This window comes from Notolepis coatsorum (assembly GCF_963971535.1).
Source record: "Notolepis coatsorum genome assembly, chromosome: 3".
NCBI lineage: Eukaryota > Metazoa > Chordata > Actinopteri > Aulopiformes > Paralepididae > Notolepis > Notolepis coatsorum.
Genome location: NC_140167.1, coordinates 9,560,611 through 9,621,558, shown reverse-complemented (window position 1 = coordinate 9,621,558; position 60,948 = coordinate 9,560,611). Strand labels below are relative to the sequence as shown.

Genomic DNA, 60,948 nt, shown 5'->3' with positions numbered 1-60,948 from the left:
GGCAAGCGCAGCCGTCCCACGTCCCAAATGAAATCCAAAGAGCAAGCGCGGCAGCGCGGGCAACCAACTTGTGTAGTGTTGGGCTGCTGTTCCAACGCACTTGTGTTGGGCTGCGGTAGCAGTGGAGCGCTGCTGACTGATTATTATGTTTCGCGTTTTTATACAGTTATGAAATAATAAACACTGTTAGGACTCGCAATAATAAACACTGTTACGACTGTCTGACTCTTAATAATAAACACTGTTAGGACTATCTGACTCTTACTAATAAACACTGTGTTAGGACTATAAACACTGTTAGGACTATCTGACTCTTAATAATAAACACTGTTACAGTGTTAGGACTATCTCGAGTCACGCGTCACTACTGTAACTAGAAACTCTGGGTGTCACTGTACATCAGTAACGTTATTTCGCGTTTTTAACGTCAGCGGGGCGATGCAGTGGTTTGTCCCCGGCTAACGTGCACCGCCGCCGGCTCTACTCGGTCCAGCTCCAGCAGCAGCGGCCGTTCCTCCGTTGTAGAACGAAGCCCTTCAATGACCGCGCTCTCATATTTTGCGAATGCATAAACTATATCTTAAATTATGGCTATGTGTCTAATATGGCTGTCGCTTATCAATGACTTCGCGACAGCCATATTAGACACATAGCCATAATTTAAGATATAGTTTATGCATTCGCAAATATGAGAGCTCTGTCATTGAAGTGGGTGGTGGCAGTGTAACAGCGTTCACCCTGATGTAAAGTAGCGATTTTTATTGTTTTGTCATGACAACCCAATTACATAATCCAACATATGTGTAAAGAAACAACATATTCCAGTTAACGGTATATTTTTTAATGATTCATTACGGTATAAATTAGGTTAACTGGAGCTGTGGAGGCTTCTTGCTGAAGAGCCAGCGGGGCGACGCGGTTGTTTTTTCCCCGGCTTGTGCGCCGCCCGCGGCTTGACTCGGTTCAGCGTTCACCCTGATGTAAAGTAGCGATTTTTATTGTTTTGTCATGACAACCCAATTACATAATCCAACATATGTGTAAAGAAACAACATATTCCAGTTAACGGTATATTTTTTAATGATTCATTACGGTATAAATTAGGTTAACTGGAGCTGTGGAGGCTTCTTGCTGAAGAGCCAGCGGGGCGACGCGGTTGTTTTTTCCCCGGCTTGTGCGCCGCCCGCGGCTTGACTCGGTTCAGCGTTCACCCTGATGTAAAGTAGCGATTTTTATTGTTTTGTCATGAAAACCCAATTACATAATCCAACATATGTGTAAAGAAACAACATATTCCAGTTAACGGTATATTTTTTAATGATTCATTACGGTATAAATTAGGTTAACTGGAGCTGTGGAGGCTCCTTGCTGAAGAGCCAGCGGGGCGACGCGGTTGTTTTTTCCCCGGCTTGCGTGTGCCGCCCGCGGCTTGACTCGGTTCAGCTCCAGCAGCAGCAGCGGCCGTTCCTCCGTTGTAGGAAGCCCTTCAATGACAAGCGCTCTCATATTTTGCGAATGCATAAACTATATCTTAAATTATGGCTATGTGTCTAATATGGCTGTCGCTTATCAATGACTTCGCGACAGCCATATTAGACACATAGCCATAATTTAAGATATAGTTTATGCATTCGCAAATATGAGAGCTCTGTCATTGAAGTGGGTGGTGGCAGCTTACTAACAGTAGCGATTTTTATTGTTTTGTCATGACCAAACATAATCCCAACATAGATAGGAGGTGTACTACTGTATGTCAAATGTCGGTCATGTGGTGGAAGAGTTTAGCACAGTCAGAACACCAGTGTTTCTAGTAGATATGTTTATACATATATATATACATACATATATGCGCATGCGCAGCCACTCTGCCGCGACTGCCGCGTCTCTCTTGTCTCTCTTGTCTCTCTTGCCGCAAGGCCGCGTGCTAGTGGATTGATTGGCCGTGTGGCCAATCAGAGAAACGCTGAACGAAAAGCTGAACACAAGTTGGTTGCCTTTAATATTCACGCCGCCGGCACCCATACTTTCACTTAAGTATAATTTCTGGGTACTTTTTACACCCCTCCTTACAAATGTCTGTGTCATCCTTACAAATGTCTGTGTCATCCTTACAGAGGTCTGTGTCATCCTTACAGAGGTCTGTGTCATCCTTACAGAGGTTAAGGGTCATTGTGACTGGTTAGTTCACATAGCGATTCGACTGGTTGATTGAACCGAAAAGGAGCACAAAAAAAGAACTCCTTGACAGTCTCTTCTGTGTCTCGCCTCTTTTACCCATGAAAGCTTGCTGTGTCTCGACTCGGGTCAAAGAGAGGTCAAATATTTGACGAAGGTGAAATCTACTCTGACAAAATGATCACAGGAATGAAAGTACAAATCTGTTATTGTAGGATACTATACCTACAAAGTTTTTTAAATATTTGAGAATGCAAATCTCTCTCTCTCTCTCTCTCTCTCTCTCTCTCTCTCTCTCTCTCTCTCTCTCTCTCTCTCTCTCTCTCTCTCTCTCTCTCTCTCTCTCTCTCTCTCTCTCTCTCTCTCTCTCTATCTCTCTCTCTCTCTCTCCCCTCTCTCTCACTGTGGAGCCATGACAGAGAATAGCCTGCTTCGTTTCTTTAATTCTTTAATTTTTTATTTAAATTTTTTGCATTTATCTAAAAATGTTTGGACCTTATGGTGTTCTTGTTCTGTTCTTGACTTATTGTTATGTTTTCTTCTTGACTTGTTTAAAGAAGACCTGTACGGCCCATGGGGACATTAACGTGTGTTGTCGGGCCTTATAAATAAATTTGATTTGATTTGATTCGATTTATGACGACCCCCATGAGCCCAAATAGGAGTGGTTCTGAGGCGGCCAGAAGATGCAGACGGGTCTTGAGGGTGTGTAGTTAGACATCATTGACCGGCAGGTAGGAGGGAGCCATTCCCCTCGCTGCACGGCATGGCAGGTCAAGGACCTTGAAGCGGATTTGAGTGGCAATGGCAAGTAGGGATGGGTACCTTTCACATTTGAACCGGTACCGGTACCTGTGAATCGATACCGGTACCCAACGGTACCTTTTTTCGGTACGTTAAAAAAAAATAAAAAAAAATAATTTTTTTTTTTTTTTTATTAATCTTTTTTTTTTTTTACTTTTTTTTTTTTTTTTTTACTTTTTTCTTTTCATGTCAACGTTCACACGCACAATATATGCTTACCTAGGATTTGACTTGATTCAACAACAAAGCAGTCGGAGCAATGACAAGCCGAAAACTGTCGACATTTTATTTACCTACCTCAGTCGTAAAAAAAAATCCAAACTTCAAATAACTACAATTTCGACAGTTTTCGGCTTGTCATTGCTCCGACTGCTTTGTTGTTGAATCAAGTCAAATCCTAGGTAAGCATATATTGTGCGTGTGAACGTTGACATGAAAAGAAAAAAGTAAAAAAAAAAAAAAAAAAAGGTAAAAAAAAAAGTAATAAAAAATATTTTTTTTTATTTTTATTTTATTTTTTTTCGGTTTCTCACTTGATTCGATACTCGGTAGTACCGACGTGTTTCGGTTCGGTACCTCAAAAGTACCGAATTCGGTACCCATCCCTAATGGCAAGCCATGGCAAGCCAGCAGCTCTCTGAGAAGGGTGCTGACTTTGGTAGATTGGAGATCAGACAGGCCGCTGCGTTCTATTTGTGTTGAAGAGCCTGGAGGTGCCAGCCGGTAAAACCAGCTGGCAGTGTATTGCAATGACAGCAGTGCATTCAGTGCCTCTCCATGATCCATGATAAGAGCGGTCACCCAATTTACCACAACAATAGTACCTGAAACCGGTCTGAAAACACTCCACTTTCATTTTTCGGCCAGTTCAAACCAGCTATCAGATTTAAACCAGTTCAAATCGCCGGTATAGGCTACACACCACTCCCTACTATTGAGTCTATGCATCACAAAGCCGCAGCATTGTCAACGACACCTCTCACCCCGATCTTGGACTGTTTGCCCTCCTCCCCTCCGGGAGACGCTACAGGAACCTCCGCTCCAAGTCAAGCAGACTCAGGAACAGCTTATTTTCCTCAGCTGTCATCTCTCTGAACTCTGTGCCACGGTGACCACCCCCCCCCCCCCTCCCCCACCATATAAACCCCGAACTCTGACTCCATTGATCTGTTAGCCATACTGTACGACTCTGAACTCTGTTGCCTATATACTCAATTTATACCTACAGTACCTACTGGTGATTTCACTGTCTACCCATAATATACTCTGTATGATAACACGTACAACAGTGCTGTATATACCACATATTTACATTTATATCTTCATATTTATCGCACATATATATACAGTATATATACCCATATTTGTCTATATATATATATATATTTATTCTCACCGCATATAATATACCTATCCTCACCTGTCTGTATTTACCTGCACATAGTCCTTTACTATATCTATGTACATATCCTACTCTTACTAGTTACACTGCTGGCCAGTCATAGTTACTGTCTCTGTGTATTTATTATACTACAACTCTGTACACACATCTGATTATATATACTATATATAATTTGATATACTAATTTGTATATTTTGTACCCAGTTTAACCACCTGTAGGGTACCTACATTGTTATATTTGCACTCTGGTTGGATGCCAAACTTATTTTTGTTCTACAATACATTTGAATCTAATCTAATCAAATACTGTAGACAATTATACTCACAGTTGTAGCAGCCAGTATAATGTTACCTGCGGTTGGCTGCAACCTAACAATGGCTAGAACTCCACGATAAGTGTAAATGTATCTATACAACAGTAATATCACTATAATGTAGATATACAGAGGTCATCCTTTAAAAACATGTTTTCCGATAGACTAGAGCCTGTGCCCAATGAAAATTAGATTTATCAAAGAAATTCTTGTCTGCGACATGAAAGATCCGTTACAGGCTTGTTTGTCCCTCTCATGATAGTCCATCCACATGTCCCCTGTTTAATCTCCAAATCACATTACCATAAAGTCTGCCTGGCTCTCTCTCAAGTAACATTTGACCAGTCAGTCAGTTGATCTCTATTTTCAGGAAAACTTCTCTTGCTCCTCTCCCAATATATTTTCATACATAGCCCAGTTTGTGTGGTTTCGCTTTGTGCGTTATTGTGTCACGTGATCAGACCTATCATCACTGGTGTGTGTTAATAAAGTTAATAAACATGGGGGGAGTAGAGTTGGCTGGAACATTGTTATTGGTTTTACTAAACCCTGGTCTGGAACCCTTTCAAAGGTTGAATCACTTTTAAAGGCCCAATCTGTAATCCGAACATGAGGAAATGGAAATGTTACACCACAAATAACAACAACAACAACAACAACAACAACAACAACAACAACAGCAAAAACAACAACAACAACAACAAGAATAATAAATGAGTGGAGGCATGTTTTCATATTGACTGAGCTCTTGATACAGGGACCTACCATTTTCTTTTATTTTTTATTATTGAAAATGAAACATTCCCAGTTTGATATGTACATAAAAACTAAGAAAGAATTTACAGTATTGCAATTTTTCTGCATTTTATGTGTATATATGCAAATGACGCACTTACTCATTAAAAACACTTTGGACGCCAGACCCGATGATAGTAGGGGTTATCTCGCCAACCGTTCAGCGCCAGACCCGAGTATAGTCGGGTTTTCATCGTTATTTCTTTTATTCGATATTTCCATTCATTACAGGCACACGGACATCTGGGTTAACATGGGGAATCATCCTGAGAATGCCAAGGTGCAATACCGGCCGCATCTACCAAGGTGGCAGTATCGAACACCCTTTGTAACATTATATCTTGGCCTGTGTATCGATCAAAAGTCTCTGGATTTCTATTGGTCGGGCAAGGGGGGCGATTATAACGGTCGGATTGAGAAGCGTGAATTGCTCCTGGTGCATGATGTGTGGCGGATTATGTTGGCGACACAATCGACACCAATACTGGGACTTGCGATCAGATAATTGGAATATTATTTTTGGGGTACATCCTAGTCAAGGTAAGGGCTATATTATATCAATCTTGCATTGATCCAAGCATGTCTTCAACCCGATCACAATATATGTGTGTAACCTTACTCCACAACGTGTGCCGTTGGTGACGATCAAAGCATCAAAAAACGCATGATGCATTGCATGATGAAACATAATACCAATAATATAGATGTTATTTCGAAATAGTAGCATGTACAGGCGAGAAACGACAACGTGTTTAGTGAATTGCACGTATTTTTGGGACTAGACAGGATTACTCTAAAACTATAGTCATATTCACCACGGTATAAAACGGGAATGTATGGATGAAAAAAATATTTCTTTAACACATATTGAACAATAGATAGTCGATGTCAAATGGGCCATAGTATTGTATCCATAGCTATAATATAGAATATAGTTATAGCCCTGCAAACACCGCCACGTATTCCTATATTTTAGAGCGTCTGCCTTACACATCACGCATATCGCTGTGGCGTCCATTGAGTTAAATATGAGCACATTTGCAATGCATGTATCACACAAGTCTCGCATGACACCAACATGGATAATGCAAGATTAAAAAACTTGGTTTAATTTTGTTGATACATTCAAAACAAAACTTTTTCCAGAAGGGATTGTGGCTATGTCCTCTTAGCAGCCCATACTGAAATACTGTCTACTGTCATAAAAAACTAGATATTCGCCTAGTTTTGGTATAAAATGTACTATAAACCCGGCTATGAATCATCAACAAACCTTCTGGAATTATAAGCAGGATATGGATAGGAAGAAATGTGGAAAGTTTGGTGTGTGTATAGTACTAGGAAAATGGAGTTCCAAGACTTTGTGTGTAAGTAAAATGCATAAAAACTTGTTTTTGAGAAAACAACCTCAACGTTTTGTATTGTAATTGTGATCTATGGACACAATCAGACAAGATTAAGTAAAATAAACAACTAATTGTGTGTTTTCGATATTTTATTACCACTAGTTTGAAATAAGACATATAAGGAAAGGAAGCTAAATACAACAAAATCTCAATATCATCGAAAAAAAAAAAGCAAAAAGGCGATTTTGGGGGTACTGTCTTGCCTTACCATGGTAGGTTTTCTGTGCACGGATGCTCTTTTTCATCAATGCCCAAATTTTATAATATATATATATTTTTTTACCTTTATTTACCCAAGGTAGTTTCGCTGAGCACGGATGCTCTTTTTCAGCTATGCCCTGCTTCACATTCACACAGTTCCATTCACACCTGGGAGCTGCCCAGTACAACCACAGTCTGACACCATTGGCCACTGAGCAACTCCACTGGAGCAGTTGGGGGTTAAGTGCCTTGCTCAAGGGCACTTCAGCGGTTGGTGTTAAGGGTATGGGAGAGAGTTATTAATTCACTTCCCCAGCCCAGATTTTTCCTGCCGGTCCGGGGGATCGAACCGGCGACCTTCCGGTCACAAACCCGCTTCTCTAACCTTTAGGCCACCATTACCTTCAATGCCCAAATTCAAACACTAGAGTGGTAAAACTCAAACTTGTGGTGTCATCAAGTAGAAAGTCTGAAGCTGCTCCATAGACAATGAATTGGGAAAGGTTTTTTATAGATGACACTGAGAGGAACCCAGGGGAATGTTCTGATTATTTCATTTAATTCAATTTCAAACCTTTATTTTTACTCAAAAGGCAACTGAGGTTTCCCTCATTCACAGTCATGTCGAGTGTACATACAAAAATAATGTAATCATAAAAAAAACATAAAATCATACAGCATATAAAAACACAACAAGACTTTTTTTTACTCTGCAACAGAGGGGAGAATCTCAAGCTTTAAGGACTGTTGGAGTTCATTCCATGAGCTAGAGGGGCATCATAGCAAACTCAGGGGGCCTTAATTAAGGACCAGCCAGTCACTAGAACGTGTTCCATAGGTTCCAAGATTCTATTCCAATAACAATGTAATATAAGGAGGTAGCTTACCAATAAGGGCCTTAATAAAGGGATATTTTACTTTAGTAGAATGTCGAGTTTCAGTAGTCTTCTCTATCTAAATTCATCTAGAAGGAAGCTAGCAGCCACTGGCAGAGTCCAAGGATTTAAGGGTTGAGGTCGCAGCATGCCTAGACTGATAAGAAAACTGCTTCAACGACAAAACTGGTTCTGTTTCTGTATAGGAAGCCGATTTTCTGTCGCAACTGGGCGGTAAGGTTGTCCACATGGAATTTAAATGTAAAGTTCTCATCAAGCCACACACTAAGATATTTCTATTCAGCGACTCTCTCAATGCTAAAACCACTTACAGTAGATATGTGTAAACCATCATATTCAATGTTTCTGGCTCTAGAAAACAGCATACATTTAGTTTTACTACCATTAATAACCTATTTAAGTTCTTGCCTGGAGGGCAATAAAGGAAAGTTGCAAGTTCTCAATGGCCAACTGTACAGAGTCAGCAATACAATACACAACAGTATCATCCACATACAGATGGGTTTGACAACCATTCGACGAAGACACAATATTGTTAATATAAATAGTGAAAAGAACAGGGCCTAGAATTAAACCCTGTGGCACACCTTTAGTTATTGATACAAATTGGGTTTAACCCGACTTTACACACTGACGTCTCCCTGACAGATAATCTTGGAACCAATCACATGCATTTCTATCCAAACCAATAGTACCTAAGAGTAAATGGTGATCGACTGTATCCATACATCTATATGAATTGAAAATGGGGGACCCTGATGGAAACAAGACAAACGTCTTTCTCAGGTCTGCATCCCCTTAACAATTGTATGTATTGAGCCGTACTGTATTGTACCCATTCTGCAATCTGTTAAATAAAGTTTTCATTCATTCATTCATTCATCCAAAGCTTTTGACAGATCAATAAAGAGGGCAGCGCAGTGTTTCTTCTTGTCTAATGTCAATTATTATATCATCAATAAATAATGAGCTGGCTGATCATGTGTTATGGTTGGCCATGAACCCAGATTGGTGTGGGCTTAGTACCGAGTGATTTGAGAGAAAGGACTTATGTTGATTATTCACTGAAGACTCCTGGACTTCCGCTAAGCAGGGTAACTTGGAGATACTGTAGGATGGTAATTATTTAAATCATCTCTAACACCACCTAACACCACAAAAGAAAACCTACGTTCTGTGGGGCTCCACAAAATCAGTCTGCCATTCATTATCAATGGAGCAGCTCCAGACTTTATACTTGATGACATCACAAGTCTGTCTTCTCTGGTTTCTGGCTTTGGGAGAGAGAGTAGCTCCTGTTCACAGATATTGATTGAACTGTCTCAGGCCATGGAAATGCCTTGCTCAAGGGCATTTGAGCGGTGGGTATTGAGGGAGGGGGCCGCGTTATTTATTCACTTTCCCACTCCGATTTTTGCTGTTGGTTCAAGGGATCAAACTGGTGACAGGCCTGCTTCTCTAACATTCAGGCCCCCAGACATGAGTTTTAAATTGTATTTCCTGTATTTAGTTTTTTAACACTGGATATATATATATAGACAAACAAAACCATTTGTCTTGAGCTATGTTATGCTATGCAAATTTTTTTATCCACTTTTTCTCCTCCTATTTTTCTGTATTTTCCTCCCATCCCAATTTTGTCGTTATGCCAATTCCCCCTCCCCTTCCTGGTCGTTGCGCGCATGTGCCCCCCACTGGTCGGTCTAGGGAGCCCTGAAGTCTATCACATGCTTCCTCCGATACAGCCAGCCAGCAGCCTCTTTTCACCTGGCAGCGAGGACTCTCATTGGTGAAGTGTAACGCGTGGGAGGTCATGCACACTACCATCACCCAGATCCCTTCCTCGCTGTGCAGGCGCCCTGACCGACCTGTAGGAGTCGCTGTTTACAACAACCAGATTACCACCCACCGGCTTCCCTCCCGCTGACACTGCCAATTGTGCCAGTATGACGACCGGCCAAGCCGGAGGCACCGCTGACAGCCGGATTCGATACCAGTGTCTCTGCGGTGGTAGACAGACGCTTAGTCCGCTGTGCTACCCGGCCGCCGTGTATTTGCATTTTATTTAGTTTTTTTATTTAATTTTTATTTATTTTTTGTTCTTTTTTGCTATTTCAAGATCAAATCAAATCAAATCGAATATACTGTATATATATATTCCGATTTACAATGGTGTAAAAAGGTTCCAAAATGGTTATTTTCCGAACAGTTTGAAGCCAAATGTATTTCCTATCAGTTACTGCATTAGACAACATCGCAACAGGAAATAAACCTGGATCCATTTATTTATTTATTTATATTATGTACTATGCTATGTCTTTTACACAACTTTAGAGAAAAGAAGGTTCAGGGAAGAATGTGTTGTTCTTGAGATATAGGACAGCAGGTAAAACCAGAATATGGAAGAAACGCATTTAAACATTTAAACAGACACTCCGCCTCCAGGCGCAAGTCCTCTGTCATTACAGGATTATACTTTAATCTGAAACCATCTCTGAGTCAGTTCAAATGACCGGCATGTTAACTAGCCACTATAGCCCTGGGAATTACACACTTTGGTGCTGAAAAACGTGTTGCAATGCGGTGTTTGCTTGCAGCACAGACTGTATGGATATAACACAGCTGTTTTTAATGTAATTTTCCCACACTATTAACTTGTGGACCGGCAATACATCAGACAAGATGAAAGCCTAGGTAGCTGGCGTACGGCTGACGTAGGCTTCCATACTGTGTTCTACTAGGAGAACTATTAGGAACGTCTGACCACTAAGTGTGTCTGATTTAACCACCAAAACCTGCACGGACTACAACATATGACATATATCGTGCCAGTTAGGGTACCTTGTCTATACTGCACCTTGTGTATACTGTTTACTTTTACTCTTACTCATAGTATGAGTGACTATGAGGCGCTAGCCAGAATGAAGAGCATGTTCAGCCAAAGACTCATCAGCGTTTTGTACCAGTTGTAAGCGGGACAGGGAAGACTGGTTAATGCCTATATATAGAGGGAGTTGCAGTAGTCTAATCTAGATGAAATGAAGGCGTGGATGACTCTCTGAAGGTCTGCAGGGGAGAGAAGGGCTTTGAGTTTGGCAACGGTGCGTAGTTGGAAAAAACATGCCTTTACCACTGAGTTCACTTGTCTGTCGAATTTAAATTGTGGATCAAAAATGACACCTAGGTTCTTGACATAAGGCTTGACCAGGGAGGACAGGTTGCCAAGGCTGTTGGTAAGGGTGGTGACAGCGTCTGGGGGACCGAAGAGGATTATTTCGCATTTGTTTTGATTTAGTTGTAGAATGTTTTGTGCCATCCAACATTTAACGTCATCCAGGCAGGACATGAGACTGTTAAGTAAAGACTGGTTGTTAGGTTTCAGGGAAACGTAAAGCTGTGTGTCGTCAGCATAACAGTGAAAAGAGATGTTGTGCTTCTGAATGATTGGACCAAGGGGTAGCATGTAAAGAGAGAACAGGATCGGGGCAAAGGATGGACCCTTGCGGGACCCCACAGGAGAGGGAGGTTGAGGGGGAGGAGCAGTTGGCGATGTTGACAGCAAAGCTTCTATTTGTGAGATAGGAGGAGAACCATGCTAGTGCAGTGTCACTGACACCAACCCCATGTTGGAGACGATCTAATAGAATGGTGTGATCAACAGTGTCGAAAGCTGCGCTGAGGTCAAGCAGCATTAAAACAGAGCAGTCACGGTTGTCAGCGGCGAGGAGTAGGTTATAATAGATGAAACACTCTCTTGGTCAACTCACATTAACAATATTGTAACAAAAATGAGCAGAAGTATTTCAATTATTAGACGGAATGCCTATTTTTTAACAGACACAGCTACCAAGCAAGTCATACAATCACTAGTTTTGTCACATCTGGACTACTGTCCAGCAATCTGGTCAAATGCATCCAAACAAGATTTAAATAAAATACAGCTTACTCAAAATAGAGCTGCAAGACTTGCATTGCATAGCTCAATTAGAAACAGTGTTGAGAAAATGCACAAGGAACTGTCATGGATGAGAGTCAATGAGAGACTAGTGTGTAGTCTTATTTTGTTTATGAGAAATATTTATACTTTGCATAAACCTGTGTGCCTCTTTTTGCAGCTGGTGCTTATTAGTGATGGTCATGGCTATGGCACTAGACAAGCCTTGAAGGGTCGGTTCGCCCTGCCGAGACCCAGAACTGAAGCCTTAAAGAAAACTGTAATGTACAGGGCAATGTCCTACTGGAATAGACTTCCACAATATTTGGTTTCAATTACCAGTAAGGTGGGATTCAAGAGGAGACTACGAGTGGCTGTAATGCAGAAAGAGGTTGATTTTGGTTAGGTCTAATCTGTGTCTAATGAATGGGTTCTTGTGTTGGGTTATGTGTTGTTTTGGAATGTGTTTGTCTAGTGGTTATGAGTATTAGAGTATGAGTGTATGGAATGTTGTGCTGTTTTTGAGCACATTTTAGTTTGCTCTGAGATGTCTTTGTTGTTTTATTGATATTTGTTGTTTTATTGATATTTGTTATTGTTGTCTTTGTTGTCTTTGTTGTTTTATTGATATTTGTTGTTTTATTGATATTTGTTTTTGTTCTATATTAGAAAATTTGGCATACATATTTGGTTGTATGTCTGATTTTAATTGGTTTAATGTTCTATAATTGTTTGTATATTTTATTGGTGTTTTATTGATATTTGTTTTGTTTTTATGTTGTTTATTGATTATTCTTGTTTAATTTTATATGTTTGGATCCAGACCCCAGGAAGAATAGTCGCTGCTGAGGCAGTGACTAATGGGGATCTGAAATAAAGAAATAAAGAAATAAAGGTCATTTGACACTTTAAGGAGGGCTGATTCTGTGCTATGGCCAGTCCTGAACCCTGACCGGAATGTCTCCAGGATGCTGTTCTGGTGCAGGTAGGGAGACAATTGGCACAGAACAACCTTTTTGAGTATTTTTGACAGAAAAGGAATCTTGGAAATGGGCCTGTAATTACTGTGCAGGGTGGGGTCAAGGTTTGGTTTTTTCAATAGGGGCTGGACTACTGCATGTTTAAAGCAGGGTGGAACAGTACCAGTTGCCAGGGAGCTGTTAATAATGGAGAGGATGCTGGGACCGGTTGTGTGAAAAACCTGTTTCAGGAGAGCAGTGGGAACAGTGTCAAGGGGGGCAGGTCGCAGGTTTCATAGAGGAAACTATCTCTGTGAGGGTGAGTAGACCAGAGGGACAGCTAAGTTACGTGTGGGGGGTGAACATCGTTCCACTAATTAATTGAGGAAAGCATCATGTTTTTTGTTTTTTTGGAACGCTTCCAAGATGGTCATGGTGGGCAGATGACTATATTCTCATGTTGTTCAGTTGTTTTGGGAACGCTTCCAAGATGGTCATGGTGGGCAGATGACTATATTCTCGTGAGAGAAAGACATTTATTGGACCAATTGTACAACAGCGTCCTCTGATAAAGGGTCAACTTATTAATTTCACACTGACTATGTCTATAGGGGAGGCTTTAGCTATCATTATAGTAGTAGTACTAGAAGTAGTAGTATTAATGTAGTAATGATAGTAGCAGTAGTAATGGTCTTGGTAGATAGTAATAATAATGTTTTCCGCCGTCAACTAAAAACACACCTCTTCAAATAATATTCTAAATAATATCAGAAGAAAACTATAATGTACCCTAATACTATGCTACTATTCGTATACTACTACCTATCTTGCTAATATGTCTATACTATGCACTATGACCGTTAATAATAAACACTGCAGGGACTCTGGTGCAGTGTGTTACTATGGTTTGGACCGTGTATACCATCATCACTCTGACATCCTCAGCTTAGCCTCTACCTTAAAATGTGAGGAATTTGCACAATTCTTTAACAATAAAGTAACGACCATTAGAGCTGGTATTGTCAGACATACCAGCATTAGACATGACTTGCCCTGCAACAGACCAGCAACTCTGAGACATTTTAGTAACATTTCTGAACCAGTAACCAGTGTAATCTTGACCCTGTCCCCACAAAGTTTTAATTTTTTTTTAATAGTCTCTCTAAATCAGCTCTTAAAATAATTAATACATCCCTCGAGACTGGAATTTTTCCTAATGCATACAAAACGGCTGTTGTGAAACCGTTATTAAAGAAATCTAATTTAGACTATAATGTCTTAAGTAATTATAGGCCTATTTCCAACTTACCCTTTATGAGTAAGATACTTGAGAAGGTAGTCAATTAAATATTTTTTTTTAAATGAAAATGGTATCCTAGAGAAATTCCAGTCCGGTTTTAGATCTAATCACAGTACTGAAACAACTCTGATTAAAGTAACAAGCTGCCTTGGTCCTCTTCTTTTTTCACTATACATGCTACCTCTAGGTGATATTATTAGAAAACACAATGTTGACTTCCATAGCTATGCCGACGACACCCAATTGTATATTCCTGTCGAGCCAAAAGATCCAAACGCTCTATGCTCCTTGACTACCTGTTTGTCTGCAATTGATCGATGGATGAGCGATAATTTTTTAAAACTAAATGAAGACAAGACAGAAATTATTTTAGTAGGCCCTAAAGCCAAAAGGGAAGCACTTTTTAATGGGTTGGGAAGTTTGGCTCACCAGAATAAACAGGAAGTAACTAGCCTAGGTGTAATTTTAGACTCTGACTTAAGTTTTAATACCCACATAAATAAGGTGACCAAAACAGCCTTTTTCCATCTAAGAAACATTGCTAAAGTTCGATTGTTTTTAACCCAACAGAATGCTGAGAAATTGATTCATGCTTTTATTTCAAGCAGACTGGACTATTGCAATGCTCTTTTTACTGGTCTTCCAAAAAAATCTATAGACAAGCTACAGCTAATTCAGAACTCTGCTGCTAGACTTCTAACGAAAACAAGGAAGAGAGAGCATATTACTCCAGTTTTAGCAGCATTGCATTGGCTCCCTGTATCTTTTAGAATTGATTTTAAAGTCCTTCTACTTGTTTTTAAAGCTCTTAACAATTTAGCACCTTCGTACATTTCCGATCTCCTGTCCTTTTATGTCCCCTCACGAGCCCTAAGGTCCTCCACAGCTGGTCTTTTAATTGTTCCTGGGGTGCCCCAAAGGAAAATTGGGGCATCTGCTTTTAAATTCTATGCACCACAGCTGTGGAACACAATCCCAAAAAATGTAAGAGAGACTGGCTCAGTGGACATTTTTAAACGACAGTTGAAAACATACCTTTTTAATATTGCTTTTAATTAGCAACTCTTTTTATTATTTTTCTTTATATACTCGATTTTATCCATTTTCTTTACTTGTGATTTTGACTGTGTGGTTTACTCTATGTTCTTTTTTTCTTCTTTTCTTTTTTTAATCTGTTATTATTCATTGTTTTATCTTTGTTTTATCATGTAATGTGAAGCACTTTGGGCTGCATCTTGTATGAAAAGTGCTATATAAATAAAGTTATTATTATTATTATTATTATTATTATTATTATTATTATTATTATTATTATTATTATTATTATTATTATTATTATTATTATTATTATTATTATTATTATTATTATTATTATTATTATTATTATTATTATTATTATTATTATTATTATTATTATTATTATTATTATTATTATTATTATTATTATTATTATTATTATTATTATTATTATTATTATTATTATTATTATTATTATTATTATTATTATCATTATCATTATCATTATCATTATCATTATCATTATTATTATTATTATTATTATTATTATTATTATTATTATTATTACTACTACTATTATTATTATTATTATTATTATTATTATTATTATTATTATTATTATTATTATTATTATTATTATTATTATTATTATTATTATTATTATTATTATTATTATTATTATTATTATTATTATTATTATTATTATTATTATTATTATTATTATTATTATTATTATTATTATTATTATTATTATTATTATTATTATTATTATTATTATTATTATTATTATTATTATTATTATTATTATTATTATTATTATTATTATTATTATTATTATTATTATTATTATTATTATTATTATTATTATTATTATTATTATTATTATTATTATTATTATTATTATTATTATTATTATTATTATTATTATTATTATTATTATTATCATCACTGTTACTACTGTCTGGTTGAATCCTGCCACTCACTACTGTCCAGGCACGTGCACACATAGAGCCCAAGGGGTGCTTGAGCACCTGCCTTTTTGAGCCTCATAAAAAAGTGCCCTTTTTGAAAAAAAATAAGAAATAATTTTTTTTTCCGTTACGCATAGACTGCCCTTCCAACTGAAAAATGTCAAGATAGAATAAAAATATTAGGTAAAGAGAGAGAGATGCCCCATATTCCATTGCACGGCCTCCTCAGCGTGCCTCTCCGCGGACCTATATATTTTATGCATAGCGTGGGTGGTGATGATGATGATGATAGAAACCGCTCTGGCGCATACAGTTGAATGCTGGTATTATACTCACTGAGGGACACGAAGAAGTCAAGTCCGATGGGATTTGGGAATCTCAAATACAAATCGGGATTGGAATAAAAAAATGCATTTATATTAAAATAAAGAATAAACAGCACTTCTTGGGGTCTATAGGGTAAGCACTTATTCCCTCCCCCCTGAACATTTATGGAGATGTATGGGCCTTTGAAATCAGTGATAAAAGTGTCTTTCAAGGATAAGTGAGCTCCTGCACTGATTATTATAGTTCAATATTCAATATTTGATCACCAAAACCCCCCAAAAAGCACAAAAAGGAGGCGCCCCCGCCCGAAAAGGGCCCTTAAAAATCGGGCTTGTGCGCTACGTGCGCTCGGTTAAAACACACACAGGTATAGTGCCCTTTTCAGCCTTTGAGCACCTGCCCCTCTAAAGTCCTGTGCACGTCCCTGAGTGGGTGTGTATCTGTTAGTGGCTTGATGTAATGGAAATTAGTCCGAAGGATTACGACAAACATCTGTATCTCCAGTATATGCACCCTCCCAAGTGATGATGTTTGGAGGGCGTGGAGGAGATGAATTATAGGACACGAGTGTCAGCTTCCTCATGGACACCTCCCACGACCAGGCTCCGGACCTGGGGCGACAGGGCCTTTGCTGCTGCTGCCCCCTCCCTCTGGAATGCCCTCCCCAGCCATATCCGTGATGCAAACACCCTGACATCTTTTAAATCAGCCCTCAAAACTCACCTTTTCAATCTTGCTTTTGACCTCTAATTCTGTCGGTGTTATTTTATTTTGTCATGTATTATTTTTGTTCTGTTTTTTGTTTTGCCATAGTTTGTCTCTCCTGCCCATGTAAAGCGTCTTTGAGCACCTGGAAAAGCGCTATATAAAATAGATGTATTATTATTATTATTATTATTATTATGGTTGCATTGATCCATTGGTGGACTGTTTCCAACATGGTGGACTTGATCACCTGCAGTGATGTAGACATCCTTGTCATCTGGGAACTGTCCATCTGTTAACAACATATTTGACAGGAATGAGAAAATGTCTTGTTACACCTGGTCATCAACAGAAATATCTCTACTTGGCGTGTATTGTGTCTAGCACAATAAAAGCTTTCCCATAGAGCTCTGCCTGATGTTTGAAGTGCTGCATTCTCAGCTTATTTGCTGTCTTCTTCTGTTTTCTTCTCATGAAACAACAGTAAGTTATTTCGCTTGATCGGTGCTGTCAGAAGTCTGTCATTTGATTCAAGCACTCTTCCTGAAATTGTTGTACTGCTCTTGTCCCGTAGACTCGAGTTGATGGACAGATACGGCAGCAGCCGCAGACTCACACACCTTATTGTCTAATGTAACCAGGTCTTTACTGCCCTCCTCAAAGGGATTCCCATTGCTCAGCAACACCTCCATCAGGTCTTTGGCATGGCGTTGACATTGGTGCTGAGATGCAGATCCTTTCTTGTGATGAGGAGTCGGACGTTCTTCACAATCATCGTTTGTTCTTCACAATCAACTGTTGTTTACAGTTCTCATATCTAACTCTAGTTCTCCACATATTTATTGTCTCATTGTGTGAAATATCATATAAGATATGCTCCAATCATGTTTATTTTATTTTTATTCAATTACTCATTCATGAAAACCTATAGGTACAGGCACCAACATCACCATTCTAGGTTCAATAGAATACAAGTTATGAAGCGTAATTCGAAATAAATACAGAAATTGTAGCCATCTTTGATTTGTTCAGAAACAAATGTCTGAATTTGCTTCACCCAGACTTTATTATATGGATTGCAGTGAGAGCCCTTCGCTTACAAGACTCAACAGAAACAAACCCACATTTGTATTTCCTTGTCACAAATAGAGTTGAAGACTTTTTACCCAGAAATGTAATAAGATAAGATAAGATGATCCTTTATTAATCCCCTTGGGGAAATTCAGGTGTCAAAGCAGGGGGTATGATACAATATAAAAAGTACAAAATACAAGATACAAGATAGTACAAGGTAAGTATATGCCTACAGCAGACTTACACAAGGGAATAGTGTACAGTGTACCCATAATATTTGTGACTGACTGTATATTATACATTTGAGCAAATAAATAAATATATGAGTAATATAATATCAATGTAATATCAGAGAACACTGCCTCACGCAGTGTCTGTAAGATCTCACCTCTTTCTTGCTTGACATAGAGGGGAGATTGAGGTGTGCACTGCAATCTGCGAGGGATCCGTTAAGGCCTGTCTATTACACAAAAAGATGTCCCCATATAATAATAAACATAATCATAATAATCATAATCATAATCACAATAATATTCATAATCACTATCATAACAATGCTGATAATGATAATAATAACAATAAAGACAACAATCATAATAATAATAATCATAATAATAATAATGATAATGCTAATAATAACCATGCAAATACTATAAAGGATTAATGACAATAATGACAACAAATACTAATAATTATTATTATTACTATTATCATTATAAAAACAACAACATCACCATGATTTCTCATTATCAGATTATGGCGAGGGCCCATACAAAAAAGCCCCTTATTGGCATTAGACTCAATAATCTCTTTTGTGTTCAGTCTCACGCAGCCTGGTTTTCAACTAAGTCCGAACTTGTGATGCTGAAACATTGTGATGTTGTTGCTCCAGAACGTTATCATTTGCATATTTAACATTCATTAAAGCATTCCTCTCGTCCAAAGGGCATTATTTACTGGAAGGAAAATAGCTCACAAGCACAGGGGGTAGCAGATTACTTGAATATTCTCCCAGAAATAAAGACACAAACTGTAGCAGTGAGAGAGTGAGAGAGCAGGTGGGTTGGTGAGGAAAGAAACCAGCAACTGCAGATCAGGTAATACGCTTATTTTTTGTTGAAATATTGCAAAATATTGCAAAATATATTACACAGCAAAAATACAATGTTGCAAGTACAGTGCACTGCAGCCTAGTGCATGGATTGTGTTTCAGTATGCTGTTTCTTACTGCATGGACGGTATGATTGTCTATATGAAGTGACATAATGCTGCATTTTCGTCCTGGCAGTGAGTCAATATTTTGTTCCCTTGAGAAATTCGTGATGTCCCACGGACGGTTTGCCATCAAACCCTATAGCATGCCTTTAATTGCACCCTTGAAGTAAACTCGTGTGTCAGTGTGTGTGTGTGTGTGTGTGTGTGTGTGTGTGTGTGTGTGTGTGTGTGTGTGTGTGTGTGTGTGTGTGTGTCAGACAGTGTGTGTGTGTGTGTGTGTCAGTGTGTGTGTGTGTCAGTGTGTGTGCGCGTGTGTGTGTGTGTGCGTGTGTGTGTGTGACGCGATACCTACCCCCCCCCCCCCCCCCCCCATGCGAGGATGTGTTGGCTCTCTGTCATCTGAGGACAGGTTATACTGTCTCCTCCTGGTGTTTTGATGCAGTGATAGATACTAGGCGTGCCGAACCGCGCCGGACTCAAATAGCCGGCATGTGATCCATCCGGCGGGGAGGTGTTTTGCTTTATGGAGTTCGCCAGAGCCAGCTGGCTGCGCCATTCGAGAGATCTCACTATACCTCGGAGCTATTCGACCGTCCTGTCTTCTGTGCTTCTTTTCGGATATTTTTTCACCACTTCGTGGCCCATAATAACGGATAGAGAGCGCGGCGAGGCTTGCAGTTCCGATCATGGGGGACGCACAGTCTGCGCAACGGGAGGGCAAGGAGGAGGATGGGGCGGTCGATGAGGAGGTAGTGGAAGTGAACGGTGCTCAGAATGAGGAGATTGGTGAAGACAAGGTGGGCTATAATAATAATGTCTAATTCCCCCGGTATTTACAAGTTGAACAATACCCATAGTTGTCTCTTATTAGTAGGCTATTAATCGCATTAATTGACTTTAAAACTTTTGTTTATTAAATATGTATATATACATATTTAATAAACAAATATATATATATATATGAACATTGCAATGACAATTCATCCTAATAATGATCAGTGATTAATATGTAATTATGTATTCATAAATCTAGTATTTATGTAAGTCATGTATTGTTGCCTATTGTATCTGGAAAAAAAATATATATATATATTTATATATATTGAGCTTCCTATAGGGTAACAGCTGAAGCTGGTTCATTTGTCATCAGTCAGTATAACATGGGGGGGGGGGGGGGGGGGGGGGGGCTGGTCCATGGCATGGAACTCATCCAACTATTTTCCGGAAAAGATAGAATAGCACTTTCATTTAATTAAAAGAAAGACAGAAAGGATGTGCTTCTATACCACCAAACTTTCTACAAAAGGCCTGTTTTTCACTTGCTCCTCATTGGCTCTGTTGCTGAGTTACATCGAACAGATACGGATGGGAATAGATGATTGGTTTTGTTGAGTATAGGCTATAGTGGCAGCCTGATCCTGCTTAACCCTTTCACTACCACACTACAGAAGGTTAACCTTTCACTACCACACTACAGGCGGTTAACCCTTTCACTACCACACTACAGAAGGTTAACCTTTCACTATACCCCACTACAGACGGTTAACCCTTTCACTGCCACACGGTTAACCCATTTCACAACCACACTACAGAAGGTTAACCCTTTCACTATACCACATTAACCGTCTGTAGTGTGGTAGTGAAATGTTAACCTTCTGTAGTGTGGTAGTGAAAGGGTTCAAATGTGTAAATAAAGTATGTATCAACCACAGGAAAAGGGTACATTATGTATGTTATATTATAGCCATTATAATAATATATTATGTATTGTACACTAACCTTAACCACACTGTTCCCTTAAACTATAACCATAACCCTAACTTTCTATCATCATTGTATTGTATCGTGTGTTTGGTCTAGTGGTGACCCCCCCCCCCACTATAAGCACTGTTGGTTCAACTCCTGATTGTGCTTTGTTTTGTAGACTTTCGCTGATACTAAACGGGAAAAAAAATATATATAATATATATTTAAGTAATATATATATCTAAGTAATATATTTCCGTTTAGTATCCTATATATATACAGTAACATACATTATGTACCTTTTTTCTGTGGTCGATTACTTTATTATAGTTTTCTGATGACACCATGTTGCTATTGGAGGTGTTGTCACCAATGGAGCCTGACTGAGACATGACTGGAATAATGTCACGTCTGTCTGTACTTGTGTAGTAGGCCTTGTTTACCCCCTCTGTATTGTTGCTACTACTAGTTACAGTAGGCCTTGTTTACCCCCTCTGTATTGTTGCTACTGCTAGTTACAGTAGGCCTTGTTTACTCCCTCTGTATTGTTGCTACTGCTAGTTACAGAAGGCCTTGTTTACCCCCTCTGTATTGTTGCTACTGCTAGTTACAGTAGGCCTTGTTTACTCTCTCTGTATTGTTGCTACTGCTAGTTACAGTAGGCCTTGTTTACCCCCTCTGTATTGTTGCTACTGCTAGTTACAGTAGGCCTTGTTTACTCCCTCTGTATTGTTGCTACTGCTAGTTACAGTAGGCCTTGTTTACCCCCTCTGTATTGTTGCTACTGCTAGTTACAGTAGGCCTTGTTTACCCCCTCTGTATTGTTGCTACTGCTAGTTACAGTAGGCCTTGTTTACTCCCTCTGTATTGTTGCTACTACTAGTTACAGTAGGCCTAGTTTACCCCCTCTGTATTGTTGCTACTGCTAGTTACAGTAGGCCTTGTTTACTCTCTCTGTATTGTTGCTACTGCTAGTTACAGTAGGCCTTGTTTACCCTCTCTGTATTGTTGCTACTGCTAGTTACAGTAGGCCTTGTTTACCCCCTCTGTATTGTTGCTACTGCTAGTTACAGTAGGCCTTGTTTACTCTCTCTGTATTGTTGCTACTGCTAGTTACAGTAGGCCTTGTTTACCCCCTCTGTATTGTTGCTACTGCTAGTTACAGTAGGCCTTGTTTACCCCCTCTGTATTGTTGCTACTGCTAGTTACAGTAGGCCTTGTTAACTCCCTCTGTATTGTTGCTACTGCTAGTTACAGTAGGCCTTGTTTACTCTCTCTATATTGTTGCTACTACTAGTTACAGTAGGCCTTGTTTACCCTCTCTGTATTGTTGCTACTGCTAGTTACAGTAGGCCTTGTTAACTCCCTCTGTATTGTTGCTACTACTAGTTACAGTAGGCCTAGTTTACCCCCTCTATATTGTTGCTACTACTAGTTACAGTAGGCCTTGTTTACTCTCTCTATATTGTTGCTACTACTAGTTACAGTAGGCCTTGTTTACTCTCTCTGTATTGTTGCTACTGCTAGTTACAGTAGGCCTTGTTTACCCCCTCTGTATTGTTGCTACTACTAGTTACAGTAGGCCTTGTTTACTCTCTCTGTATTGTTGCTACTGCTAGTTACAGTAGGCCTAGTTTACTCTCTCTGTATTGTTGCTACTGCTAGTTACAGTAGGCCTTGTTTACTCTCTCTGTATTGTTGCTACTGCTAGTTACAGTAGGCCTTGTTTACCCCCTCTGTATTGTTGCTACTGCTAGTTACAGTAGGCCTTGTTTACCCCCTCTGTATTGTTGCTACTGCTAGTTACAGTAGGCCTAGTTTACTCTCTCTGTATTGTTGCTACTGCTAGTTACAGTAGGCCTTGTTTACCCCCTCTGTATTGTTGCTACTGCTAGTTACAGTAGGCCTTGTTTACTCTCTCTATATTGTTGCTACTGCTAGTTACAGTAGGCACTTCCTCCTGAACGTTCTCCAAATGCTGACTGGAACTTGAGAGTGAGCCAACCTGCCAGGAAGTGGCACTGTTCTAATGATCTTGGTAGTTTGATGATATTTTCATTTTCTATATTACATTTTATAAATACTTTACCATGGTAGGCTACAGTAATGCCACGCTAAAAGTCATACCACTTAAAGGTGCTGTAAGTGTTTTATTTATTTCTACGTGTTAAAATAATAGCTCTACATTCACTGATCACTGATACTGAGTGTCTGGTCAGTAACATGGGTCTCCCAGTCCCTCCACTCATGCAGTAAACAAATACAAACGAATTTTAAGCAAATGTTTCCTTGAAACAAGTAAAACAATCTGCCAGTGCAGTAAGCTAATTTGGCTTGGCAAGATTTCTTGAAATAAGTGAAAAATATCTAGGTTTTTTTTTTCCAGTGTGGAGTTCTCTCTCCTGATTGGATACAGTGAGAACGGGATACCAGGAAATGTATTTTGTGTTTACTGCAGAGTGGAGGGACTGGGAGAACCATGTTACTGACCAGACACTCTATACCGGCAATGTCTGTCGGAATGTAGAGCTACATAACACTTATATTAACAAATAAATACCACTTTAAATAATACCATGGTATAATCCAATTGAAACCATGATACCTTAATACCATGATACTTATATCATATATATATATATGGTAATAGATGGAAAGTGAAATCCACAAGGTAATAACGACTTTCCATTCTTAGATGAAGATAAGTGAAGCTCTTATCCCAAGAGAGGATGGAATTTCCCCGTAGCTGCAGTTTGCACAAGGCTACATCGATTATCAGTGTCCGACAGCCATGCAGAGCAGGAGGTCTATTAGACCGCAGCAAAAACTCTCAACAGTTTTGCACACATTAATTTACTTTGACAGTTATTGAGAATCAATTCGTTTTAGATATGGTCACCGGTGATGTCATCAGGGACATTGAATCCTGGTCTTGTGCTAATTACAGCTCTATGAAATGAATGAATGAATGAATGAATGAATGAATGAATGAATGAATGAATGAATGAATGAATGAATGAATGAATGAATGAATGAATGAATGTTTAACAGATTGCAGAATGGGTTCAATACAGTACGGCTCAATACACACAATTGTTAAGGGGATGCAGACCAGAGAAAGACGTTCGCCTTGTTTACATCAGGGTCCCCCATTTTCAATTCATAGTGATATCATAAATGATAATGCAGCAGTCCCTATAGGCCTATAAGACAAGGTAGTGCTATTTTTTCATCTAGGTGGTCGTGGTCATATTCAAACAAATTTACTCTCAATAACTGTCAAACTAAATGAATGTGTGCAAAACTGTTCAGAGTTTTAAAGCAAAATAAATCAGTATTGTCTTTTGGTGAAGGTTAAGATGTATACGATTGGCTTCATGAGCTACAGATGGCACTGGGTTAAAGAGACCTGAGATTCTTGAATTTAGCAATCTATGAATCCAAGTCCACTTTTGTGATTTGATGAATAACCTTTAACACCATAAGGATGTGTTAGACACGAGTAAGATAGCATAAGATACGATAAGATAAGATAAGATAAGACATGACATGACATGACCAGGCATGCATTGCTCATGGGACGACTGGTTGCACTATGTTTTAATGATGCCACGTGCACGCGCGCATTCGCATAAATGTTCCCTCGCATTCACAGACTAAAGACAGCGCCTAATTGCCTCTACGAATGGAATGTAACACATTTCATCATTCACAAGTTTTGTGTGAATGTATCTGAGAACGTACAGTATTTGAACACACCTGACGACCGGACGTATTGTTATGCAAAGTAGTACTTAGCGAGTTGGCGCATCAGTCGAGTGCAGCGCATTCCTGTGTGCACGCGCGTGCACATCCGTGCATGTGCGTGCGCGTGCTTCTGCTCACAGACTGGTTGCACGGCGTGCAACCCCGTCCCATGAGCAACGCATGCCTGGACATGACATGACATGACATGACAAGACAAGACAAGACAAGACAAGACAAGACAAGGCAAGACAAGACAAGACAATATAAGATATTCCTTTATTGATCCCCTTGGGGAAATGTGGCTGTCATAGCAGCATGGGGGAGGGTGGAGGGGGGGTACAGGTATGGGCAGGTTAGATAGCCAGTTTGAAACTGGATGAAAAGCAGAGTGGGGGAGTTTCCTGACTGGTTTCAGGTACTGCCATTGTTTTGCAAAATGGGGTGATTAGCTGGCAGAGCAGCTCTGTTAAAAAAGCCTGTCGTACATAATCTGTAGAACCTGTAGATCCAGGGTCAGCCTGTTGGATAGAATAGAAGAATAGAAATCCTTTAATAATCCAGAGGGAAATTCAGCACTACAGATCGCTCACATTGAACAACAATTAAATTAAAATAAAATAAGAATAAGAATATAATAATATTAAGAATAAAATAGAATAAAGAATACTGGACCGCCTCAGCCTCCCTTCTTGTCCACTCCACTTCCAGAACCTGTGGTTCCTCCTCTGTAAATTCTCGTTCAAATACATACGGTTCTGGATCTTGGTTGGTCTAGAATGCATCATCACTTTTCTCTCTTACAAAGTCGTCCCTGATTAGCAGTCGTTCTTCTGTAGGTTAGCTAGTCACATTGGTTTTGTTGACGGAAGTTACAACGGGGCTTTAGAGGCGCTGCGTGACATCACTGCAACCGCCGATTGTTTACATTGTTATTCCTACATGTGGTAAATAAATACACAAGTCACAACATGTAAGACCGATTAAGAGTTGTTGGGAAGTGTATTTCGTTACTTTTGACAGAGCTAGGCTAACTGATCCGTATCCACTCCCAGTCATTGTGCTAAGCTAGCCAAGCATGCTGCGGGTCGGTCGGTCGGTCAGTCTGTCAGTTGGTCAGTCTCTCTCTCTCTCTCTCTCTCTCTCTCTCTGTACTGACTGCATGCACAGAGAAGGGTACCTATCTTCTTGTCTGACTCTGGAGAAGACGGCAAATAATTTCCTAAAAGGTTGGCGTGTTCCTTTAAGCCGCTTTCACATTGATTGCATGAAAGCGTTGCTCTCAGACAGAAATCCATAAATCTTCTGAGAATCTGAGTTACCTTGGTTTGTCTGTCTTGTCTGTCTGTCTGCACCAGCCATAACTCATACAGTTCAGATCCGATTTGAAGGAAACTTTGCACATAGGCCCAGTAATTCTCAAATATCTTTCAAATCGACCAACGGCAAATATTTTATTTTAATTCATATCAATCAATAATGAGGGTAAACATAAACACAAGAGGGCGACACAAAGCTTCACCTAGACTCCTGTTCTCTGCCCGATTCTCTTGTTTACAATCAATATTGTGCTGTCACAGTTTCATGTTTGTAGGTTAAGTATTTAACACATTGGATGCCAGAGGGCGCTATGGGCATTGGGCCGTTGTGTGCCAGTGCTTTGTTCAATGAGGAGAATGCCGTGTTTGCAGTGCTGAAAACTATATAAAATATTATAGCTATGGATCTAATAACGTTGTCGATTGTCAGTGAGTTTCTTCCAGTCAACATGCAAAAAACAGATACTTTTTTCATCCGTACATTTCCGTTTTATACCGGGGTGAATGAGTATAGTTTGGGTGATTCTGAGTAATCCCAGGAAAAGACGCGAAAACAGCCCTTTAGTGAAATCCACTTATCACATTGTAATTTTTCTCCTGATTATCGAATCATCCTGAAATCAACGCTAGATTATTGGTATTATCCTTCCTCATGCAAGCATGAAATGTGGTTTTAGTGCCGTGCCGTGCCGTGATGATGACCAACGGGACACAGCACACACACATTCCACACAGACAGGCTTCGATCGCGGGATCAAAATATCGGATCAACGCAAGATTGGATATATATAGTCCTTACCTTGTCTCTGATGTAATAAAAAAAAAAAAAACGCCATTCCAAGTACTGGTCGCGGTAGTCCGTCCCACGGCTCAGCTCGGCTCAGAAAACAAACTACATCGTTTCAAATGGAGTGCAATAGCGGCCGCAAGGCGTTAGGCGGTGGTATTGACCGTCTGCGATCTCAGACACACTCAGAACAGCCTGCACAGGCTGCCCCGATGAATTATGAATGGCAATAGCGAATAAAAGAAATAACGATCATAACAACGAGTTAACTCGCTGTTGGCGCTCAACGATTGGCGGGTAACGAGTTAACTCATTGTTGGCGCAGAAAGGGTTAAGGTTTGTTATTGGCCAACTGTCCTCTGTCATCTGGTTCAAATCAAGAAATGCCCATGCATATTATAAGTTGAGAAATCTACTGATCTGTGCACAAAATCGATAATTTCTTCCAGCAAATCTCTTATTTACAACAAGAGTGTGTTAACTTACCTATAGGGTGTGGTGAAGTATTTAGAACGTTCGCTATTTGGCCCAAACGAGATGTCTGGTCTAAAGTAGGGGCAAGATGTACGTCTCCAGAGAGGGAGAGAATCCAAACCAGGAGACTTTTCACGACTGTTTCACGACTGTAGAAGTAGAATTGGATGTGGCACATTATCAAGTGCACTGTTATGGTTCATAAACAGAGACGTTCCAGGTCCCGTGAGTGAGTGAGTGAGTGAGTGAGCGAGTGAGTGAGCGAGTGAGTGAGCGAGTGAGCGAGTGAGTGAGTGAGCGAGTGAGTGAGTGAGTGAGTGAGTGAGTGAGTGAGTGAGTGAGTGAGTGAGCGAGCGAGCAAGTGAGTGAGCAGTGTGTCAGACAGTGGTTCCAAAGTTGAGGTAAAGTTGAGGTTGTTCACACTGCAGGCAAGTGGCCCGAATCAGATTGAGCTCAGTTGAGTGAATGAAAACATAACGAAAACATGTTGAAAACGTGATCTGAGATCAGGGGGGGGTAGCCAGCTTAGCTTCTCTGTAAACACTGAAGCGTTCTGATGACGTCACCGATGTGCTCATCACTATGGCAATGCCAAAGATTTTTTAAATTTAGCTGGCAGGCATTTCTCTTTTTCTTTTCCCCTCCTTCTTTACCTGTAACGTTAGTATTTTATTACATTATTTTATTACATTAATTTTCTCTTCATATCTAAGTTCATCTATTTTCACGGAATCATTGGGTAAGTCTAAGTCAGGGGTGGCCAACCAGTCAGAGACTAAGAGCCACAAAAAAATGACTGTGGTACCACAAAGAGCCACACCATATACCAGCGTTTCTCAACCTTTTTTTTCAGTCACGGCACCCTTCATGTGTTTATAGGTCTCACCCTCTGGCCTCTGAAGTTGCTAATGTCTTTTTTATTTGGGCCTCACAGGGTTAAAAGTACCCTGTGAGACCCACGGTTGCAAAATTACAAAATCACTTTTAGCCATTTAAAAAAATAATGTTTATTTAATTTTTTTTAAAGGGGAACAATTTTACTATTTCTTTCACTATTTGGGCACTTTTACACAATTCCTGTGAGTCTATGGAACACCTAGGTTTTTTTTTTTTAAATGCATTGTTTTGTATTTCTAATCAAGTACTAAAAACCGAATTTTTCTACCTCAAGATCTTAAGCCGTTTTGAGGCTGGGCTCCAACCACTGTGTGGCCTGGTGCCAACTGCCACATCAACTGCCACATTATTATGCAGCTGAGAAATCTCTGACATCACAGATATGCACATTTTCAGATGACTCAGTTCAGTGAGGGTGAATATTGTGAGGAGAATTGGAAGAATTCGCCAATATGAGAATTAGAGACATATATCCTATTAATATAAGTCCACATAGCTAAGAAACAATGGTAAACACTGAAAAAAGCCATTAATAAGATAGTTCCCCTTTAAGCACATGTATAGTCAATTGGTCCTGTTGTTCAGCCTCACAATGCTATTTGATAGTAAATGTGTTTATATGTCCCACCCTCTGGCCTCTGAAGTTGCTAATTTCTTTTTAATTTGGGCCTCACAGGGTTAACCTCTTAAGCCCGAGATATACAGTAAAAGTGTATATTTTCAGCATTATGTTTGTTTACCAATTATTTTAACTGTTATTAGTGAAATATAAGATTATAGAAATCTCAGGGCATTGAGTCGGAAACCGGCGCATATTGACAGGAGGAAGTGGCACAGCCAAAAGTGAGTGTAGTCTTTTGAAGGAAGAGACTCAGGGCTTTCAAATTTCGAAAAACTACCCTACCCAGCTCACACCAGCCCCTGTCAATCATCTGACTTCTGGATTTACTTTTTAATTTCTCTTATTTTTTGGGATTATCTCCCACAAACCTGAACGTTATTGCCATAAAACAGAACGCAGTTAGTTTCTCTACCTTACTGTGAACGTCTTGCAAAAAACGGTGTTGCAATATGATGAAGAATGGTGGAGAAATTTACATTATAAAAAAGATGGCAGAATTCAGTACTGTATCTACAAAACCTTCTGTTTAATCATCTTCCCTTTATTCATTTGCTTAGATTTTTCAGGTCTGGTCAATTTTAGCATGGTGTTATTTACAGTCAAAGATAATTTTTTTTTTTAAATAGAATTGATATTCTCCTTTGGTTCATTACAATTTACTCAAGCCTAGTAACAGACACACTATTTCTGACACTGATCCATATATGTCCCTAGATTCAGATACCAAGAACATGCAAATGGACCATTTAAAAAAAAATTGTAAATGTTTATTCTACGTCCTTATGGAATGAGTGACATAAAAAAAAAAGTAAAAAAAAAAAAAAAAGTAATTTTTTTTTTTTTATTGATGGAAGAGCCGCACATTGACGGGCAAATAGCCGCATGCGGCTCGCGAGCCGCGGGTTGGCCACCCCTGGTCTAAGTGAACATTTTGGCTAGGGAGTGGCCTAATACTTTTGATTTCTTTTCTTTTCTTTGTATATTACTTTTCAGGTATTGTCTGGTGCATGTGCTCTAGCTTGATATGGCTGTGGCCGCTTGGCTTTTCTTGAAGTTTGCTTGGTAAATTCCACCTAGATTCAGTATAACTGGTTCAAGCATGACCCATCTGATCACACGGACCATTCCTTTCAAATGTTCTCCCCTTTCCGCTATGAATCCATTTAGGATGTTGTCCACTCAGGGGTGGAGTTGACGACGCAGTCGTGAAATGTCAGGGCAGCGGGAATTAGAGTGAGTTAATTTGCCTGAAATCACAACTGTACTGCCACTGTAGACGGTAGATTCAATGTCAAGATCTCTCCCAGCTGTTTGTCCATGGATCTCTGACAACCTCACCTTAACCCTGTCACTACCACACTACAGAAGGTTAACCCTTTCACTACCACACTACAGACTAAAATGGTTAACTTTATGTAGTGTGGTTGTGAAAGGGTTAACCCTTTGTCACGTGGTAGTGAAAGGGTTAACCTTCTGTATTGTCGCTGTGAAAGGTTTAACCCTTTGGTAGTGTGGTAGTGAAAGGGTTAAAGTGTCCGTCTGTACGTCTGTGATAGTTTATGCGGATTATTTTTGCTTCCCAAAAGCATTAATACTTTGACATGTCATTAGTCAAACATGTGGTCGTTATAGTGATGTGATGGTAAAAATAAATCAGAATCTGAAAAATCCTAAAAGTCCATCAAGATCCGTTCAATCACAAGATGCTGCAGTAGAAAGCTACAAAGAGTCTAAAAATGATGACCAAATGAAAAACCCTTTACAAAATGATGACCAAATGAAAAACCCTTTACAAAATGATGACCAAATGAAAAACCCTTTACAAAATGATTGACCATATGACAACTATAGGACTTTTGCAACATAGGGTTACGATATTTCTGACTACTGTCCTATCTTAACAGGTTAGCACCTTTTTATTCATGACTAATTGCCTCTTTAACATTTTTATAATCATTATAAATATTATAATTTTCAACATTGCCTCACTACTGGTTATTCCTTACAGAAGTTTTATTCCGTCTTTACTAAAGGTATACACTAACTCAAGAGCAGCACTATATATGGGTAGGCTGGGTTGCCTACGTGTGTGTGTGTGTGTGTGTGTTTGTGTGTGTGTGTGTGTGTGTGTGTGTGTGTGTGTGTGTGTGTGTGTGTGTGTGTGTGTGTGTGTGTGTGTGTGTGTGTGTGTGTGTGTGTGTGTGTGTGTGTGTGTGTGTGTGATAATGACACAAAACATGACGTGACGATTTCATTGGGATTGCTGGATCAGGAATAGAGCAGAACAACTATCATGTTATTAGATTAGATTAGATTTGATTCAAATGTATTGTCATTATACAGCACAAGTACAGTACAACAAAAATAGGCTCAGATTTGGACATTTACCGGGGCCAGTTTCTAATTGCAGCCACCCGTAGGTGCTCTTTGAGAGTGGTTTTGAAGGAGGGTACGGATTCACATTCACACAAAGGTGAACTGGGTATAAAATATATAGTACAACTGAGTAATAGTGCTAATCAGATGTATGTACAGAGTTGTAGTATTAATATGTACAGTGATGCAGGTATAAAGACACAATGGTAGTAAGTCATACTGGCCAGCAGCGTAACTAGTAAGAGTAGGTAAGGGATATGTACAGATATATAGATATAGTATCAACAGATGTGTAAAAAGGATTATATGCAGGTATGCACAGACAGATATATGTAAGAATAAATACATATATACGGTATATACAGCATAATTTTTTTGATCCACTTTTTTCTCCTTATTTTCTATTTTTATCCCATCCCAATTCCGTGTATCCAATTCTCCCCTCCCCTGTCTTGAACGTTGCTCGACTATGCCCCCCACTGGTCGGTTGTAGAGAGGATAGAAGCCTTGCATCACGTGTTCCCTCCGGCACACGAGGAGGCAGCCTGTCACATATTTTCGCCTGCCAGCGCGGACTCTCATTGGCGAGGTGTAACGCATGGGAGGCTCACACTACCCTCGCCACTTCCTGTCTCTGCTGTGCAGGCATCTCCCAACCGACCTGTAGGGGTTGCTGTCCACAACGTCCAATCCCCACCCATCGACTTCCACCCGCTGACTCTGCCAAATGAGCCAGTACGACGGCCGGCCCAAGCCGAAGGCAATGCTCAGACTGGGATTCGATACCGGAGTCTCTTGCATTGGTGACGAGCGCAATCTCCGCTATGCCACCCAGCCGCCCTGTATATACAGCATTATTGTACATGCTATCATACAGAGTTATATGGGTTATATGCAGGTTTATAAGTAGGTATATAGAAGGATTATATGCATATATATATTATATGAGTCATCTTCGTCTTTGTACAGTCTGTTGTCTGTCTGTGGGCTGTCTGTGTGTTGATTTGTCCTATTGTCAGTGGTAGAAGAAGTACACAGTTCCTATACTTTACTTAAAATTAAATAGTACTCTGCCTAAAAGTAAAAAGTCCTCCATTCAACAAGTATTTAAGATAAGAAATTCCTTTATTGATCCCCTTGGGGAAATCCGGGCATCATAGCAGTATGGGAAAGGGGGGAGGGGAGGTTCAGGTATGGGCAGGGTAATAGTAGAAAGAGTCACATAAATATAGGCAATACAATTATATGCATGAAAGGGGGGGGGGGGGGGGGGGTCGTTTTTTTATGCTTTGATGGCCAGTAATGGCATTCGTTGTGAACACCACACACGCTGATCAGCTGGATTGATATGAAAAAATTGTACGATCAAGCTGGAATTGACGTCAGATAGTCCTTACCGTTGATCGGGGGTATTCAAAAAAGAATATTCCAATTGTCTGATCGTGATTTACAGTATTGGTGTCCATCGTGTCCTCGACATAATCCGGCACACACATTCATGGAGGGTCATTGGACGCGTTTCAATGTGATCGTAGACTCGCCTGACCCAAAATATGGCGCCCGGAGGAATTTAAGTGTAACACCTGGTGTGAAGGAGGGTTTCAAAGGGTGGGCGATACTGCCACCTAGCAGGATGTGGCCGGTATTGCACTCTGGCGATCTCAAAATGATTCCCTATGGTAACCCCGAGGTCTGTGTGCCTGAAATGAATAAAAATATTGAATAAAAGAAATAAGGACCAAAACCTGAGATATCTCGGGTCTGGCGCCCAACGCATGGCGAGTTAACCAGCGATATCTCGGGTCTGACGCCGAATGTGTTAACTCATTGACCGCCACGCTGTTTTCTCATCTCTACTCGATGGCGCCAGCGTTATTGACCATTTTCGCAATGTTTGCGGACCCATCGTGTGTTCTGTATTATAGCTATGGAGACAATAGTATGGCTCATTTGACAGGCATTGTTCATAGTCCAATACTGACTAACCAGTTAATTTCTACATACTGTAGTTTGTGCGCTATTCCACGCAAAAAATTGGCCCTTTCCAAAATAATCCAGTATTTTTTCATAGATTGCGAGGTATGACGCGTTATATACATTATGCCCAAATTGTTCGGGTTGCTCGCCTGAAACTCTAAATACTTCCAAATCAATATATACCATATACATGTGTCTTCACAAAATCATCAAGGGGGGGGGGGGGGTCGTCTTACCCCGAAACTGCGATCGTTACCAAAAGCATGTTTTAGGTCCGGTAAAATATGACACTGTGATCGGTACAAAAACATGTTTTAGGTTCGGTAAAACAAATCGTTTTTGGCGCAGAAAGAGTTAAATGTAGGCGGTCGGGTGGCGTAGCGGAGATTGCGCTCGTCACCAATGCAAGAGGCTGCGGCCTCGACTCCCAGAGTCAGCATTGCCCTGCGGCTTGGGCCGGTCGTCATACTAACTCGTTTGGCTGAGTTAGGGGGAGGGAAGTCGTGGGTGGTAATCTGGCGTTGTGGACAGGTCAGGGTCTGGGCGCCTGCTCAGCGAAAGGCAGGAAATGGTGAAGGCAGCGTGACCTCCCACACGTTATGCTTCACCAATGAGAGTCCTCGCTGCCAGGTGAGAAGAGAGCCACTGGCTGTCTCCACATGTGTCGGAGGAAGCATGTGGTGGACTTCAGGGTTCCCTTGTACCGACCAGTAGGAGGAATATGCGCACAACAACCAGGTAGGGGAGGGGGGGAATTGGTATAACAACTAAATTGGGATGGGGAGAAAAACGGTTACGGACGGTTATGGACTTTCGGGGACAGAGCCTTCAGCGTGGCATCCCCTACCCTCTGGAACTCTCTCCCCCCCGAAATCCGCAACGCCCCAACCCTGGACACCTTCAAAACTGCTCTTAAAACACACCTCTTCGCCAAGGCTTTCCCCATCAATTAGTTTAGATTAGATTAGGTCCATTATCCCTTACCTGCCCTCATCCCCCCTTTTCCCCCCTACTTCCCTAGCCCTATTTTTTGTCCTGATTGTGAAGCGACCTTGGCTTCTATGAAAGGCGCTATAGAAATTTGATCTATTATTATTATTATTATTATTATTATTATTATTATTATTATTATTATTATTATTATTATTATTATTATTATTATTATTATTATTATTATTATTATTATTATTATTATTATTATTATTATTATTATTATTATTATTATTATTATTATTATTATTATTAAAAATAGAAAATCAGACAAAAAAAATAAAAAATAAAAATAAAGAGTAAAATGTCATTATACTAATTACTGTATACATAAAGGTGCTGTAAGTGGTATTTATTTGTTCAAATAAGTGGTCTACGTGTTAAAATAATAGCTCTACATTCTGACAGCCATCACTGATACTGTGTGTTTGGTCAGTAACATGGGTCTCTGAATGAATGAATGAATGAAAACTTTATTTAACAGATTGCAGAATGGGTACAATACAGTACGGCTCAATACATACAATTGTTAAGGGGATGCAGACCTGAGAAAGACGTTTGTCTTGTTTCCATCAGGGTCCCCCATTTTCAATTCATATAGACATTTATGACATACATAACATACATGACATTTATGGCATAGGGACATATAGGTATTTAGTACTGATACATTTGTGACATAGGCGGTATTCAAATATACAGTACTGTTACCCCTAGATCCTGACAGAGTATATACATATGATGGGGAGGGGACTGTACATTAGGAGGGGGTGGGTGGGTGGGAGGGGAATATACATACGGCGGGGAGGGAATATATACATGCGGTGGGGAGGAGACTGTCTATTAGGAGGTGGTGGGGGTTTTGGGCATTTACGGTGGCCAGTTTCGAATTGCAGCCTCCCGTAGGTGCTCTTTAAGGGCGGTTTTGAATGTGGGCAGGGATTCACATTCCTTTACAGCTTTGGGTAGGGCGTTCCACATTGTTGTGGCATAATTGCGAAACGTGTTTAGTCCCTTGTTTGAGCCGAATCTGGGTTTAACATGATTTGTTGAGCTTCCTCTGGTGTAGTGGTTGTGGTATTCACTGACCTTTGGGAAGTATTTTGACATGTACATGGGCACCCCGGTCGTATAGTGTATCTTGTAGACCAGGCCCATTGCAAGTTGCTGTACTCTGTCGTCTACTCTAAGCCATCCTAGGTTGGCAAAGTGGGCAGGGGTGAGGTGGGTTCTGGGGTTCAGGTCAAGTAGTAGTCTGACCAGTTTGTTTTGTGATGTTTGTAATTTTGTTTTAAGCGCCTTTGAGGTGCTTTGGTACCATGAGGTGCACGCATAGTCATAGTACCCTTGAATGAGTGCTCCTGCCAGAGTCCTCAGGGTATTCTTGTTTACCAGAGAGGAGATCCGGTACAAGAATCTAGTTCGTTGGTTGACTTTTTTTATTACATTGGATGCCATTTTGTCACAGGAAAGATTTGCCTCTAGGATGGAACCCAGGTAGGTAATTTCGTCTTTCCTTGTGACAATATTGTCACCCACTGTAACTGAGAAGCCGTCGGTCTTGCTGAGTTTGTTATTTGAACCGAAGAGAATGGACTCTGTTTTGCCCATGTGTAATGATAGTTTGTTATCAGCGAGCCATATGCAGATTTTGCCTAGTTCCGTGCTGAGGGTTTTTTCAACCTGCAATTTGTTCTTGTCAGAGACCAGCAGGGCTGAGTCGTCCGCAAACAGGAACAAGTTGCAGTCACAGGCTGACGACATGTCATTTGCATAAATTAGGAAGAGTAGCGGTCCTAGTATGCTTCCTTGTGGAACACCACAGCTCACTGTGAGGGGGGGGGATAGAGTACCGTTTACCTCTACCATCTGTTCTCTCCCCTCCAGGTAGGATTGCATCCAGCTCACTGATAGGCTATCAAAACCAATTGCTTTTAGTTTGTCCATTAGAATGGAGTGATTGACAGTGTCGAAGGCCTTTTGTAGGTCCAGCATGACCATGCCGCAGTATTTGCCAGCGTCCACCTCTTGTTTGATGTGGTCGTTCAAATAGAGGAGGCATGTGTCAGTGGAGTGGGACGTTCTGAAGCCAGATTGGAATTCGTAGATTAGGTTTTTTTCCGCCAGGTACTTTTCGACCTGTTCGTAGACTATTTTCTCCATGACTTTCGAGATGGAGGTAAGAATAGAAACAGGGCGGTAGTTGCCTGGGTCTAATTTGCTGCCCTTTTTGTGTAGAGGGGTCACTCTCGCAATTTTGAAGTCCTTGGGGACGTGCCCCTGTTTTATAGAGAGGTTTATTATGTGTGTGATGACTGGGGTGATGGCGGCTGCTGCGTCTCTGAGGAATTTGGAGGGGATGTTTTCATGGCCAGTGGCCTTGTTAGGTTGGAGGGCGCTCAATTTTTTGAGTACCTCATCGGTTGTTACCATTTCAAGTTTGAAGTCGTCTTTGTGGACCCCTAGGTTTTTGTAGTATGCTACTATGTGTTCTACCCCATAATGCCCTGAGTGGGAGGGTAGTTTGTTTACCAGTGTTGTGGCTATGTTTGTGAAGAAGATGTTTAAGTAATTGGCTACATCCAGCTTGTCTGTGATGAGCGTGTTGTCCGTCTTTATGTTTATGTTTGAGAATCTGGTTTTAAGTTTTTTACTGCAGCCTAGTTGATTATTGAGTAATTTCCAAAGTTCGCGGGGTTTGTTTTTGTTTTCCTCAGTTTTGTCGTTGATGAAATTTCTTTTTGCGGTTCTGATCATGGTGTTTACGTCATTTCTTAGTCTGTTTCTTTGGATTTTTAGTTCAACCACGTGGGCTTGGAGTTCACTGTTTGAGCTTTTGGAAAGCTTTGTCTGACTTTTATGAAGTTCAGAGCATTTTTTGTCTCTGGTTTTCATAGCGGCCAGTATTTCAGTGTGCATCCATGCCTCAGCGCGATTTTTAACCCTGGTGGTTCTTATCGGTGCCATGTTGTTGAGTATTGCTGTGAATTTGGTTTTGAATCCAAGCCATGTTTCTTCAACCTGTGTACCACTGAGCTCATCTGACCTGGTACTGCTCTGCTCTGCAGTAAACAAAAAATAAATTTCCTGGAATCTCGTTCCCACTTCATTCAATCAGGAGAGAGAACTCCACACTGCAAAAAAAGTGTCTGACAAAAATAAGAAAACTAGTTTGGGGCAAATATGTGCTTAAGTAGCTCTTTGGTAGAGTGTCTGGTCAGTAACATGGGTCTCTTAGCTCATCTGCTCTGCAGTTAACATCAAATAAATGTTCTGGTATCCCTTCCCACTTTATCCAATCAGGAGAGAGAACCTAGATATTTTTACTTATTTCAAGAAATCTTGCCAAGCTAAATTTGCTTACTGCACTGGCCAATAATTTAATTTGTTTTAACAAGATAATACCACGTACAGAAATGAAAACCATAACAAAATATGTTTTATGATTTTATGGTTTAATTTAGTGATTGCAACAAAAGACAGTATGTCTAATTGAATCACATACTTATATTTAGAAGATGAGAGCTCAGTTATATAGTATATAACATATGCATTATATAGTACTTTGATTTTGTTTGGTTTATTTATTATTACGAGCCATGTTTGTCAATGCCTTGCTATTGAGAAAAGGTTTCTTGCAATGCAGTTCTGTTAACTGATCCAGTGGTTCATATGAGTCAAGACAGAGACTGAGAATCTTTTATGATGATGATTTAAGAAAGTTGTTAAAAAAAACACAACTGAATCCATGATCAGCCGATCACACCAGGCTGTGTTACTGTAACAAATACACCACAACTTAATCCATGATCAGCCGATCACACCAGGCTGTGTTACTGTAACAACTACACCACAACTTAATCCATGATCAGCCGATCACACCAGGCTGTGTTACTGTAACAACTACCACAACTTAATCCATGATCAGCCGATCACACCAGGCTGTGTTACTGTAACAACTACACCACAACTTAATCCATGATCAGCTGATCACACCACGCTGTGTTAACAACTACACCACAGCTTAATCCATGATCAGCAGATCACACCACACTGTTTTTTTTTTTGGTCCACTTTTTCTCCCATTTTCTATATTTTCTCCCATCCCAATTTCGTATCATCCAATTCAACCCTCCCCTGTCACGGACGCTGTTTCTTGCCTCCCACAAGCCGGCTGCAATGTGGACTAAGTCATACATAGCACAAGTCCCCTCCGGTACTTGAGGTAACAGCAGTCGCATCTTTTCACCTGCGCAGCTCGATCTCTCAGTGGCGAGGAGTAACGCGTGGGAGGCTCACGCTGCCCCCGACACTTCCTGATTCTACTGTGCAGGCGCACCAACCGACCTGTAGGAGTCGCTGTCCACAACGCCCGATCCCCACCCATCAGTTTCCCACCCCCTAATACGGCCAATGTGTATTAGTACGGACGACCAGCTAAACTGAAAGCAAATGTGGAGAGCTGGGCTCGAACTGACGAGCCCAGCGTCTCCAGCATTTCGTGGCGAGCGCCTTGCCCACTACGCCACGTAGCCGCCCTCACACCACACTGTTTTAACAATTTTTGGTTTAATTTAGTTTAGTTAATTAGGATCCCCAATTCGCTACAGCATTGCAGCAGCTATATTCTTCCTGGAGTCCACAACAAGCTTACATTGTGACCGTGCATAATAACACAATATTTATATCATAACTAGGGCTGTCAAAAGTAATGCTTTAACTTTGGAGATTAATTTAAATTATTTAAAGCATTAAAATAAATTAATCTAAAGGGCGGTTAGGTGGCCGAGCGGAGATTGCGTTGGTCACCAGCCCCGGAGCTGTGAGCTGGATTCGCCTGTTCGAATCCAGCTCACAGCTCCGGGGTTGTCACCAGCTTGGCTGGCCGTCTGCACTAATACAATTGGCTGTATTAGAGGGTGGGAGAAGCTGGCGGGGTGGGTCCGGGTCGTTGTAAACAGCGACTCCTACAGTTCGGTCGGGGCGCCTGCTAAGCGCGGATTGGACTTGAGGGGGATAGTGTGGTCCTCCCACACGCTACGCCCTCTCAATGAGAATCCGCGCTGCCAGGTGAAAAGAAGCGGTGATTGGCTGGACGTGTGTCGGAGGAAGCACGTGGTAGCCTCCACTCTCCCAGATGATCTGACTGTGGGGGGTAAGTGCGCAGCGACCAGGAAGGGACTGGGAATTGGCATACGACTAACATTGGGATGGGAGAAAATCGGAGGAAAATGGAGGGGGAAAAAGACCAATAAAATAAATAAAAAAAAATTAATCTAGATTAATCTATGGAGTGAAACATCTTCAATCTTAGCGCCGCGGATATAAGAAAGAGGTCTAGCTGAGTCAATGTTGATGGTTTTGTTGAACATTTGTATTTCACAGGAGAGAAACTGTATTCAAAGAAAGCTATTAAAATAGTCTTTGAATCTAAATATACTTTCTTTGTGTTGATTTTACATTAATTCCATGACTTTACTCAAGTAAATATCTGTTACAAGCTTCGGTTTTAAGTAGAAAAATGCTATTTTTTATCTAGATTAATTACAGAAGATTTTGAGATTAATTAGTAATTTTTTTTTTTATCTATTGACAGCACTAACATAACATTACAAGTAAACAGGACAAAGACTAGTACACATACATACAGAGAGAACAAGCTCCAAAATATAATAATCAAGATACATGAAGTAGCTAAAGAACACTTATGCCAGTGTTGTAGTCGAGTTATTAAATCTCAAGTCCGAGTCGAGTCTCGAGTCCCCAGTTTCTCGAGTCCGAGTCCGAATCCAAGTCATCAAGGTTGAGTCCACTCCACTCTGGCAGTCAAAGAGCTGACATACAGATAAAAGGTCTATACATTAAACATAAATGACACAGCGGTCACCATTTCAAAGGGAGTTTATTTACTTTTAATTTTATTTACTGACACAAGAATAGCCAAACAAATGCACTAGCCATCAATATCCTATGCCAAATGATTAGGGCCCATTACAAAAAATTTGAAAAATAAATAACTGTATTTATTAATTAACAAGTCAGAGTCCTCGTCTGCACCTTCCGAGTCCGAATGCAGTCAATACTCAAGTCCAAGTCGAGTCACGAGTCTTGAAAATCAGTCCAGCACTCGGACTCGCGTCAGAGTCCAGGACTCGAGTACTACAACACTGACTTATGCATGTACGTAACTATATGCCCACACATCTCTAATCTTACACACCTAATTTAACAACAAATGAACATTATGAATGAATGAATGATATTATCATGATATTGTTGCAATGCATACAGTCCCAATACAGTGTATTTGACCACATAATTGTACCTCACCTTTATAAATCACATTTGAAAAACAACAGTATATCAGAGCTTAACTGTACATCCATACATCTTGTCACAATTATATACTTGACCACATCTTGCACAGTTGTACAGCCCTGGTCTATTTATTTTCTTTTATTTATTTTTGTACTTATAATTATACTATATTCTATTGTGCTTCTATTTAGTTTAGTTTATATCCCATTTTATTTTATTCCACCTTTTTATTTTACAGTTGTTTTTACATTTACATTTGTACAGCCCTGGCCTATTTATTTTCTTCATAATTCTACTCTATTGTGCTTCTATTTTAATTTAGTTCATATTCCATTTTATTTTATTACACATTTTTATTTTATTATCTGTCCGTTATTGTCTGTCCGTTAATGTCGCACCGAAAACGACAGAATCAAATTCCTTGTATGTGAAAACTACTTGGCAATAAAGACCTTTCTGATTTTGATTCTGATCTGCATTATTTCAGCCTCTCCAAAACAACAAAGCGGCTGAACCGACGGCGGAGGCCGACGACCAGTTTGTGGACATAGACGTCTCCGAGGGTGAGTGCCCTTTTGACTATTCCAGACATGGATGGATTGTTCCAGGGAATTCCCAATTATTAAATTGGATTAGTCATGCTCTCTTTAGTCCTTTAAAAAGAAAACGGCACCCGTTGATGATTCCATGATGGGCTTGAACAGTGACTCATTGTTTCTTGTCTTTTGTCCAGTTTGTGAGTTAAGCGACACCATTGTCTCTCTGGAAGAAGGAGAAGAAGTAGTCCCGGAAGCGACGAACCCTCTTAAAGAAGAAGCACCTTTGGAAAGCATCGATATCAGCGAGAAGAAATCGCCCGATTCGGACGAGGAGGCCCCGCCGGACGTGAGCGAGACGGAGGCGAAGCTGAACGAGATCAACGAAGGATTTAAAAAGTTCTTCAGTAACATAGGTTTGAAATTGACCGTGAAGAAAGACTCAGACGCGCCCGCGGAGATGAAGGACGGAGAGCCGAGCAAGCCGCACGACATCAAGGGCGACATCAAGGACGACATCAAGGATGACATCAAGGACGACATCAAGGACGATGTCAAGGACGACGTCAAGGCCGACATCAAGGCCGACATCAAGGACGACATCAAGGATGACGTCAAGGACGACGTCAAGGCCGACATCAAGGACGACATCAAGGACGCCATCAAGGACGACATCAAGGACGCCATCAAGGACGACATCAAGGACGACATCAAGGACGACGTCAAGGCCGCCGCCGAGGAAAGTGATGACGCTGGACAGGATATTGATCTGAACACAGCACAGGGGACTCCTGATAACGATTCAACAACTTGCCCTACAATGACGGACATGACTTCAGAGGACACTCGGGAGAACACTGAGGAAAAGGACAGAAAGATGACCGAGGAAGTCACACCCGATATGGTTGTGGAGGCACTGTCGTCAATCACAGTGGGAGAGGAGGAACTGACAGCTGACAAGGATGGCGCACCTGTCGCCACGTCTCCAACTGGTTCTGGCGATGAAGAAGAAGAAGAAGAAGAAGAAGAAGAAGAAGAAAAAGCCGTATCCCCCATTAAGAAGTTCTTCACAACAGGAATGTTTTCTGGTCTGCGGAAGAAGAAGAAGCATTCAGAACAGGAAGCAAAAGACGAGATGATTGAGAAAGAGCTGGTGGACATGAGGAAACACAAGGATGCGACGAAGCCCGAAGAAGCCGGAAAAGACAGAGAGCAGAAGGCCGAGGATATCAGCCCAGGTGTTAAGACAACTGCAGGGAAGGGGGAACAAGACGACAATGAGGTCAACGTGGAAATCACACTCACAACATCGGGGGCCGCCGGGACAACTGAAGCGCCTGGAAATGCCCCGGAAGGGCCGTCAGCTCCAGAGGGACCGTCTTCAGCTGTTGTCAGTGAAGCTGAAATCCTGAGTTCTCAAGAGAGGATCAAGGTTCAAGGTAGTCCACTGAAAAGGCTGCGGTCTAGTTTTAAGAAACATTCCAAGAAGCAGAGAGCCAGGAGATCAAGCGACCCAAAGCTTACAGATTCTGGCGAGCACACTTCCGATCACCTCCTGTCGTCCACAGAGTCGGCGGAGGGTGCAGCGCATTCCCCCGAGGAGCTAACCCAACAAGAAGATGGCACCTGGGCTTCCTTAAAAAAACTTGTGACGCGTAAAAAACGCCAGAAAAGGTCTTCCCAGAGCGAAGAGGAGGCAGTTATCTCAAGCCCAATTTCAGATCGTAGCACAGAAGAGACCAAGAAGAAATTAGATTCCTCAGGTACATGGGAGGCTCTCATGTCGTGTGGATCTGGAAAAAGAAAGGACGGAAAGACCTCTGACTCTGAGGACGACACACCCGGTGACCCTAAACACACTACAGGGTCTTCATTAGAGAGTTCACATGAGGAAGACGAGCGTCTAGCCTCTTCTACCGAAATAACAGGAAGTCCCTTGGAAGGCGACGGAGCATCGACGTGGAAATCGTTCAAAAAGCTAGTAACACCAAAGAGAAAAGCTAAAGAAGAGGATGAAAGCAGAGACCATATGACATCAGACACTGAAAGTAATAAAGACGAATCATCTTTTTCAATAACGAATCTCCTCCCTGGATGCAAGAAGAGGAAGTCGGCCGACAAGCAAGATCAGGTCTCTTCAGATGAAGTGAACAGGGGAGTGGAATCTGGTGAGGAAGACTCGGAGACACCGGCTGTGGTCCCTTTGTCTGAGTTTGATACATCTGAGACAGAGACACACATACAAACTCAGGCAGTCAAAGATAGTCACATACTTCCCAAGGCGGAAGAAGCTGAAACCCAGCAAGATCCGGTCTCCAAGCAGATAACCGAAGCAGTCATCCCTGTTGAAAGCCCGCCTACCGAACCAGAGAAGGTTGAAGATACTTTGAAAGAACTGGCCTCGTCAGCAATTCCTACGTCGGATGAGGACTTTGAGGACCTCACAGACTTCATCAGCAAACATCAACAACTTAGCGACATCCCCGAAGAAGGTATTATTGAAGAGAGCATAGCCACTCCAGGTTCAGTTGCTGAGGAGGCAGCAATAGACGACACCATAGGGGATGATTTCATAGAGCTGACGTCTGATGCTGTTACTGCACTGGAGCCTGTAGATGCCACCCTGGCAGACGAGACAACAGAGATGGTTTCAGCAGTTTCCCACTTAACAGAGTCTTCATCTAAAACATCTGGAAACACAACACCAGTGCCGGCAGAGTACGATGAGATGGAAACAGAGGCCCTCCTGCATCTGGTTTGTGAAACCATCTCTGTAACCCCGAATGCTGTCTCTGTGTGTGCAGAGGATGCATGGCAGGAAAGAATATCTGGCTCTGTCTCTCATCGGACATGCAACAGATACACACAGGAACAAGAAGCAACCATTCTGGAAGCACATGAAAAATCAGATGCCATCGCCTTAAGCATAGGTCTCGATGCTAACGAGTTTGACGCAATCGAAGAAGCCACTGCAACCACCAAAGTAGAGTCTGTGTCTGAGGTGTTTCATCAGATACTCGAAACATCCGCACGACAAGAAGCAATCATTCGGGAAGCACGTCGGACATCGTTTGCCACTGCTTTAAGCACGGGTCTTGATGCTGTAGAGTTTGAGGGAATTGAAGAATTCACCGCAACCACCAATGTGGAGTCTGCACCGGAGGTCAGTGAAGCGATCTCCACGGAGCTTTTATCCGAGGACACCACGGAGGAGTTTGAAACTGCTGAAATCGCCACAGATGAAGTGTGTCGGGCTCAGGTTTCAGAGGCACTGGCGAGTGCAGGAGAAGTAGTACATGCTCTTGAAGTTGCCAATGAGCTGCAAGCGTTAACCGCTGTACATGTAGCTGCTTCGAATTCAGAGGAGGGAGGCGCTCAGGTACTTGAGAAGCAAGTAATATCAGAAGACCTACCGGCCCCAGATGCAGACGAGGCTATTGCCTCGGTTACAGATGAACCCACGCAAAGGGCACATATCACTGAAGTAACTGTCGAGGGAGAAGAAGAGGATCAACTCCAGACTGTTGAGGTGGTTGCTGAGGGAGTTGAACCAGCACCTGAAGTAGAAGATGTCACAGCCGATGTTGAACAAGCCCCAGCACCTGAAGTCGAAGATGTCACAGTCGATGTTGAACATGCCCCAACACCTGAAGTAGAAGATGTCACAGTCGATGTTGAACAAGCCCCAGCACCTGAAGTAGAAGATGTCACAGCCGATGTTGAACAAGCCCCAGCACCTGAAGTCAAAGATGTCACAGCCGATGTTGAACAAGCCTCAGCACTTGAAGTAAACGATGTCACAGCCAATGTTGAACATGCCCCAACACCTGAAGTAGAAGATGTCACAGCCGATGTTGAACATGCCCCAACACCTGAAGTAGAAGATGTCACAGCCGATGTTGAACAAGCCCCAACACCTGAAGTCAAAGATGTCACAGCCGATGTTGAACAAGCCCCAGCACCTGAAGTCAAAGATGTCACAGCCGATGTTGAACAAGCCCCAGCACCTGAAGTAGAAGATGTCACAGCCGATGTTGAACAAGCCCCAGCACCTGAAGTAGAAGATGTCACAGTCGATGTTGAACAAGCCTCAGCACCTGAAGTAGAAGATGTCACAGCCGATGTTGAACAAGCCCCAGCACCTGAAGTAGAAGATGTCACAGTCGAGGTTGAACAAGCCCCAGCACCTGAAGTAGAAGATGTCACAGCCGATGTTGAACAAGCCCCAGCACCTGAAGTAGAAGATGTCACAGCCGATGTTGAACAAGCACCAGCACCTGAAGTAGAAGATGTCACAGCCAATGTTGAACAAGCCCCAGCACCTGAAGTAGAAGATGTCACAGTCGATGTTGAACAAGCCCCAACACCTGACGCAAAAGATGTCACAGCCGATGTTGAACAAGCCCCAGCACCTGAAGTAAACGATGTCACAGTCGATGTTGAACAAGCCTCAGCACCTGAAGTAGAAGATGTCACAGCCGATGTTGAACAAGCCTCAGCACCTGAAGTAGACGATGTTACAGTCGATGTTGAACAAGCCTCAGCACCTGAAGTAGAAGATGTCACAGCCGATGTTGAACAAGCCTCAGCACCTGAAGTAGAAGATGTCACAGCCGATGTTGAACAAGCCCCAGCACCTGCAGTAGAAGATGTCACAGTCGATGTTGAACAAGCCCCAACACCTGACGCAAAAGATGTCACAGCCGATGTTGAACAAGCCCCAGCACCTGCAGTAGAAGATGTCACAGTCGATGTTGAACAAGCCCCAGCACCTGAAGTAGAAGATGTCACAGCCGATGTTGAACAAGCCCCAGCACCTGAAGTCAAAGATGTCACAGTCGATGTTGAACAAGCCCCAGCTTTTGAAGTAAACGATGTCACAGCCGATGTTGAACAAGCCCCAGCACCTGAAGTCAAAGATGTCACAGCCGATGTTGAACAAGCCTCAGCACTTGAAGTAAAAGATGTCACAGCCGATGTTGAACAAGCCCCAGCACCTGAAGCAAACGATGTCACAGCCGATGTTGAACACACACCAGCACCTGAAGTAGACGATGTCATAGTCGATGTTGAACAAGCCCCAACACCTGAAGTCAAAGATGTCACAGCCGATGTTGAACAAGCCCCAGCACCTGAAGCAAAAGATGTCACAGCCGATGTTGAACAAGCCCCAGCACCTGAAGTAAACGATGTCACAGCCGATGTTGAACAAGCCCCAGCACCTGAAGTAGAAGATGTCACAGCCGATGTTGAACAAGCCCCAGCACTTGAAGTAAACGATGTCACAGTCGATGTTGAACAAGCCTCAGCACCTGAAGTAGAAGATGTCACAGCCGATGTTGAACAAGCCTCAGCACCTGAAGTAGACGATGTTACAGTCGATGTTGAACAAGCCTCAGCACCTGAAGTAGAAGATGTCACAGCCGATGTTGAACAAGCCCCAACACCTGAAGTAGAAGATGTCACAGCCGATGTTGAACAAGCCCCAACACCTGAAGTAGAAGATGTCACAGTCGACGTGGGAACAGACTTACAACCATGTATAGCTGTGCCTGTAGACACTCCAGATTTAGAGGAGGGTAGTGATGAGGCATTTGAAAAGAAAGCGACACAAGAAGACATCAGTGAAGACACTGCCAGCACCCCTGTTTCAGTGGACCACACAGAGGAAGCCGGTCTCACTGAAGTCAGTGCCCTTGTTTCAGTTACTGATGAACAGGATGTTCAGGATTCTTCTTTGGAGAATGAAGTTTTGGCACATACAGATCAAGCTCCAGAGGTAGCAGAAGAGGAGCGGACGACCATAAATGACACTGATGATGAGGTCCCACAGCATATTGAAGTCACTTCAAGTTTAGAAGAGGGTAGTGTTGCGGCACTTGAAAAGCAGGAAGTACCAACAGACATCCCATCACCTGATGCAGACACTGCCGGTGACTCAGTTACAGTTCTAGATGAACATGTGCAGGATTCTTCCTTGGAGAATGAAGCTTTGGCACATACAGATCAAGCTCCAGAGGTAACAGAAGAGGAGCGGACCATAAATGACACTGATAAAGTCCCACAGCATATTGAAGTTGCAGATGAAGACAAAACGGCTGAAGTGGTCAACGAATTGGACGTGTTAACAGCTGTTCACGTAGCAGCTGTCAATTTAAATGCAGGTAGTGTTCAGGTGCTTGAAGAGCAGGTGATATCAGAGAAGGCCCCCGAGCCCGACACGGACACTGCCAGTACCTCAGTTGCCGAGGAACACATCCGGGAAGCGCAACTCACTGAAGTCAGTGTTGAGGCAGAAAAAGTACCTGAATTCCCAGGCGTTGTGATGATTGTTGCTGAAGTGGGGCACGCCCCGATGGCACAAGTAATAGATTCTAATGTCACAGATGTCACGGCTTCCTCACCCGACGCTGCTGTGGTTCAAGCGTCAGACGTCGCCGAACCCTTGGTGTCGGTAGTGGCGACGACAGAACTGGAGGCACCAAAGGTGTTTGAGTCTCTGAGTGCTCTACCGCCGTTAATGAACGACGGCATGATGAAGACGGCTGTGGCGGGCAGCCTGGACGCGATGCGGCACGTGCCTTCGGTACTGTCTGGGAATGGCCATGAAATAATACAGGCTGTGAATATCGTGATGATTGCTGCTGAAGTGGAGTACGCCCCGATGGCACAAGTAATAGATTCTAATGTCACAGATGTCACGGCTTCCTCACCCGACGCTGCTGTGGTTCAAGCGTCAGACGTCGCCGAACCCTTGGTGTCGGTAGTGGCGACGACAGAACTGGAGGCACCAATGGTGTTTGAGTCTCTGAGTAGTCTACCGCCGTTAATGAACGACGACATGATGATGACGGCTGTGGCGGGCAGCCTGGACGCGATGCAGCACGTGCCTTCTGTACTGTCTGGCGATGGCCACGAAATACAGGCTGTGAATATCGACGACGTTGCTATAACATCAGCTGAGACAATCGTTGAGACAATGCTCGAAGTAGGGGTTACCAATGCCACGCAAGTCATAGACGTTTGTGACGAGATGGATAATGAGGTAGAGAATCTGTCTGCTTCCCTGGGGATCGAGGAGGAGATTATTGACCACGCAAAGACGGTTATAACCCAGGGAGATACTCCATGTGAAAAGGAGAACTTGCTAGAAGGACTGCAGGAACCTGTGGCTGCTGAAGCTGAATCTTGTGTGGAGAATGAACGTGTAATCCCGGAACACAAATCTCTAATGCTGCTGCCAGTTATCCTACTGCAGTCATGTGAACTAGCAGAAGGTGAGTTGCGTGAAGTAGAAGAAGTACAAGAGGAGATTTGCGAGACACTTGGTGAGAGACGTCCCGAGGAGCCTGCTGCCGACGTCCACGTCGGGCCTGAAGTGGGACAGTCTGAAAACATAGCCACACGGGACGTCCCAAAGACGGATGTCTCGATACATGAACACAAAGAGCAATTGGATGAAGCTAAAGCAGAGCTAAAAAAGGCATCAGAAGTCATAGTGGAACATCTATCGCAGGCATTGGTTTTAGAGAAACTGGAGGAAGATGTGGACGGGCGAGTAACAGAAATGACTTCTTATCAGGTGATGGAATCTAGTAATACTGGACTAGACACTGGAATGGGCTCCTCGGTTGGCGATGTGGAATCACCCTCAAGCCTTTCCCTTGAAGTCAAGTTGAGCATACACTTTGGCCAAACGGTCACAGCCTCCTCGCCGGCTACGATAGATATCGGCGAAACTCTGACACAGACGGACGTGACCAACGCTGAGGTACAGGTGACAGAGGGTGAACAACCGATCACACAAATACAAATCCAAGAAAAGGCTGAGATCCTGAAGCAACCGGAGCTGAATGCTACGGGGGTTCGGGCAATTGAAGTGGTAGAATCATTCGGAAAAACAGCGACAATTGAAACAGCTGAGACTGTGAAAGAAGTTATTGAAGTCCATGCCTGTACCCAGGCAACAGAGACAGCAGAGATCGTAGAAGCCCTGAAACAACCAGGATTATCAGAAGATGGTATTCAGGCAACAGAACCAGTGAGACACATAGAAACCATAGACAGAGTTGAGACGCCAGAACAGCCAGAACCATTTGAAGTTTGTGTCCAGACAATAGAAACAATAGAACAGGTGACAGAGAAAGAACAACCGATCACACAAATCCAAATCCAAGAAAAGCCTGAGATCCTGAAGCAACCGGAGCTGAACGATACGGGTGTTCGGGCAATTGAAGTAGTAGAATCATTTGGAAAAACAGCAACAATTGAAACAGCTGAGACTGTGAAAGATGTTATTGAAGTCCATGTCTGTACCCAGGCAACCGAGACAGCAGAAATCCATGAAAGATCTGAGATCCTGAAGCAAATGCAGCAGACTGATAGTGGTGTTCAGACGACTGAATTAGTAGAATCATTCACAGAAACAGTGACAATAGAAAAAGCAGAGAATGCAGAAGAACCTGTTATTGAAGTCCAAGTCGATGTCCAGAACACAGAAACAGCTGGACCAGTGGGACAAACAGAGGAAACAGAAATTGTAGAAACTTCGAAACAGCCAGAATTATCAGAAGATGGTATTCAGGCACCAGGAACAGACAGAGACAGAGTTGAGACGTCGAAACAGCCAGAACCATTTGAAGTTTGTGTCCAGACAATAGAAATAATAGAACAGGTGACAGAGAAAGAACAATCAATCACACAAATAAAAGTCCACGAAAGATCTGAGATCCTGAAGCAAATGGAGCTGACTGATAGTGGTGTTCAGACGACTGAATTAGGAGAATCATTCACAGAAACAGTGACAATTGAAAAAGCAGAGGATGCAGAAGAACCTGTTATTGAAGTCCAAGTCGATGTCCAGAACACAGAAACAGCTGGACCAGTAGGACAAACAGAGGAAACAGAAATTGTAGAAACTTCTAAACAGCCAGAATTATCAGAAGATGGTATTCAGGCATCAGAAACAGACAGAGACAGAGTTGAGATGCCAGAACAGCAAGAACCGTCGGGCATTTGGTTCCAGGCAATGGAGACAATACAACCAGCAAAACAAATGGAAATAGGGCTTATAAAAAAACCTGTGGTCCTGAATCAACCAATGCAGACGGAATTAATGATGGCGATACAGCAAGCGAAACAAACCAAAACAGACGTACCGGTAATGGAAAAGGCAGTGGTCCTGAATCAACCGACACAGACAGAAGTAATGGTGGCAACGCAACAAGTAAAACAAACCGAAATGAACGTACTGGTAATAGAGAAATCTGTGGTCCTGAATCAATCAGTGCAGACGGAAGTAGTGGTGGCAACACACCAGGTACAACAAACCGAAATGGGCCTACCGGTAATAGAGAAACGGGTGGTCCTGAATGAACCGGTGCCGACGGCAGTAATAGTAGCGATACAAGAAACAAAACAAACCCAAAAGGGCCTACCGGTAGTCAAAAAACCTGTGGTCTTGAATCAACCGGTGCAGGCGGAAGTTTTCTTCCAGGAGACAGAAACGGTGGAACTGGTGGAACCGTTGAAGGGCCCAGAGGAGGAAAACGATCCAGACGAATGGCAGGACGCCAGGGAAAACGTCTGCATTCAAGAGGGGATAGAGAAGCTACGAAGTAAGGCTGTGGAACCCGTGGAAAGTCCAAAGGAGGACTACCAAGCTGAGAAAGGAGTTCTGGAACAGGAGGAGGCTCAGTGTTCTCATGTCGAAGGCGAGGGAGAGACCGGACGAGAGGCGCCGGAAGGCAAGGGAGAGACCCGACGACAAGAAGCGCCAGAAGAAGCGGCGATAACGTGCAAGAGTCAAGCTGAAGACTTTGTTGTCGCCCTGGCTGAGATTCAGTACGCATTGGAGAAAATCGCTACGGGATGGGATTAGTCGCAGCATCCGGCTCACCAACTGGTAAGCCTTTCTACCTTTTTATTAGCGCCAAATCAAATGTGTAAATATGTATTATTATAACATAATTATAGAGTTATGTACCTTATAATTATTATTCTATTGCAATAACTTGAAATTAATCTCCTGTTTTTTTTATCTATCTATCTATCTATCTATCTATCTATCTATCTATCTATCTATCTATCTATCTATCTATCTATCTATCTATCTATCTATCTATCTATCTATCTATCTATCTATCTATCTATCTATCTATCTATCTATCTATCTATCTATCTATCTATCTATCTATCTATCTATCTATCTATCTATCTATCTATCTATCTATCTATCTATCTATCTATCTATCTATCTATCTATCTATCTATCTATCTATCTATCTATCTATCTATCTATCTATCTATCTATCTATCTATCTATCTATCTATCTATCTATCTATCTATCTATCTATCTATCTATCTATCTATCTATCTATCTATCTATCTATCTATCTATCTATCTATCTATCTATCTATCTATCTATCTATCTATCTATCTATCTATCTATCTATCTATCTATCTATCTATCTATCTATCTATCTATCTATCTATCTATCTATCTATCTATCTATCTATCTATCTATCTATCTATCTATCTATCTATCTATCTATCTATCTATCTATCTATCTATCTATCTATCTATCTATCTATCTATCTATCTATCTATCTATCTATCTATCTATCTATCTATCTATCTATCTATCTATCTATCTATCTATCTATCTATCTATCTATCTATCTATCTATCTATCTATCTATCTATCTATCTATCTATCTATCTATCTATCTATCTATCTATCTATCTATCTATCTATCTATCTATCTATCTATCTATCTATCTATCTATCTATCTATCTATCTATCTATCTATCTATCTATCTATCTATCTATCTATCTATCTATCTATCTATCTATCTATCTATCTATCTATCTATCTATCTATCTATCTATCTATCTATCTATCTATCTATCTATCTATCTATCTATCTATCTATCTATCTATCTATCTATCTATCTATCTATCTATCTATCTATCTATCTATCTATCTATCTATCTATCTATCTATCTATCTATCTATCTATCTATCTATCTATCTATCTATCTATCTATCTATCTATCTATCTATCTATCTATCTATCTATCTATCTATCTATCTATCTATCTATCTATCTATCTATCTATCTATCTATCTATCTATCTATCTATCTATCTATCTATCTATCTATCTATATATCTATCTATCCATCCATCTTTCTAGCTTGAACAAGCCAAAGGAGGGCAGGCCAGGCCTCCAAAAGGCCATCCTGGAGAACGGTCGACTACAAAAAACAGAAATATGTCCGTATCAGCCATTACTTTTCAACTGATTCTAATACTGGACTGTATTTAAAAAAAATATAAATTTTAAGATAATTTTAATGCATTTGAATGCATTCTTATTCAAACGGTGGGATTCATTAGTGCAAGAAAGAGAGTAGTTGAAGCAACGATGAAAAGTGCTCACCGTCTCAGGGGGGCGTACTGGATGTTGAGGTGTGATGCTACTGGACAATAGCGTACCAACATGACAACCCCCCCCCCACCCCCCTCCTCACCCTGTGTCGTTCACTATGTCATGCACATTTTTATTATCATCATATCATATCAGTTTAATGATTTGTATTTGGTTGAACACATTTACCGTATAGCCTTTAGTAACAGTTTGGCAAACAAAGGCACCACCACCAACAACAACAATATCGTCATCAACACATTATAATTACCTATATTCTGTCTTCCTAAAATGTATAAAATTATGTTCTTAAATTCTGATACAACCATTCATAACAGAGTTGTTTATGTCCAATTTGTTGTGTGGCTCATTTCACTGCGGTCCACCTAGATCAGCGGTTCCCAAACTTTTTTGGCCGTGCACCCCCTGTCACCTCCCGACCTAGCTGACGCACCCCCCAATGGGTTTCTGTTAGAAAAAATTGTTTTATTTTATTTTTAATTTGATCTCTTTCCACGGCGACTATGGATAGGGAATTTCTTTATTTAATTAAAATGTTCACGACAACATGGATGCATGTACTCTGCCAGCATGTTTAATATCCATAATACTAAAGGTTTGACTAAGATTTTATGAAATTTTATTGTAAGATTTTTTTTTTTTTTTTTATTTACCACCATTAGCCTTTTCATGTCACGCACCATGCGCTCGCGCACCACAAGGGGTGCACGCACCACAGTTTGGGAACCACTGACTTAGATCATGAGATTCGTGGCCGATTATTTTGCGATGCTCAGTCCTGCATCAACAGCGGCCTCCGCATCTAAAGGGATCCGCTATGGATCAGGATCTTGTGGTTCGATAATCTCCACTTTAGATTCAGTAGAACAGCCTCGGGGCATCTTCTCAAATGACTTTCTGTTGGGGAATCGGTTTTGGATCTTCCGATACGAATGTTATTCACATGCTTGACTAATGAAATGCCAAGGCACTGAGATTTGGAAGGAGTAGACTCCGTCTGAAACCACAGCTGTACTGTAATCGTACACCCAGATAGATACGGGGGACGTAAGGGTTTAACGATTTGCCACAGCTCTTCCTGTAGACCCTTCTGCTGTTTGTAAACACTGGTGTTTTGACTCTGGAAAGCCTCCAGTGAGACAGTCTGGGTGAAACCACGCGACTGTTTGTGCGTCCGGTTAGGTTCGGTTTGCCCTTTTCGAGTGCTTTCATCCAGAATGTCCCCAGTGTTTTTTTCCCCCTGTTGAAAGACAGCAAAGTACAAAAAGAGGACATTAACCCTTTCACTACCACACTACCAAAGGGTTAACCCTTTCACTGAGACAATACAGAAGGTTAACCATGTCACTGCCACACGACAAAGGGTTAACCCTTTCACTACCACACGACAGAAGGTTAACCCTTTGTTAACCTTCTGTCGTGTGGTAGTGAACGGGTTAAACACCAAAGATCCTGACCACTGCGGCCGAGAACGGGAGCCGCGTGAACAAGTCTAAAAGAACGTGCCTGTCTCAGGTTTTGACAGATAGTTGTATGATTTCAACTATTTCAACAACAATAAATTCGGACACGGAAGCAGAGTAAGATGACGTTGATGGGAAAAGGGGCCTATTGACCTGTATGGGGGGGGGGGGGGGGGGGGGAACTCACATGGAAACAGGGTGATGTGGTTTATGGGACGTTGGACCTTCTGTGACTCAGTACTTTGACGTTTCATAGGTTTTGAAAAGATGTACTCCCACACAGCTTTTCTGCAAAACATCTCCAGTGACTTATTCAGTCTTGCATTGAAATGTTGGCGCCAATAATTCATATAGATGACATTGCATATCTAATTTTCTGACATTTAAAAGGCACAGTAATGAATATACCATCCATGTTTGAATTATGATTTATTTGCAAAACAATTTATTTTATGGTAACATGTTTGTCCGATGAATCTTCTCAGTAATCATTCAGAGGCACTGTAATGAATGTATTAACCAATATTCTTTTTACATAGTCAACATGAAACATGTGATACCATTGATGAAATATTGCTTAAGTGTCGCTGTTGCTCTGATCCTCCTAAACTACTATACTATGCTGTATATATTTCACTGCTCTGGCAATGTAGCCATAAACCACCTTAATACTCAAATATTCACATTTCATTATTCTTTGAGACGGATACTTGTTTATCAACAGGCCAGAGCAGAACACTGAGACAGTAAGCAATATACTGTGTGGTACCGGATAACTTTGTACAGATGACCGCTTGATGCCAGAATGACTGACAGAACTGTGTATCTTTTTATATCTATTAGAATTTCTACCCTCCAAAAACGTCAAAATAAATGCATGATTTTACCTCACGGATACATATGTTTGACTGCTTTGGCTGGCATGGCAACACTGCTGTTTTCTAAAATGTAGCTATAACAACTAAATATTTTGTAATCACAATACATATATATAACAATTACAAAAATATATATTGTTAATTTACGGTATAATCAACAAAGCCTTAAGATGCACTTACGATGATGGCAGCTTGTTTTTACCAGTCTCCGCAGTTGTCTTGTGCTTGTTTTTACCAGTTTCCCCCAGTTGGGTACGGTTATGTCTCAATGAGATTAGTCTCAATTAAAGGAACACGCCAACATTATGGGAAATGTGCCGCGTACCGTCTTCTCAAGAGTCAGAGGAGAAGAGAGATACCAATTTCCTCTCTGGTGCGTTCAGTAGGAAGCTAGCTTAGCTTAGCACAAATGAATGGAAGCGGATCAGCTAGCCTAGTTGTTGGCCAAAAACACCCCCCCCCCCCCCCAGAGTTTCACGTCTCAAGTTTCAAGTTGAGTTTTAAGCTAGGCTAGCTGATCCGTATCCGCTTCCATTCATTTGTGCTAAGCTACTGTAGGCTAGCTTGCAGCCGGATAGCTTTCTACTGAACACACAGAGAGGAAATTGCTATCTATGTTCTCGTCTGACTCTCGAGAAGACGGTAAGCACATTTCCCATAATATTGGCGTGTTCCTTTAAGTTAATGTGCTGTATGAGTGGGACACATGTCCTTTGAGAGGCTTTTGAGTTGGCTGATCTTCCTGGTTTGAACATTTTCTATCACTGTTAGGAACCTGACATTTGTAGAAATTGCATTCCTGCTGATATGAAATGATGTTACATCAACTAATAACTAAATGTGAAATTTTAGTTACATGTAAGTTTATATATTTCCAAGTGTTGCTGAATGAAATGTAAGTCATAGTTGTATTTGAATAAATAACAACAACAACAAAAAAAGGTTTGAGTAGTTCATGTTTTGGCAAATAAACCATATGCAGTTTTGTTCTGAGAGAAAGATAACATTATTCATTTGTTTAGATTATGATGACGCACGGTGATGTTATACATATAGCAGAGAAGAAAATCCTATATAATCTAATAGGAGAAATTTTCTTCATTTCCAGTAGGGTCCTATTGGATGTCAAGTTGGCTTCCAATGTACTTTTATAGGATTTCCAAAGTGCTGTTGGAGTTTCCTTTCACATGCACATCTTACTGTTCACAAGTTGAACCCACACAAGTGACAAGACACAAAGGGTAACGCATTCCATATAGATCTATACAGCTTAGTAAAATTACGATGCAACAGCCTGATGCAGGCGGCTTGGTGAGGATAAATACCGGGCTGCGCTCTCAAGGCCACCTCCTGCTCCATCTGGGGGTTGGTGAGTGTGGTCATGAACCAGGGGGGGCAGTGCAATCTCCTAATAAAACAAGTCATTAGAATAATAGAAGCCTACTGTTGCTGAAACGATTAATTACACACATATACAGTACACAGTGTGTGTGTGCACTGAGCGCAGGTGGCCAGGAGAGAGCAGCTCCGTATTTTTTATCCTCACCAAGCCACCTGCATCTGTTGCATCGTAATGTTAATAAGCTATAGATAATAAGCTATAGATAATATATATGGAATTCATTAAACGTATCCTTTGTGTCTGTTGTCATTTGTGTGGGTTCAACTCGTGAACAGCAAGATGCACAGTGGAATGTTTACAAGATGGTATATGGAATATTAATACAGTCAATTCCACTAACGCTATATCCGCACGATTGGGTTTAGTTCTTATTTATTCACTGTCATTTGCAGTGTGTGTAATGCTCACGATGCCTCGTTGAGTCATCATGACTATAAATGTAAAATGTAATTATTGATGATAAAAATTCTGTCATATTTAGTGTGTAGCAACCCTGGTTGGGACCAACTGTTTATGTGTGGGAATGTGGGTATACTGAGGGGTGTTTAACTGTCAATCACTCATGGCCCACTAAGATGGTCTGCTGTGGTCATGCCCAAGGTGCCCTGGGGTTGGTGGGTCCATGGGTGAGGGGTGGGGCGGGGCTAAGGGTATAAGAGAGTGGTACACCTGAGAGCGAGGTCTCTTGGTGATAATGGAGTCTCTTGGTGTTGGACTGTGAATGGAGCAACACGTCTCTTGGTGTCTGGCAGAGAACGGAGCAACATATCTTAACGTAACTCATGGGTAGCTTAGCATACCTAACTCTTATTGTGTGACTGTATGGCGTGGGCTATGGCCAAACAATAGCCTGTGAAATAAAGTGACTGTTTCCCGTGGAATACTGTGTGGACAATCAACTCCCTGCTATCCTGTTCATAGCTACAAAACAAATCTCAGAAAAGAAACTGTTCAGTCATGCCAAAATCGTCCGGAGAAGTTCGAAAAATCAAATTATGAAGACATTTGTTTGTAACTTTGCCGTAATCGAGCATGAGGTCCACTGTTTCTACAGTAGATTAGTAAAATTTTACTAGTCAAAAATATCCTACAGGAATAAGATGAGATATTCCTTTATTGATCCCCTTGGGGAAATGTGGCCATCAGTGTTCTATAGATATCTATGATCATAACAGCATGGGAGAGGGGAGGTACAGGCCACTAAGGCAGCGGTTCCCAAACCTTTTTGGCCGTGCACCCCCTGTCACCTCCCAACCTAGCTGACGCACCCCCCAATGGGTTTCTGTTAGAAAAAATTGTTGCTGGTCTCCGTGCACAGATTTTATTTTTTATTTTATCTCTTCCCACGGCGACTATGGATAGGGAATTTCTTTATTTAATTAAAATGTTCACGACAACATGGATGCATGTACTCTGCCAGCATGTTTAATATCCATAATACTAAAGGTTTGACTAAGATTTTTATGAAATTTCATTGTACATTTATTTTTAATTTTTTTTTACCACCATTAGCCTTTTCATGTCACGCACCACCTAGAGGGCGCTCGCGCACCACAAGGGGTGCGCGCACCACAGTTTGGGAACCACTGCGCTAAGGCATCAGCTAATGGGGATCCGTTTAAATAAACAAAATAAACAAATAGTAGAAAGATTAAAATATAGGCAATACAATTTTATCTGAATATAAAAATCTGAGAAAAATAAACAGTGAGATATACAGACAATATATATATGTGTGTGTGTGTGTTTTTCTATTTGATTGTGTTTGATGTTTGTGTACATTATTAAATCAGCTACTGTCTTGATGTGGGATAGTTTGACTACTCTAGTATAGTATTGTAGTAGTGTTGTTTACTCTAGTGTCTTCATGGACCTCCTCTGAACCTAATCATCCCAGCTGCTTGTAACTCTCATTAGCTAACAATCCAGTACATGGTGTATGTATGCTGCTTCATTGAGCCCTGAAGAAATCATGTAGCTTCCTGACTCACATAAATGTACATTCAAATTAATTGAAAATGCCTGTCAATGATGTAAATGGACTGAGTTAAAAAAACAATTGATATCAATCCAACACCAGAGTCAATTGACACAGACATCCACCTGTTTCCAATCAACTAATTAGACAAACCTGCAGAGCACCTGAACATAAGAGGCCTGTGAGAGAAGACAGCTCAGTGTGGGTTTGCTGAAAGTGGACAAAGGGGCCAGGATTTGTGTAGCTTTTGGAATGGATGCAAACTATGGCTAAAGCTGTACGACTTGTTCTAAGGTAAATATTCTGTTGGAATGTTGCGATTCTGATATAAGTAATGTTTAATCTAAATAAACTTGTTTTTGTTTAGAGTGGTGCTGTTGTCTTCGCTGACTGGAAGACATCATGCAAGCGGTGCGTTAACCCTTTTCAAAAACAACCTGATTGTCAGGCTTGTGAATTACTTGATGTGATATTGTTTTTATCAACAGGTCTGCATCTGTGACCAAGGCTAAAAGTCTTGGGAGATGCTACAGGGCCAGAATTTAGCTACCAGCCTTCCTACAGTAGCTCTAATGTAATCATGATCAATCACTAGTTGGTAGTTATGGTCTAAGCTCAGGTTCCCTCAACAGTTATGATCCCAGTAAATCGCTTGGTAGTTCTGGTCTTGGCTCACATGACCACACTGACTAGCACTGGGTATTCTTCCCAGTCGGGTTCATTTGCTAGTCAAGAAAGTAGCAACAGTCAACCTAGTTACCAGTGGCCTCGACATGGATACCAGCAGCAGCCTAGCTACCAGCGACCTGCACAGCAGCCTAGCTACAACAAGCAGCCTAGCTACCAACAGCCTGCACAGCAGCCTAGCTACAACAAGTGGCCTAGCTACCAACAGCCTGCACAGCAGCCTAGCTACAACAAGCAGCCTAGCTACTACAAGTGGCCTAGCTACCAACAGCAGCAACCTGTGCAGCCTAGCTACAACAAGCAACCTAGCTACCAATGGCAACAACCTGCACAGCAACCTAGCTACAACAAGCAGCCTAGCGACCAACATCGGCTACCTCCACAACAGCTAAGCTACCAACTACAACCTAGCTTCCACCAGCAGCAACCTGCACAGCGGCTTAGCTCCCACAAGCAGCCTAGCTACAACACACAACCTAGCTACCAACAGCAGCAACTTGTACAGCAGCCTAGCTACAACAAGCAACCTAGCTACCAACAGCAGCAACCTGTACAGCAGCCTAGCTACAACAAGCAACCTAGCTACCAACGGCAACAACCTGCACGTCCTAGCTACAACAAGCAGCCTAGTTACCAACAGCAGCAACCTACAAAGCAGCCTAGCTCCCAACAGCAGCAACCCGCACAGCCTAGCTACAACAAGCAGCCTAGTTACCAACAGCAGCAGCCTGCAAAGCACGGCTACAAGCAACCCCACCAGACTAGCTACCAGTCCAACCAGCAACCCCAGCAGACTAGCTACCAGTCAAGCAGCTACCCCAGTGGACCAACCACTGGTCCAAGCAAATCATCTACCAGTCCAACCAGCAGCTCCAGGTGGGTGACTAGTTACAGCAGCAACCCCAGGTGCCATAGTTGTCTGTTCCCTGTAATGTTTGAATATTGCCTCTAACGTTGTCATTTGTCAAAATTGGCTGTGTTACGTCTGCAATATGGGGCAGACTAGGATTCCTGTTGAACACAAAGCTCTAATCTTTTATTCATATTTGTTTTAAATTGTTATTGCTACAAGACTTGTTTACAAATTGGTCTGATTATTCCTCTTGACTCCACAGGTCTGGTAGGAGGGAGGTGGTGAAGGTTACCTTTCCAGCCATGCAGGCTCTGTTTTTCACAGGGAGAAAAATGACACTTGATGAGTAAGGAGGACACTTGAAATGTGAATTTCTCTAGTTTTACCTGCATAATTTCTGATCTGTAGTTTTACCTGCATCACTTCTAATCTGTAGTCACCAGCAGCAGCCTGCACAGCAGCAACCTCCGCAGCCTAGCTACAAGCAACCCCAGCAGCCTAGTGACCCGTCCAACCAGCAGACTAGCCATCAGTCCAGCCAGCAACCCCAGTTGACTAGCTCTCAACAGCAGCAACCTGCAAAGCAGCCTAGCTCCCAGCAGCAACCTCCGCAGCCTAGCTACAAGCAACCCCAGCAGCCTAGTGACCCGTCCAACCAGCAGACTAGCTACCAGTTCAACTACTAACCCCAATTCACTAGCTCCCAACAGCAGCAGCCTGCAAAGCCTAGCTACAACAAGCAGTCTAGCTACCTGTCCAACCAGCAGCCCCAGCAGACTAGCTTTCAAGAGGAACCTGCACAGCAGCCTAGCTCCCAACAGCAGCTACCTGCACAGCAGTCTAGTTACGACAAGCAACCTGCACAGCAGCTTAGCTCCCACAAGCAGCCGCTACCAGCAGCCTAGCTACAAGCAACCCCAGCAGACTAGCTGCCGTCAAGCAGCTAC

General features: G+C 41.6%; 1 protein-coding gene across 1 annotated transcript; it reads left to right on the top strand.

Annotated features, from left to right (window-relative positions):
• Positions 1-20,181: 20,181 nt before the first annotated feature.
• On the top strand, positions 20,182-44,205 carry akap12a (A kinase (PRKA) anchor protein 12a; the record flags this gene model as incomplete). The annotated part of the gene is made up of 4 exons (XM_084310372.1): positions 20,182-20,292; positions 41,233-41,308; positions 41,479-44,036; positions 44,086-44,205. The coding sequence occupies 4 exons, from the start codon at positions 20,182-20,184 to the stop codon at positions 44,203-44,205; spliced, it is 2,865 nt and encodes a 954-aa protein (XP_084166498.1).
• Positions 44,206-60,948: the final 16,743 nt, after the last annotated feature.